The sequence below is a fragment of the Oncorhynchus tshawytscha genome, linkage group LG10 (genome assembly GCF_018296145.1).
Source record: "Oncorhynchus tshawytscha isolate Ot180627B linkage group LG10, Otsh_v2.0, whole genome shotgun sequence".
Lineage (NCBI taxonomy): Eukaryota > Metazoa > Chordata > Actinopteri > Salmoniformes > Salmonidae > Oncorhynchus > Oncorhynchus tshawytscha.
This window is the reverse complement of record NC_056438.1, coordinates 73177158-73249246: the sequence shown is the minus strand read 5'-3', so window position 1 is coordinate 73249246 and position 72089 is coordinate 73177158. Positions and strand designations below refer to the sequence as shown.

The 72089-nt window shown below is 44.3% G+C and overlaps 2 protein-coding genes and 1 long non-coding RNA gene across 5 annotated transcripts; 1 reads left to right on the top strand and 2 right to left on the bottom strand.

The window, feature by feature from the left end:
• The first annotated feature begins 6029 nt into the window (after nucleotides 1-6029).
• Nucleotides 6030-18087, top strand: LOC112235676. Its single transcript, XR_002951109.2, has 3 exons — nucleotides 6030-6351; nucleotides 6663-6935; nucleotides 18031-18087. It is a non-coding gene; the product is annotated as an uncharacterized LOC112235676 (long non-coding RNA).
• A 9518-nt stretch (nucleotides 18088-27605) lies between these two features.
• On the bottom strand, nucleotides 27606-38845 carry map6d1 (MAP6 domain containing 1). The gene is made up of 3 exons (XM_024404153.1): nucleotides 38145-38845; nucleotides 36961-37288; nucleotides 27606-28337 (listed from the first exon to the last, which is right to left on the bottom strand). Exons 1-3 carry the CDS (start codon nucleotides 38669-38671, stop codon nucleotides 28260-28262), a joined length of 933 nt encoding a protein of 310 aa, XP_024259921.1. The 5' UTR covers nucleotides 38672-38845; the 3' UTR covers nucleotides 27606-28259.
• Nucleotides 38846-42172: 3327 nt separating this feature from the next.
• acsm3 (acyl-CoA synthetase medium chain family member 3) lies at nucleotides 42173-55158 on the bottom strand. 3 transcript variants are annotated; one of them, XM_024404146.2, is made up of 15 exons: nucleotides 55041-55158; nucleotides 54413-54588; nucleotides 53896-54102; nucleotides 53215-53425; nucleotides 51899-52106; nucleotides 51215-51358; nucleotides 46992-47148; nucleotides 46535-46614; nucleotides 46320-46443; nucleotides 46166-46246; nucleotides 45908-46009; nucleotides 45412-45539; nucleotides 43306-43405; nucleotides 42733-42852; nucleotides 42173-42625 (listed from the first exon to the last, which is right to left on the bottom strand). In XM_024404146.2, exons 3-15 carry the CDS (start codon nucleotides 54100-54102, stop codon nucleotides 42539-42541), a joined length of 1749 nt encoding a protein of 582 aa, XP_024259914.1. In that variant the 5' UTR covers nucleotides 54413-54588; nucleotides 55041-55158; the 3' UTR covers nucleotides 42173-42538. The 3 variants fall into 3 exon arrangements, with proteins under 3 accessions (XP_024259914.1, XP_024259915.1, XP_024259916.1); XM_024404147.2 differs by lacking the exon at nucleotides 54413-54588 and having other exon boundaries at nucleotides 55041-55136; XM_024404148.2 differs by lacking the exons at nucleotides 54413-54588; nucleotides 55041-55158 and adding an exon at nucleotides 54237-54384.
• Between the last annotated feature and the right edge of the window lie 16931 nt (nucleotides 55159-72089).

Sequence of the window (72089 nt, the reverse complement as noted above, 5' to 3'; positions counted from 1 at the left end):
AACTCTGTTCTGATCACTAACTCAAACAACCAAACTCTGTTCTGATCACTAACTCAAACAACCAAACTCTGTTCTGATCACTAACCCAAACAGCCAAACTCTGTTCTGATCACTAACCCAAACAGCCAAACTCTGTTCTGATCACTAACTCAAACAACCAAACTCTGTTCTGATCACTAACCCAAACAGCCAAACTCTGTTCCGATCACTAACCCAAACAACCAAACTCTGTTCTGATCACTAACTCAAACAACCAAACTCTGTTCTGATCTGTTCTGATCACTATGGCCCAAATGCACACACTGTTTTTCCTTCTCTCTCTCTTCTCTTTTCTCTCTCTCTCTCCCTTCTCTCTCTCTCCCTCTCTCTTCTCTCTCTCTCTCTCTCTCCCTCCTCTCCCTCCCTCTCTTTTCTCTCTTCTCTCTCTCTCCCTCCTCTCCCCCTCCCTCTCTTCTCTCTCTCTCTTCTCTCTCTCTCTCTCCCTCCTCTCCCTCTCTATCTTCTCTCTCTCTTTCTTTCTCCCTCCTCTCTCTCTCTTCTCATCTAAAAGTTAGGAACAGATGTACCCAGTCTCCACAGCGTTGTAAAGCTCTGACCTGTTAGCCTATTTGCTGAAGGTTATTTTCAGGATGTAATAAATATAAAGAGCAAGGAAGTCTTTATTTACATTTCTCTTCATATTTATTCAACTGTTATCCTTCTACATCTAGTACAGAGCAATACATTATTATTTATTTGTAATGTTTTATTGTCTCACACTCAATAGGTGCAGTGAAATGCATTGTTTTCCAGGGGGTAGAAATAGTCACATCGACACATGTTTCACCTTGTTGAGTCAGGTAATCAAACCAGCAACCTTTCTATTACTGGCCCGACGTTCTAACCACTAGGCTAACTGCCACCACACAGACGCCAACACATCTCTCTCACCCTGCTGCTACCTCAGGCTGTAGAAACGCAAGAGCGTGTGTGTGTAACGTGCCTCCATCTGTCCCTGCAGAGAGCCCTTCTACCCTGACATCTCTCCCTGCAGAGAGCCCTTCTACCCTGACATCTCTCCCTGCAGAGAGCCCTTCTACCCTGACATCTCTCCCTGCAGAGAGCCCTTCTACCCTGACATCTCTTTCTGCAGAGAGCCCTTCTACCCTGACATATCTCCCTGCAGAGAGCCCTTCTACCCTGACATCTCTCTCTGCAGAGAGCCCTTCTACCCTGACATCTCTCCCTGCAGAGAGCCCTTCTACCCTGACATCTCTCCCTGCAGAGAGCCCTTCTACCCTGACATCTCTCCCTGCAGAGAGCCCTTCTACCCTGACATCTCTCCCTGCAGAGAGCCCTTCTACCCTGACATCTCTCCCTGCAGAGAGCCCTTCTACCCTGACATCTCTCTCTGCAGAGAGCCCTTCTACCCTGACATCTCTCCCTGCAGAGAGCCCTTCTACCCTGACATCTCTCCCTGCAGAGAGCCCTTCTACCCTGACATCTCTCCTGCAGAGAGCCCTCTCCTGCAGAGAGCCCTTCTACCCTGACATCTCTCTCTGCAGAGAGCCCTTCTACCCTGACATCTCTCTCTCTGACATCTCTCTCTGCAGAGAGCCCTTCTACCCTGACATCTCTCCCTGCAGAGAGCCCTTCTACCCTGACATCTCTCCTGCAGAGAGCCCTTCTACCCTGACATCTCTCCCTGCAGAGAGCCCTTCTACCCTGACATCTCTCTCTGCAGAGCAGAGAGCCCTTCTACCCTGACATCTCTCCCTGCAGAGAGCCCTTCTACCCTGACATCTCTCCCTGCAGAGAGCCCTTCTACCCTGACATCTCTCTCTGCAGAGAGCCCTTCTACCCTGACATCTCTCTCTGCAGAGAGCCCTTCTACCCTGACATCTCTCTCTGCAGAGAGCCCTTCTACCGTGACATCTCTCCCTGCAGACAGCCCTTCTACCCTGACATCTCTCCCTGCAGAGAGCCCTTCTACCCTGACATCTCTCCTGCAGAGAGCCCTTCTACCCTGACATCTCTCCCTGCAGAGAGCCCTTCTACCCTGACATCTCTCCCTGCAGAGAGCCCTTCTACCCTGACATCTCTCCCTGCAGAGAGCCCTTCTACCCTGACATCTCTCTCTGCAGAGAGCCCTTCTAACCTGACATCTCTCCCTGCAGAGAGCCCTTCTACCCTGACATCTCTCCTGCAGAGAGCCCTTCTACCCTGACATCTCTCTCTGCAGAGAGCCCTTCTACCCTGACATCTCTCTCTGCAGAGAGCCCTTCTACCCTGACATCTCTCTCTGCAGAGAGCCCTTCTACCGTGACATCTCTCCCTGCAGACAGCCCTTCTACCCTGACATCTCTCCCTGCAGAGAGCCCTTCTACCCTGACATCTCTCCCTGCAGAGAGCCCTTCTACCCTGACATCTCTCCCTGCAGAGAGCCCTTCTACCCTGACATCTCTCCCTGCAGAGAGCCCTTCTACCGTGACATCTCTCCCTGTAGAGAGCCCTTCTACCCTGACATCTCTCCTGCAGAGAGCCCTTCTACCCTGACAACTCTCTCTGCAGAGAGCCCTTCTACCCTGACATCTCTCCCTGCAGAGAGCCCTTCTACCCTGACATCTCTCCCTGCAGAGAGCCCTTCTACCCTGACATCTCTCTCTGCAGAGAGCCCTTCTACCCTGACATCTCTCTCTGCAGAGAGCCCTTCTACCGTGACATCTCTCCCTGCAGAGAGCCCTTCTACCCTGACAACTCTCTCTGCAGAGAGCCCTTCTACCGTGACATCTCTCCCTGCAGAGAGCCCTTCTACCCTGACATCTCTCTCTGCAGAGAGCCCTTCTACCCTGACATCTCTCTCTGCAGAGAGCCCTTCTACCCTGACAACTCTCTCTGCAGAGAACTCTTCTACCGTGACATCTCTCTCTGCAGAGAGCCCTTCTACCCTGACAACTCTCTCTGCAGAGAGCCCTTCTACCCTGACATCTCTCTCTGCAGAGAGCCCTTCTACCCTGACATCTCTCTCTGCAGAGAGCCCTTCTACCCTGACATCTCTCTCTGCAGAGAGCCCTTCTACCCTGACATCTCTCTCTGCAGAGAGCCCTTCTACCCTGGCATCTCTCTCTGCAGAGAGCCCTTCTACCCTGACATCTCTCTCTGCAGAGAGCCCTTCTACCCTGACATCTCTCTCTGCAGAGAGCCCTTCTACCGTGACATCTCTCCCTGCAGAGAGCCCTTCTACCCTGACATCTCTCTCTGCAGAGAGCCCTTCTACCCTGACATCTCTCTCTGCAGAGAGCCCTTCTACCATGACATCTCTCCCTGCAGAGAGCCCTTCTACCCTGACATCTCTCTCTGCAGAGAGCCCTTCTACCCTGACATCTCTCTCTGCAGAGAGCCCTTCTACCCTGACATCTCTCTCTGCAGAGAGCCCTTCTACCGTGACATCTCTCCTGCAGATAGCCCTTCTACCCTGACATCTCTCCCTGCAGAGAGCCCTTCTACCCTGACATCTCTCTCTGCAGAGAGCCCTTCTACCCTGACATCTCTCCCTGCAGAGAGCCCTTCTACCCTGCCATCTCTCTCTGCAGAGAGCCCTTCTACCGTGACATCTCTCTCTGCAGAGAGCCCTTCTACCCTGACATCTCTCTCTGCAGAGAGCCCTTCTACCCTGACATCTCTCTCTGCAGAGAGCCCTTCTACCCTGACATCTCTCCCTGTAGAGAGCCCTTCTACCCTGACATCTCTCTCCCTGCAGAGAGCCCTTCTACCCTGACATCTCTCCCTGCAGAGAGCCCTTCTACCCTGACATCTCTCTCTGCAGAGAGCCCTTCTACCCTGACATCTCTCTCTGCAGAGGCCTTCTACCGTGGCATCTCTCCCTGCAGATAGCCCTTCTACCCTGACATCTCTCCCTGCAGAGAGCCCTTCTACCCTGACATCTCTCCCTGCAGAGAGCCCTTCTACCCTGACATCTCTCCCTGCAGAGAGCCCTTCTACCCTGCCATCTCTCTCTGCAGAGAGCCCTTCTACCGTGACATCTCTCTCTGCAGAGAGCCCTTCTACCCTGACATCTCTCCCTGTAGAGAGCCCTTCTACCCTGACATCTCTCCCTGCAGAGAGCCCTTCTACCCTGACATCTCTCCCTGCAGAGAGCCCTTCTACCCTGACATCTCTCCCTGCAGAGAGCCCTTCTACCCTGACATCTCTCTCTGCAGAGAGCCCTTCTACCCTGCCATCTCTCTCTGCAGAGAGCCCTTCTACCGTGACATCTCTCTCTGCAGAGAGCCCTTCTACCCTGACATCTCTCTCTGCAGAGAGCCCTTCTACCCTGACATCTCTCTCTGCAGAGAGCCCTTCTACCCTGACATCTCTCTCTGCAGAGAGCCCTTCTACCCTGACATCTCTCCCTGTAGAGAGCCCTTCTACCCTGACATCTCTCCCTGCAGAGAGCCCTTCTACCCTGACATCTCTCCCTGCAGAGAGCCCTTCTACCCTGACATCTCTCCCTGCAGAGAGCCCTTCTACCCTGACATCTCTCCCTGCAGAGAGCCCTTCTACCCTGACATCTCTCTCTGCAGAGAGCCCTTCTACCCTGCCATCTCTCTCTGCAGAGAGCCCTTCTACCGTGACATCTCTCTCTGCAGAGAGCCCTTCTACCCTGACATCTCTCTCTGCAGAGAGCCCTTCTACCCTGACATCTCTCTCTGCAGAGAGCCCTTCTACCCTGACATCTCTCTCTGCAGAGAGAGCCCTTCTACCCTGACATCTCTCCCTGTAGAGAGCCCTTCTACCCTGACATCTCTCCCTGCAGAGAGCCCTTCTACCCTGACATCTCTCCCTGCAGAGAGCCCTTCTACCCTGACATCTCTCCCTGCAGAGAGCCCTTCTACCCTGACATCTCTCCCTGCAGAGAGCCCTTCTACCGTGACATCTCTCCCTGTAGAGAGCCCTTCTACCCTGACATCTCTCCCTGCAGAGAGCCCTTCTACCCTGACATCTCTCTCTGCAGAGAGCCCTTCTACCCTGACATCTCTCCCTGCAGAGAGCCCTTCTACCCTGACATCTCTCCCTGCAGAGAGCCCTTCTACCCTGACATCTCTCTCTGCAGAGAGCCCTTCTACCGTGACATCTCTCCCTGCAGAGAGCCCTTCTACCCTGACATCTCTCTCTGCAGAGAGCCCTTCTACCCTGACATCTCTCTCTGCAGAGAGCCCTTCTACCCTGACAACTCTCTCTGCAGAGAGCTCTTCTACCGTGACATCTCTCTCTGCAGAGAGCCCTTCTACCCTGACAACTCTCTCTGCAGAGAGCCCTTCTACCCTGACATCTCTCTCTGCAGAGAGCCCTTCTACCCTGACATCTCTCTCTGCAGAGAGCCCTTCTACCCTGACATCTCTCTCTGCAGAGAGCCCTTCTACCCTGACATCTCTCTCTGCAGAGAGCCCTTCTACCCTGGCATCTCTCTCTGCAGAGAGCCCTTCTACCCTGACATCTCTCTCTGCAGAGAGCCCTTCTACCCTGACATCTCTCCCTGCAGAGAGCCCTTCTACCGTGACATCTCTCTCTGCAGAGAGCCCTTCTACCCTGACATCTCTCCCTGCAGAGAGCCCTTCTACCCTGACATCTCTCTCTGCAGAGAGCCCTTCTACCCTGCCATCTCTCTCTGCAGAGAGCCCTTCTACCGTGACATCTCTCTCTGCAGAGAGCCCTTCTACCCTGACATCTCTCTCTGCAGAGAGCCCTTCTACCCTGACATCTCTCCCTGCAGAGAGCCCTTCTACCCTGGCTAGCGGTGAGGATTTGGTCCAGTGGTTGGACTGAGCCAAAGGACGACGATGAAGTCTTGGATATTGTCAGTGTGACCCCGCCCTCCCAGAGGTTAAATGTCAAATCCGTCCCTCCCTCTCCTCCGTCCCTCCCTTCCTCTCTCAGATTGGCGTGTCCTTCCAGCATGTGGAGATGGAGGAGAGGGAGGGACAGATGGAGGAGGAGAGGGAGGGGGGGGGGTTTAGGGATGAAGGGGGGAGGGTGCTGGGTTTTTTCACAACAAGACACTCAGCTGTACTGATGATGATGATGGTGGTAGTATAAAGAAGACTGTGATTTTCTCTGGGGATCAAGATCATGATTCTCAAGGTCAGTCGCTCCAGATGCCTCAAACACACAGCATAATGAACAATGAGAATGACAGTTAAGAGACTAAATTAATGAATGAAGAAAGTTGTCCTGTGTACCAGTCTTTTGTCCTGTACTGATAACACATGGCATGGATAACATAGTGTATGATAAGTGTATCTTTCTTCTGTAGGCCATTGGCATCCTGAGAGAAGCACTAGCTGGGGCTCACTTCAAATCCCTCCAGAACAGGTGAGACACACTCTTATTCTCCATCCATACTGTGTTGAACACAGGAGGCTGGTGGCACCTTCATTGGGGAGGACAGGTTTGTGGTAATGACTGGAGTGGAATCAGTGGAATGGTATCGAATACATCAAACACATGGTTTCCATGGTTTCCAGGTTTGATACCGTTCCATTGACTCCATTCCAGCCATTATTATCCTCCCTTCAGCAGCCTCCACTGGTGTTGAACCACTAACGTTGGTGAAATGTTGTATTCGTCTTTATCTAATAAGCTATTAGATTAATAGTATCAATATGCTCCTGTTGTGTCCCCAGGGAGGTCACAGCCATTATCGTTCACCAGGCTGCCAGCAGCGTCCCCACATCTGACTTCCTCTCCAACACACACACGCTCAGACTGAGAGGCACACACACTCGGGCTTCTCCCATCAGTGTCACTAGCTGAGAGACGGGCAGTAACGAGGGTTTGGCCATGTCTCTCTGGGGTCAAAGTGAACGGTTGGCCAGACAGAAGAACACTATGACCGCAGCAGACAGTGGCCACAACAGCAACAGTCGGACCGCAGCAGGAAGGATTCGACCCCACCAGTGAGGACCATCTGTCTGCAACAGAACAGTTTCACTCTCTCACATTCTCTCTGACTGTTTCCTGTTCTCTCTCCTCTCTCTCTATGTATCACTGTTTCCTGTCCTCTCTCTTCAATCTATATTTATCACTGTTTCCTGTCCTCTCTCCTCTCTCTCTATGTATCATTGTTTCCTGTTCTCTCTCTTCAATCTATATTTCACTGTTTCCTGTCCTCTCTCTTCAATCTATATGTATCACTGTTTCCTGTCCTCTCTCTTCAATCTATATTTCACTGTTTCCTGTCCTCTCTCTTCAATCTATATGTATCACTGTTTCCTGTCCTCTCTCTTCAATCTATATTTATCACTGTTTCCTGTTCTCTCTCTTCAATCTATATTTATCACTGTTTCCTGTCCTCTCTCTTCAATCTATATTTATCACTGTTTCCTGTCCTCTCTCTTCAATCTATATTTATCACTGTTTCCTGTCCTCTCTCTTCAATCTATATTTATCACTGTTTCCTGTCCTCTCTCTTCAATCTATATTTATCACTGTTTCCTGTTCTCTCTCTTCAATCTATATTTATCACTGTTTCCTGTCCTCTCTCTTCAATCTATATTTATCACTGTTTCCTGTCCTCTCTCTTCAATCTATATTTATCACTGTTTCCTGTTCTCTCTCCTCTCTATATATGTATCACTGTTTCCTGTCCTCTCTCTTCAATCTATATTTATCACTGTTTCCTGTTCTCTCTCCTCTCTATATATGTATCACTGTTTCCTGTCCTCTCTCTTCAATCTATATGTATCACTGCTTCCTGTTCTCTCTCTTCAATCTATATTTATCACTGTTTCCTGTTCTCTCTCTTCAATCTATATTTATCACTGTTTCCTGTTCTCTCTCTTCAATCTATATTTATCACTGTTTCCTGTTCTCTCTCTTCAATCTATATTTCACTGTTTCCTGTTCTCTCTCTTCAATCTATATTTATCACTGTTTCCTGTTCTCTCTCTTCAATCTATATTTCACTGTTTCCTGTTCTCTCTCTTCAATCTATATTTATCACTGTTTCCTGTTCTCTCTCTTCAATCTATATGTATCACTGTTTCCTGTTCTCTCTTATTTATCACTGTTTCCTGTCCTCTCTCTTCAATCTATATTTATCACTGTTTCCTGTTCTCTCTCCTCTCTCTCTATGTATCACTGTTTCCTGTTCTCTCTCCTCTCTCTCTATGTATCACTGTTTCCTGTTCTCTCTCTTCAATCTATATTTATCACTGTTTCCTGTTCTCTCTCTTCAATCTATATGTATCACTGTTTCCTGTTCTCTCTCCTCTCTCTATGTATCACTGTTTCCTGTTCTCTCTCTTCAATCTATATTTATCACTGTTTCCTGTCCTCTCTCCTCTCTCTCTATGTATCACTGTTTCCTGTTCTCTCTCTTCAATCTATATTTATCACTGTTTCCTGTCCTCTCTCTTCAATCTATATTTATCACTGTTTCCTGTCCTCTCTCCTCTCTCTCTATGTATCATTGTTTCCTGTTCTCTCTCTTCAATCTATATTTCACTGTTTCCTGTCCTCTCTCTTCAATCTATATGTATCACTGTTTCCTGTCCTCTCTCTTCAATCTATATTTATCACTGTTTCCTGTTCTCTCTCTTCAATCTATATTTATCACTGTTTCCTGTCCTCTCTCTTCAATCTATATTTATCACTGTTTCCTGTTCTCTCTCTTCAATCTATATGTATCACTGTTTCCTGTCCTCTCTCTTCAATCTATATTTATCACTGTTTCCTGTCCTCTCTCTTCAATCTATATTTATCACTGTTTCCTGTCCTCTCTCTTCAATCTATATTTATCACTGTTTCCTGTCCTCTCTCTTCAATCTATATTTATCACTGTTTCCTGTCCTCTCTCTTCAATCTATATTTATCACTGTTTCCTGTCCTCTCTCTTCAATCTATATTTATCACTGTTTCCTGTTCTCTCTCTTCAATCTATATTTATCACTGTTTCCTGTTCTCTCTCCTCTCTATATATGTATCACTGTTTCCTGTCCTCTCTCTTCAATCTATATTTATCACTGTTTCCTGTTCTCTCTCCTCTCTATATATGTATCACTGTTTCCTGTCCTCTCTTATTTATCACTGTTTCCTGTTCTCTCTCTTCAATCTATATGTATCACTGTTTCCTGTTCTCTCTCTTCAATCTATATTTATCACTGTTTCCTGTTCTCTCTCTTCAATCTATATTTATCACTGTTTCCTGTTCTCTCTCTTCAATCTATATTTATCACTGTTTCCTGTTCTCTCTCTTCAATCTATATTTATCACTGTTTCCTGTTCTCTCTCTTCAATCTATATGTATCAGTTTCCTGTTCTCTCTCTTCAATCTATATTTATCACTGTTTCCTGTCCTCTCTCTTCAATCTATATTTATCACTGTTTCCTGTTCTCTCTCTTCAATCTATATTTATCACTGTTTCCTGTTCTCTCTCTTCAATCTATATTTCACTGTTTCCTGTTCTCTCTCTTCAATCTATATTTATCACTGTTTCCTGTTCTCTCTCTTCAATCTATATTTCACTGTTTCCTGTTCTCTCTCTTCAATCTATATTTATCACTGTTTCCTGTTCTCTCTCTTCAATCTATATGTATCACTGTTTCCTGTTCTCTCTCCTCTCTCTCTATGTATCACTGTTTCCTGTTCTCTCTCCTCTCTCTCTATGTATCACTGTTTCCTGTTCTCTCTCCTCTCTCTCTATGTATCACTGTTTCCTGTTCTCTCTCTTCAATCTATATGTATCACTGTTTCCTGTTCTCTCTCCTCTCTCTATGTATCACTGTTTCCTGTTCTCTCTCCTCTCTCTCTATGTATCACTGTTTCCTGTTCTCTCTCCTCTCTCTCTATGTATCACTGTTTCCTGTTCTCTCTCTTCAATCTATATTTATCACTGTTTCCTGTTCTCTCTCTTCAATCTATATGTATCACTGTTTCCTGTCCTCTCTTATTTATCACTGTTTCCTGTCCTCTCTCTTCAATCTATATTTATCACTGTTTCCTGTTCTCTCTCTTCAATCTATATTTATCACTGTTTCCTGTCCTCTCTCTTCAATCTATATGTATCACTGTTTCCTGTTCTCTCTCCTCTCTATATATTTATCACTGTTTCCTGTCCTCTCACCTCTCTATATATTTATCACTGTTTCCTGTTCTCTCTCTTCAATCTATATTTATCACTGTTTCCTGTTCTCTCTCCTCTCTATATATTTATCACTGTTTCCTGTTCTCTCTCTTCAATCTATATGTATCACTGTTTCCTGTTCTCTCTCCTCTCTATATATTTATCACTGTTTCCTGTTCTCTCTCCTCTCTCTCTATGTATCACTGTTTCCTGTTCTCTCTCCTCTCTATATATTTATCACTGTTTCCTGTCCTCTCTCCTCTCTATATATTTATCACTGTTTCCTGTTCTCTCTCTTCAATCTATATGTATCACTGTTTCCTGTTCTCTCTCTTCAATCTATATTTATCACTGTTTCCTGTCCTCTCTCTTCAATCTATATTTATCACTGTTTCCTGTTCTCTCTCCTCTCTCTCTATGTATCACTGTTTCCTGTTCTCTCTCTTCAATCTATATTTATCACTGTTTCCTGTCCTCTCTCTTCAATCTATATTTATCACTGTTTCCTGTTCTCTCTCCTCTCTCTATATTTATCACTGTTTCCTGTCCTCTCTCTTCAATCTATATGTATCACTGTTTCCTGTTCTCTCTCCTCTCTATATATTTATCACTGTTTCCTGTCCTCTCTCCTCTCTATATATTTATCACTGTTTCCTGTTCTCTCTCCTCTCTCTCTATGTATCACTGTTTCCTGTTCTCTCTCTTCAATCTATATTTATCACTGTTTCCTGTTCTCTCTCCTCTCTATATATTTATCACTGTTTCCTGTTCTCTCTCCTCTCTATATATGTATCACTGTTTCCTGTTCTCTCTCTTCAATCTATATGTATCACTGTTTCCTGTTCTCTCTCTTCAATCTATATTTCACTGTTTCCTGTTCTCTCTCCTCTCTATATATTTATCACTGTTTCCTGTTCTCTCTCTTCAATCTATATTTCACTGTTTCCTGTTCTCTCTCCTCTCTATATATGTATCACTGTTTCCTGTCCTCTCTCCTCTCTATATATTTATCACTGTTTCCTGTTCTCTCTCCTCTCTCTCTATGTATCACTGTTTCCTGTTCTCTCTCTTCAATCTATATGTATCACTGTTTCCTGTTCTCTCTCTTCAATCTATATTTATCACTGTTTCCTGTTCTCTCTCTTCAATCTATATTTATCACTGTTTCCTGTCCTCTCTCATCAATCTGTATGTATCACTGTTTCCTGTTCTCTCTCCTCTCTATATATTTATCACTGTTTCCTGTTCTCTCTCCTCTCTCTCTATGTATCACTGTTTCCTGTTCTCTCTCTTCAATCTATATGTATCACTGTTTCCTGTTCTCTCTCTTCAATCTATATTTATCACTGTTTCCTGTCCTCTCTCATCAATCTGTATGTATCACTGTTTCCTGTTCTCTCTCCTCTCTATATATTTATCACTGTTTCCTGTTCTCTCTCCTCTCTCTCTATGTATCACTGTTTCCTGTTCTCTCTCCTCTCTATATATTTATCACTGTTTCCTGTTCTCTCTCCTCTCTCTCTATGTATCACTGTTTCCTGTTCTCTCTCTTCAATCTATATTTCACTGTTTCTTGTTCTCTCTCTTCAATCTATATGTATCACTGTTTCCTGTTCTCTCTCTTCAATCTATATTTCACTGTTTCCTGTTCTCTCTCCTCTCTCTCTATGTATCACTGTTTCCTGTTCTCTCTCTTCAATCTATATTTATCACTGTTTCCTGTCCTCTCTCATCAATCTGTATGTATCACTGTTTCCTGTTCTCTCTCCTCTCTATATATTTATCACTGTTTCCTGTCCTCTCTCATCAATCTGTATGTATCACTGTTTCCTGTTCTCTCTCCTCTCTATATATTTATCACTGTTTCCTGTTCTCTCTCCTCTCTCTCTATGTATCACTGTTTCCTGTTCTCTCTCTTCAATCTATATTTCACTGTTTCCTGTTCTCTCTCTTCAATCTATATGTATCACTGTTTCCTGTTCTCTCTCTTCAATCTATATTTCACTGTTTCCTGTTCTCTCTCTTCAATCTATATGTATCACTGTTTCCTGTTCTCTCTCTTCAATCTATATTTCACTGTTTCCTGTTCTCTCTCTTCAATCTATATTTATCACTGTTTCCTGTTCTCTCTCTTCAATCTATATTTATCACTGTTTCCTGTTCTCTCTCTTCAATCTATATGTATCACTGTTTCCTGTTCTCTCTCTTCAATCTATATTTATCACTGTTTCCTGTCCTCTCTCATCAATCTGTATGTATCACTGTTTCCTGTTCTCTCTCCTCTCTATATATTTATCACTGTTTCCTGTTCTCTCTCCTCTCTCTCTATGTATCACTGTTTCCTGTTCTCTCTCCTCTCTATATATTTATCACTGTTTCCTGTTCTCTCTCCTCTCTCTCTATGTATCACTGTTTCCTGTTCTCTCTCTTCAATCTATATTTCACTGTTTCCTGTTCTCTCTCTTCAATCTATATGTATCACTGTTTCCTGTTCTCTCTCTTCAATCTATATTTCACTGTTTCCTGTCCTCTCTCTTCAATCTATATTTATCACTGTTTCCTGTTCTCTCTCCTCTCTATATATTTATCACTGTTTCCTGTCCTCTCTCTTCAATCTATATGTATCACTGTTTCCTGTCCTCTCTTATTTATCACTGTTTCCTGTTCTCTCTCTTCAATCTATATTTATCACTGTTTCCTGTCCTCTCTCTTCAATCTATATTTATCACTGTTTCCTGTTCTCTCTCTTCAATCTATATTTATCACTGTTTCCTGTTCTCTCTCTTCAATCTATATTTATCACTGTTTCCTGTCCTCTCTCTTCAATCTATATTTATCACTGTTTCCTGTTCTCTCTCCTCTCTATATATTTATCACTGTTTCCTGTTCTCTCTCTTCAATCTATATTTATCACTGTTTCCTGTTCTCTCTCTTCAATCTATATTTATCACTGTTTCCTGTCCTCTCTCTTCAATCTATATTTATCACTGTTTCCTGTTCTCTCTCTTCAATCTATATTTATCACTGTTTCCTGTCCTCTCTCTTCAATCTATATTTATCACTGTTTCCTGTTCTCTCTCTTCAATCTATATTTATCACTGTTTCCTGTCCTCTCTCTTCAATCTATATTTATCACTGTTTCCTGTTCTCTCTCTTCAATCTATATTTCACTGTTTCCTGTTCTCTCTCTTCAATCTATATGTATCACTGTTTCCTGTTCTCTCTCTTCAATCTATATTTCACTGTTTCCTGTTCTCTCTCTTCAATCTATATTTATCACTGTTTCCTGTTCTCTCTCTTCAATCTATATTTATCACTGTTTCCTGTTCTCTCTCTTCAATCTATATGTATCACTGTTTCCTGTTCTCTCTCTTCAATCTATATTTATCACTGTTTCCTGTCCTCTCTCATCAATCTGTATGTATCACTGTTTCCTGTTCTCTCTCCTCTCTATATATTTATCACTGTTTCCTGTTCTCTCTCCTCTCTCTCTATGTATCACTGTTTCCTGTTCTCTCTCCTCTCTATATATTTATCACTGTTTCCTGTTCTCTCTCCTCTCTCTCTATGTATCACTGTTTCCTGTTCTCTCTCTTCAATCTATATTTCACTGTTTCCTGTTCTCTCTTTCAATCTATATGTATCACTGTTTCCTGTTCTCTCTCTTCAATCTATATTTCACTGTTTCCTGTCCTCTCTCTTCAATCTATATTTATCACTGTTTCCTGTTCTCTCTCCTCTCTATATATTTATCACTGTTTCCTGTCCTCTCTCTTCAATCTATATGTATCACTGTTTCCTGTCCTCTCTTATTTATCACTGTTTCCTGTTCTCTCTCTTCAATCTATATTTATCACTGTTTCCTGTCCTCTCTCTTCAATCTATATTTATCACTGTTTCCTGTTCTCTCTCTTCAATCTATATTTATCACTGTTTCCTGTTCTCTCTCTTCAATCTATATTTATCACTGTTTCCTGTCCTCTCTCTTCAATCTATATTTATCACTGTTTCCTGTTCTCTCTCCTCTCTATATATTTATCACTGTTTCCTGTTCTCTCTCTTCAATCTATATTTATCACTGTTTCCTGTTCTCTCTCTTCAATCTATATTTATCACTGTTTCCTGTCCTCTCTCTTCAATCTATATTTATCACTGTTTCCTGTTCTCTCTCTTCAATCTATATGTATCACTGTTTCCTGTTCTCTCTCTTCAATCTATATTTATCACTGTTTCCTGTCCTCTCTCTTCAATCTATATTTATCACTGTTTCCTGTTCTCTCTCTTCAATCTATATTTATCACTGTTTCCTGTTCCCTCTCTTCAATCTATATTTATCACTGTTTCCTGTCCTCTCTCTTCAATCTATATTTATCACTGTTTCCTGTTCTCTCTCCTCTCTCTCTATTAATCTTCCACTTCTCTCCAGCTCTGTCTCATCCATTTTCTAGAGAAAGAGAAATCAGTCTTTACAGAGAGGATATATAATCACATCCTTTAGCTATTAATGGCTCATGGACATACAAAACCAACTGGTTTCAACCAGTTTAACTGACAGTTCAAACCACTAGTCTGTTACTTTTCACATCTCAGTATCATGAAGTAGAATCAAGTAGAACAGACAACACTAATATCTGGGTGGAATTCAGGATTGCACAACTTTCTGTTGTGGGTCTGTGAGTCCGTGTTGGTTGGGGATTTTAGGGAGGTGTGCGGTCGGGCTGTGGGTCCGTGTTGGTTGGGGATTTTAGGGAGATGTGCGGTCGGGCTGTGGGTCCGTGTTGGTTGGGGGTTTTAGGGAGGTGTGCGGTCGGGCTGTGGGTCCGCGTTGGTTGGGGATTTTAGGGAGGGTGCGGTTGGGCTCTGGGTCCGCGTTAGATGGGGATTTTAGGGAGGTGTGCGGTCGGGCTGTGGGTCCGTGTTGGTTGAGGATTTTAGGGAGGTGTGCGGTCGGGCTGTGGGTCCGTGTTGGTTGAGGATTTTAGGGAGGTGTGCGGTCGGGCTGTTGGTCTGCGGGTCCGCGTTGGTTTGAGGATTTTAGGGAGGTGTGCGGTCGGGCTCTGGGTCTGCGTTAGATGGGGATTTTAGGGAGGTGTGCGGTCGGGCTGTGGGTCCGCGTTGGTTGAGGATTTTAGGGAGGTGTGCGGTCGGGGTGTTGGTCCGTGGGTCCGCGTTGGTTGAGGATTTTAGGGAGGTGTGCGGTCGCGGTGTTGGTCCACGGGTCCAGGTTGGTTGGGGATTTTAGGGAGATGTGCGGTCGGGCTGTGGGTCCGTGTTGGTTGGGGATTTTAGGGAGGTGTGCGGTCGGGCTGTGGGTCTGTGTTGGTTGGGGATTTTAGGGAGGTGTGCGGTCGGGCTGTGGATCCGTGTTGGTTGGGGATTTTAGGGAGGTGTGCGGTCGGGCTGTGGGTCCGCGTTGGTTGGGGATTTTAGGGAGGTGTGCGGTTGGGCTCTGGGTCCGCGTTAGATGGGGATTTTAGGGAGGTGTGCGGTCGGGCTGTGGGTCCGCGTTGGTTGAGGATTTTAGGGTGGTGTGCGGTCGGTCTGTTGCTCCGCGGGTCCGCGTTAGTTGAGGATTTTAGGGAGGTGTGCGGTCGGGGTGTTGGTCCACGGGTCCGCGTTGGTTGGGGATTTTAGGGAGGTGTGCGGTCGGGCTGTGGGTCCGCGTTGGTTGGGGATTTTAGGGAGGTGTGCGGTCGGGCTGTGGGTCCCCCACCGACGATAGTCACAGAGCCAGATAGATGTCACAATAACACCACCAGACTCTGTTCTACACAATATATTTATTTCTGTACATTCCATAACATTGTTCCCTACTGAAGACCATGCTGAGGATCACTCATAACATACCTGGCTGAGGATCACTCATAACATACCTGGCTGAGGATCACTCATAACATACCTGGCTGAGGATCACTCATAACATACCTGGCTGAGGATCACTCATAACATACCTGGCTGAGGATCACTCATAACATACCTGGCTGAGGATCACTCATAACATACCTGGCTGAGGATCACTCATAACATACCTGGCTGAGGATCACTCATAACATACCTGGCTGAGGATCACTCATAACATACCTGGCTGAGGATCACTTATAACATACCTGACATAGCCGTTTCTGTAATAATCTGTTTCAGTTTGTTTACCTGACAGTCTGACTAATGTACTTTATCCACTGACTTAATCACAGCTGGGCTCAGTCTGGCCCCTCTAAACCACCACACAACGTGAGATCAACATTGTATTGAACATTGTAGTTCTCATAGGTTGTCTGGTGTCCTCTTTCTCACCTTTATACAGGGATTGTGTGTGTTCAAGTATTGTCTGTCTGACAATCACGGGAGAGATGAAGTGTTTTACTCTTAAGGTGAAAGAATGAAAATCCCTTTGAATGTGATCCATATTGGATGTTGTGTACATGGTTGGTGGAGATTTAGCTTGTGTTGGAGTGAATATGATATGGGGCGGCAGGTAGCCTAGTGGTTAGAGTGTTATGCCAGTAACCGAAAGGTTTCTGGATCGAATCCCTGAGCTGACAAGGTAAAAATTTGTCGTTCTGCCCCTGGACGAGGCAGTTAACCCACTGTTCGCCGGTAGGCCGTCATTGTAAAGAAGAATTTGTTCTTAACTGACTCGCCTAGTTAAATCAAATAAAAAAAGATTTTTCTTTATGAATCTCGTTAGTAGTGTGTGGTGTTCTCACTGTAAACTGAGTGGCCACCTTGCCTGTTTAACCAAACCTCAGTCTAAACTGACTGGCCACCTTGCCTGTTTAACCAAACCTCAGTCTAAACTGAGTGGCCACCTTGCCTGTTTAACCAAACCTCAGTCTAAACTGACTGGCCACCTTGCCTGTTTAACCAAACCTCAGTCTAAACTGACTGGCCACCTTGCCTGTTTAACCAAACCTCAGTCTAAACTGACTGGCCACCTTGCCTGTTTAACCAAACCTCAGTCTAAACTGAGTGGCCACCTTGCCTGTTTAACCAAACCTCAGTCTAAACTGAGTGGCCACCTTGCCTGTTTAACCAAACCTCAGTCTAAACTGAGTGGCCACCTTGCCTGTTTAACCAAACCTCAGTCTAAACTGAGTGGCCACCTTGCCTGTTTAACCAAACCTCAGTCTAAACTGACTGGCCACCTTGCCTGTTTAAACAAACCTCAGTCTAAACTGACTGGCCACCTTGCCTGTTTAAACAAACCTCAGTCTAAACTGACTGGCCACCTTGCCTGTTTAAACAAACCTCAGTCTAAACTGACTGGCCACCTTGCCTGTTTAACCAAACCTCAGTCTAAACTGACTGGCCACCTTGCCTGTTTGACCAAACCTCAGTCTAAACTAAGCGGTCACCTCGTCTGTTTAACCAAACCTCCGTCACCGACACACAGGACTGAGTGATCTCGCTCTCTGAGGCTGACATGAGTACGGTCTTTAATCAGGTCAACACCCACAAGGCCGTTGGGCCAGACATTATTCCAGGGTGTGTTCTCAGAGCATGTTCAGAACAGCTGGCAGGCATATTCACAGTCATTTTCAACCTCTCCTTGTCCCAGTCTGTAATCCCCACATCTTAAGCTGACCACCATCATTCCTGTTCCCAAGACCTCTAAGGCTTCAGGCCATATTGACTACCACCCTGTAGCCCTCACTTCTGTAATCATCAAGGTCTTTGAGAGGCTGGTAATGGTACACATCAACTCCACCATCCCAGACACACTAGACCCACTCTAACTTGCATACTGTCCCAACAGATCCATAGACAACGCAAACTCAATTGCTCTCCACACTGCCCTCACCCACATAGATAAGAGGAATACCTATGGGAGAATAATGTTCATTGCTTACAGCTCAGCGTTCAACGCCGTTGTCCCATCCAAGCTCGTCACCAAGCTTATTTTATTTTTTATTTCACCTTTATTTAGAACCCTGGGACTAAACACCTCCCTCTGCAACTGGATCCTGGACCTCTTGACGGGCCGACCCCAGGCAGTGAGGGTAGGCAACATCACCTCCGCCACACTGACCCTCAACACGGGGGCCCCACAGGGTTGTGCGGTTAGTCCCCTCCTGTACTCCCTGTACACCTACGACTCCAACACCATCATCAAGTTTGCTGACGATGCGACGGTGGTAGGACTCATCACCGGCGATGGTGAGACAGACTACAGGAAGGATGTAAGAGACCTGACAGTGTGAGGGCGGAACAACAACATTTCCCTCAATGTCAGTAAGACCAAGGAGCTGATCGTGGACGACAGGAAACGGAGGGCCGAGCCACGCCCCCATCCACATCGACAGGGCTGCAGGGGAGCGGATCGAGAGCTTCGAGTTCCTCTGTGTCCAAATCACTTAGGACTTAAAATGGTCCACACACGTGCACATAGTCGTGCAGAAGACGCGACAGCGTCTCTTCCCCCTCAGGAGGTTGAAAAGGTTTGGCATGGGCCCTCTGATCCTCAAAAAGTTATACAGCTGCACCATTGAGAGCATCTTGGCTGGCTGCATCACTGCTTGCTATGGCAACAGCACCGTCCTTCATTGTATGGCGCTGCAGTAGGTGGTGCAGACAATCCAGTACATCACTGGGGCTGAGCTCCCTGCCATCCGGAACCTCTATACCAGGCGGTGTGAAAGGAAGGCCCAGAAAATCATTAAAGACTCCAGCCACCAAAGCCATAGACTGTTCTTTCTGCTTCCGCAACGCAAGTGGTACCGGTGCATCAAGACACGAGCAGCCTCCTGAACAGCTTCAATCCCCAAGCCATCAGATTAATAAACAGCTTCTACTCTACACACATACACACATCCACTTACATACAATCATCATATGCACTGCTGCTACTCTGTTTATCATATATCCTGATGCCTAGTCACCTTACCACTATACAGTGCATTTAGAAAGTAGGGATACTAGAGTGATAGAGGTAGATATGTATAGAGGTAAGGTTACTATATAGAGGGTCAGTACCATATTTACAATGTACAGGGATACTAGAGTGATAGAGGTAGATATGTATAGGGGTAAGGTTACTATATAGAGGGTCAGTACCATATTAACAATGTACAGGGATACTAGAGTGATAGAGGTAGATATGTACAGTACATTCAAAAACTATTGACTCCTTTTTGCACTGTCACAGGACTCACTCACGCACACTGACACTCCAACACACACACACACACACACATTTATATGGACTCTACCCACATACAAACACCCACTTACGTACAAATCATAATATACACTGCTGCTACTCTTGATGCCTAGTCACTTTACCCCTATACAGTGCATTCATAAAGTATTCAGACCCCTTCCCCTTTTCCACATTTTGTTATGTTACAGCCTTATTCTAAAATGGATTAAATGTATGTTTTTCCTCATCAAACTACACACAATAGCCCATAAGCGAAAACAGGTTTTTAGAAATGTTTGCAAATGTATTACAAATAAAAAAAACAGAAATACCTTATTTACATAACTATTCAGACCCTTTGCTATGAGACTGGAGTTGAGCTCCGGTGCCTCCTGTTTCCGTTGATCATCCTTGAGATGTTTCGACAACTTGGTTGGAGTCCACTTGGTGGTAAATGCAATTGATTGGACATGATTTGGAAAGGCACACACCTGTCGATATAAGGTCCAGTAGTTGACAGTGCATGTCAGGTGGTGTCATAGGAAGGCCCTAAAAATTGTAAAAGACCCCCAGCCACCCCAGTCATAGACTGTTCTCTCTACTACCGCATGGGAAGCAGTACCGGAGCACCAGGTCTAGGTCCAAGAGGCTTCTCGACAGCTTTTACCCCCAAGCCATAAGACTCCTGAACAGGTAATCAAATGGCTACCCGGACTATTTGCATTGTGTGCCCCCCCCAACCCCTCTTTTACGCTGCTGCTACTCTCTGTTTATCATATATACATAGTCCCTTTAACTATACATTCATGTACATACTACCTCAATCAGCCCGACTAACCGGTGCCTGTATATAGCCTCACTACTGTATATAGCCTCACTACTGTATATAGCCTCACTACTGTTATTACTCACTGTCTTGTTACTGTTGTTTTTATTTATTACTTATCTATTGTTCACCTAATACCTTTTTTTCTTTCTTAAAAATTGCACTGTTTGTTAGAGCCTGTAAGTAAGCATTTCACTGTAAACACCTGTTGTATTCGGCGCACGTGACAAATAAACTTTGATTTGATTTGACCTGAGGTAAATGCAATTGATTGGACGTAATTTGGAAAGGCACACACCTGTCTATATAAGGTCCCACAGTTGACAGTGCATGTCAGAGCAAAAACCAAGACATGAGGTCGAAGGAATTGTCCGTAGAGCTCTGAGACAGGATTGTGTCAAGGCACAAATCTGGGACATGGTACCAAAACATTTCTGCAGCAATGAAGGTCCCCAAGAACACAGTGGCCTCCTTCATTTTTAAATGGAAGAAGTTTGGAACCACCAAGACTCTTCTTAGAGCTGACCATGCAGCCAAACTGACCAATAGGGGGAGAAGGGCCTTGGTCAGGGAGGTGAGCAAAAACCTGATGGTCACTCTGACAGAGCTCCAGAGTTTCTCTGTGGAGATGGGAGAACCTTCCAGAGGGACAACCATCTCTGCAGCACTCCACCAATCAGGTCTTTATGGTAAAGTGGCCAGACCGAAGCCACTCCTCAGTAAAAGGCACATGACAGCCCTCTTGGAGTTTGCCAAAAGGCACCTAAAGGACTCTCAGACCATGAGAAACAAGATTCTCTGGTCTGATGAAACCAAGATTGAACTCTTTGGCCTAAATGCCAAGCATCACGTCTGGAGGAAACCTGGCCCCATCCCTACTGTGATGCATGGTGGTGGCAGCATCATGCTGTGGGGATGATTTTCAGCGGCAGGGACTGGGAGACTAGTCAGGATCGAGCGAAAGATGAATGGAGCAAAGTAAAGAGATTCTTAATGAAAACCTGCTCCAGAGTGCTCAGAACCTCAGACTGGGGGCGAAGGTTCTCCTTCTAACAGAACAATGACCCTAATTCACACAGCCAAGACAGCGCAGGAGTGGCTTCAGGACAAGTTTCTGAATGTTCTTGAGTGGCCCAGCCAGAGCCCGGACTTGAACCTGATCGAACATCTCTGGAGAGACCTGAAAATAGCTGTGCTGTGACGCTCCCCATCCAACCTCACAGAGTTTGAGAGGATCTGCAGAGAAGAATGGGAGAAACTCTCCAAATACAGGTGTTCCCAGCTTGTAGCATTAAACCCAAGAAGACTCAAGCCTGTAATCGCTGTCAAAGGTACTTCAACAAAGTACTGAGTCAATGTTCTGAATACTTTGTCATTGTGGAGTATTGTGTGTAGATTGATGAGAGAGAAAAAATAACAATTTAATCCATTTTAGAATAAGGCTGTAACATAACAAAATGTGGAAAAGGGGAAGGGGTCTGAATACTTTATGAATGCACTGTATAGGGGAAAAGTGACTAGGCATCAGGAGTAGCAGCAGTGTATATTATGATTTGTATGTAAGTGGGTGTGTGTATGTGGGTAGTGTGTGTGTGTGTGTGTGTGTGTGTGTGTGTGTGTGTGTGTGTGTGTGTGTGTGTGTGTGTGTGTGTGTGTGTGTGTGTGTGTGTGTGTGTGTGTGTGTGTGTGTGTGTGTGTGTGTGTGTGTGTGTTGGTTGGAGTGTCAGTGCACGTGAGTGAGTCCTGTGACAGTGCAAAAAGGGGTCTGAATAGTTTTTGAATGTACTGTACATATCTACCTCTATCACTCTAGTATCCCTGTACATTGTTAATATGGTACTGACCCTCTATATAGTAACCTTACCCCTATACATATCTACCTCTATCACTCTAGTATCCCTGTACATTGTAAATATGGTACTGACCCTCTATATAATATGCTTACTTACTTTATCGGGTTCTTATTTTTATTTATTGTGTGTTTTTGTCCTACAGTATGTTATTTCTTTGAATTACATTATTGGTTAATGCATTGTTGGGTATAGAGCTTGCAAGAAAGGCAACTCATTGTGCACGTGACATTAAAATGTAACAAACTGAGTGGGCACCTTGCCTTTTATTTACTGTAAAAAATAAAATCAATTGACCATTGTTTTTTCAGTTTCCAGTGCACACCAAAATATGTATTGTTAAAATGGAAAACATTTTTTAAAATAAAAACTGTGCTTGTGTTTACAGATGGTGATTAAGTATCCTGTTTGGCCCTGTAATCTCCCCATAGATTGAGAGATTACAGGGTGCTGGTCTGAAGAGGTGGTTTGAAGGGGGTCATATGGCAGTACCTTATGTTCTCTCAATGTGGCTCAACTCCTGGGCCTCGCTCCCTTCATCTTTTTTTTCACAGAAGGAATGGAGAATGAGGGATGAGAAGGGATCTGGTGCAGAGAGAGGGATGAGAAGGGATCTGGTGCAGAGAGAGGGATGAGAAGGAATCTGGTGCAGAGAGAGGGATGAGAAGGGATCTGGTGCAGAGAGAGGGATGAGAAGGGATCTGGTGCAGAGAGAGGGATGAGAAGGGATCTGGTGCAGAGAGAGGGATGAGAAGGGATCTGGTGCAGAGAGAGGGATGAGAAGGAATCTGGTGCAGAGAGAGGGATGAGAAGGGATCTGGTGCAGAGAGAGGGATGAGAAGGGATCTGGTGCAGAGAGAGGGATGAGAAGGGATCTGGTGCAGAGAGAGGGATGAGAAGGAATCTGGTGCAGAGAGAGGGATGAGAAGGGATCTGGTGCAGAGAGAGGGATGAGAAGGGATCTGGTGCAGAGAGAGGGATGAGAAGGGATCTGGTGCTGAGAGAGGGATTATGATTTGTATGTAAGTGGGTGTGTGTATGTGGGTAGTGTGTGTGGACAGAGACCATACACAACACCAGGACAGAGACCATACACAACACCAGGACAGAGACCATAGACAACACCAGGACAGAGACCATACACAACACCAGGACAGAGACCATAGACAACACCAGGACAGAGACCATACACAACACCAGGACAGAGAACATACACAACACCAGGACAGAGACCATAGACAACACCAGGACAGAGACCATAGACAACACCAGGACAGGGACAGCCAGGTTTCCAGGTACATTAGCCAGAATGACCCGACACGGATTAAATAAATATTCACACACACTTTTCATACTGGAAGATCACCGAATTGGTTACTATTCTAGAAGCCAGACACACAATGCCAATGTTGCAGTCCACCTTTAATGGCCACCTTTGATACATAAGAGGCAGTATTTTTAGGACAGGGACCATAGACAACACCAGGACAGGGACCATAGACAACACCAGGACAGAGACCATAGACAACACCAGGACAGGGACCATAGACAACACCAGGACAGAGACCATAGACAACACCAGGACAGGGACCATAGACAACACCAGGACAGGGACCATAGACAACACCAGGACAGAGACCATACACAACACCAGGACAGAGACCATACACAACACCAGGACAGAGACCATACACAACACCAGGACAGAGACCATACACAACACCAGGACAGAGACCATACACAACACCAGGACAGAGACCATACACAACACCAGGACAGAGACCATACACAACACCAGGACAGAGACCATACACAACACCAGGACAGAGACCATACACAACACCAGGACAGAGACCATACACAACACCAGGACAGGGACCATAGACAACACCAGGACAGAGACCATACACAACACCAGGTCAGAGACCATACACAACACCAGGACAGAGACCATACACAACACCAGGACAGAGACCATACACAACATCAGGACAGAGACCATAGACAACACCAGGACAGAGACCATACACAACACCAGGACAGAGACCATAGACAACACCAGGACAGAGACCATACACAACACCAGGACAGGGACCATAGACAACACCAGGACAGAGACCATACACAACACCAGGACAGAGACCATACACAACACCAGGACAGAGACCATACACAACACCAGGACAGAGACCATACACAACATCAGGACAGAGACCATAGACAACACCAGGACAGAGACCATACACAACACCAGGACAGAGACCATAGACAACACCAGGACAGAGACCATACACAACACCAGGACAGAGAACATACACAACACCAGGACAGAGACCATACACAACACCAGGACAGAGACCATACACAACACCAGGACAGAGACCATAGACAACACCAGGACAGAGACCATACACAACACCAGGACAGAGACCATACACAACACCAGGACAGAGACCATACACAACACCAGGACAGAGACCATACACAACACCAGGACAGAGACCATACACAACACCAGGACAGAGACCATAGACAACACCAGGACAGAGACCATACACAACACCAGGACAGAGACCATACACAACACCAGGACAGAGACCATACACAACACCAGGACAGAGACCATAGACAACACCAGGACAGAGACCATACACAACACCAGGACAGAGACCATACACAACACCAGGACAGAGACCATACACAACACCAGGACAGAGACCATAGACAACACCAGGACAGGGACAGCCAGGTTTCCAGGTACATTAGCCAGAATGACCCGACACGGAAGCATTAGAGAGCCGTGTGTGTCAACAGGGATACTCCCTGTTATCATATTCTGTGATCGTATCAGAACTGTGTGACATGCATTAGAGAATATAGTCATGAATAACAGGGCAGGTCACCGTGTTTAGCACACATTGTTTTCCTGTGGAGCCTTGCTCATTACTATTAGATTACTATGAAGTTAGGTTGCTGTTAGGTTCGATGAGGTTAGGTTTCTCTAAGAGTATGGCTGGGATAAGGGAACTGATCTGAAAAAAGGGCTTGTGTATCTGATCCTGTGGATGTTATTTATAATCCATTTCAACAGGCTCCATTCAACTAATAGGCTGAACAGACGGGTACAGAATTCACTACAAGTCATACACTGTATCATAATGTGTTGTTGTGGTGTTGTTCCATTCTGTGGATCGTGTTGATGGACCAGGGAAATTAATCATTATTGTTTTTCCGAATTTAGTTGCCGTGATCAGAGATTTCGGCTAAAACTGCTTGCATGCAAACACACACAGACCCAGACAGACACACACAGACCCAGACAGACACACACAGACCCAGACAGACACACACAGACCCAGACAGACACACACAGACCCAGACAGACCCAGACAGACACACACAGACCCAGACAGACACACACAGACCCAGACAGACCCAGACAGACACACACAGACACACACAGACCCAGACAGACACACACAGATCCATGCAGACCCAGACAGACCCAGACAGACACACACAGATCCAGACAGACACACACAGATCCAGACAGACACACACAGACCCAGACAGACACACACAGACCCAGACAGACCCCGTGCTGCTCCTCCATTGTTGGAGCAGGTTACATAAGAGGGTAACAAAGACAAAACTGTGAGCCATTATCAATATCATGGACGGGGTGTCAGCTGCTCAGACACATCAGCACAGACACTACCTCACCAGATAAACAAGGTCCAAAAGGTCACAGGAGGTTGGTGGCACCTTAATTGGGGAGGACAGGCTTGTGGTGCTAACAAGGACTAACACGCCACTTTCTCAGTGGCTGACGTGAGTAAAACATTTAAATGTGTTAACCCTCGCAAGGCTTCTGGCCCAGACGGCATCACTAGACACGTCCACAGAGCACAGACCAGCTGGCTGGTGTGTTTACAGACATATTCAATCGCTCCCAATACCATTCTGTTGTCCCCACATGCTTCAAGATGGCCACCATTGTGGCCATAACTGAACTAAATGATTACCGCCCCGTAGCACTCACTTCTGTCATCATGAAGTACTTTGAGAGGCTAGTCAAGGATCATATCACCTCCACCTTACCGGCAAACCTAGACCCACTTCAGTTTGCATACCGCCCCAACAGGCAGTTAACCCACTGTTCCTAGGCCGTCATTGAAAATAAGAATTTGTTCTTAACTGACTTGCCTAGTAAAATAAAGGTAAAATAAAATGTAAAAAAATATTCACATTCACCCCTTTAGATTTGTGTGTATTAGGTAGTTGTTGGGGAATTGTTAGATATTACTGCACTGTTGGAACTAGAAGCACAAGCATTTCACTACACTTGCATTAACATCTGCTAACCATGTGTGTGTGACCAATACAATTTGATTTGATTCGAGCAGTTCTAACACACATCACAGTGTCTAACCACCTCTCATCTCCACCCTGATGTATATTGATTTACTGTATCCCAATAATTAAACTAATATGCATTCTTAGATAATGATGAAGGAGATTAAATGGACAGGGGGACCTGATCCTAGATCAGCACTCAGCAAAATTCCTGGACATTTCAATAAATTCCCTGGTTTTCCTGAAATCCTGGTTGGAGGATTTCCGGAATGAGGAGGGAATAAGGTGGTAATCCAGACAGTAGATAAGAACCTGATGGAGTAAAGAACCTGATGGAGTAAAGAACCTGATGGAGTAAGGAATCTGATGGAGTAAACAACCTGATGGAGTAAGGAACCTGATGGAGTAAAGAACCTGATGGAGTAAGGAACCTGATGGAGTAAGGATTCTGATGGAGTAAACAACCTGATGGAGTAAAGAACCTGATGGAGTAAGGAATCTGATGGAGTAAACAACTTGATGTAGATAAGAACCCGATGGAGTAAATAACCTGATGGAGTAAAGTACCTGATGGAGATAAGAACCTGATTTATTTAAGAACCTGATGGATTAAACAACCTGATGGAGGTAAGAACCTGATGGAGTAAACAACCTGATGGAGATAAAAAACCTGATGGCTTTAAGAACCTGATGGAGATAAGAAACTGAAGGAGATAAGAACCTGATGGGGTAAAGAAACCTGATTTATTTAAGAACCTGATGGAGATAAGAAACTGAAGGAGATAAGAACCTGATGGAGTAAAGAAACCTGATTTATTTAAGAACCTGATGGATTAAACAACCTGAAGGAGATAACAACCTGATGGAGATAAAAACCTGATGGCGTTAAGAACCTGATGGAGGTAAACAACCTGATGGAGTAAAGTACCTGATGGAGATAAGAACCTGATTTATTTAAGAACCTGATTTATTTAAGAACCTGATTTATTTAAGAACCTGATGGATAAACAACCTGATGGAGGTAAGAACCTGATGGAGTAAACAACCTGATGGAGATAAAAAACCTGATGGAGTAAAGAAACCTGATTTATTTAAGAACATGATGGATTAAACAACCTGATGGAGGTAAGAACCTGATGGAGTAAACAACCTGATGGAGGTAAGAACCTGATGGAGTAACCAACCTGATGGCATTAAGAACCCGGTGGAGTTAAGAACCCGATGGAGTAAACAACCTGAAGGTGTAAACAACCTGATGGAGTAAAGAACCTGGTGGTGTTAAGAACCAGATGGAGTAAACAACCTGATGGAGTAAACAACCTGATGGTGTTAAGAACCTGATATTCTTTTATTGTAATATACTGTACATCATTTAATATTTAACAGTTTTTTGTTTCTTAAACAGATTTACAAAATGAACGTAAACACCGGCACAATTACTTTCTCAAAATAGTTACCTAATTGAATAAAAATGTATGAATATATGTTTTTGTTTCTGTTCATAAAATACTTGCAGAGATCGAAGGAACACCTTACTTTCTGGACTAAGTGCAGTTTGAGCATAAATTTCACAAAAAGTCGTCTCCTTGTCATTTCAACAGATCCAACAGTATATACAGAAAAGGATCAAACACAAATCATTCCATCTCAACAGGTGCATATACATACAGTACACACAAACACACATTACAGAGCAGCCATGTTGTCTTGGAGTGTCTAATACTGCAAAAGAAGCTTGACTTCAAACTAGCGTGTTACATGCATATATACGATTTTCATAGCAATAGAACAGGATTGTAAAATTGTTTTGTGACATCTGGTTTGTCATTCACTACACTGTTAAGCTGTACAGGGTTTTCCTTTCTGGTTACATTAAGCTGTACATTCCCTGCATAGATTTGGTTGTAGTGTGGAATGGACAGAGAACATTCCCCTCATTGGTTCTTTGGTCTCCCGGTAACCAGTAGAATAGTTTGGAAAGTCTGTCATATGTTGAAGATCCTAGATCTGCTTTGAAACACTGCAGATGGGTTGGGAGAGAGCTTGGTCCTCACCAACTGCTCCTGCAATAACACAAACATGACATGGATTACTGAAAGATAACCACAGGCAATACAGGTCTTGTGCTGTTCAAATAGGAGATAACCTACAGTATATGAGAGGTGACTTGTTTGGTTGTGCTGTCATAGTGCATCAGACCTGCTGTCACTGAACTAGTAGACAGAATTCACCACTGCTGTCAGTGAACTAGTAGACAGAATTCATCACTGGACTAGTAGACAGAATTCACCAGTGAACTAGTAGACAGAATTCATCACTGCAAAATGCTGCTGATGCCAGACTTTCTGAAATAACATCCAGCCGGAACCTATTTGGCCTACATTAATGGAAATTCACTCGACCCTGAAAGGAAGTTTGCATGCTGCATCCATCAAATAACATCCCACTGGGAATACACTGGTGTTTCCTCGTCCTTCAATGAAATTACGTTGAACCAAAGTGCAATAGACATTGAATTGACGTCTGTGCCCAGTGGGATGTTCTAGATATGAATCTGCCTTTTCCAATGCAGTTTGACTAGTAGTGATACAATGGAAGGTGTACTTGGCAGAGTTTGACTAGTAGTGATACAATGGAAGGTGTACTTGGCAGAGTTTGTCTAGTAGTGCTACAATGGAAGGTGTACTTGGCAGAGTTTGACTAGTATTGATACAATGGAAGGTGTACTTGGCAGAGTTTGACTAGTAGTGATACAATGGAAGGTGTACTTGGCAGAGTTTGACTAGTAGTGATACAATGGAAGGTGTACTTGGCAGAGTTTGACTAGTAGTGATACAATGGAAGGTGTACTTGGCAGAGTTTGACTAGTAGTGATACAATGGAAGGTGTACTTGGCAGAGTTTGACTAGTAGTGATACAATGGAAGGTGTACTTGGCAGAGTTTGACTAGTAGTGATACAATGGAAGGTGTACTTGGCAGAGTTTGTCTTGAGATCAAAGCATACTTTTCTGAGTTGTAGGTCTGTAGTCTCATCAACAGTCTCTTGGGCCAATAAAGAAAATGGAATGTGACTATTTTCTGGATGAGAGGCTGTGTCTGTACATGAAATCTGTCAAACTTCAAAAATATATTTTTTTGTGTGCGTGCTTCAGAGTCTGTTTGCCTGTGTGTTTATATCTCTGTGGGGGTGTCCATCCCCTCCCTCCCTTCTCCAACACACATTGTATTCGACTCAGCACAGCAGCCAGGTCTGCCTCTCCTAAATTACATTCACACTGAAAAGTCTGCAGCCCACTGCATCGCATCACACTTAAACTAAATGGCAAATAAACCATTATTTCTCTCTCGCTCTCTTTTTATCCCTCCCTCCCTCCCTCCCTCCCTTGATATAACCCTGAGGGTTCGGCTCATGACCGTGCCTGTAGTCAGACGCATTGTGAGAAAAGGGAGAAGTTCACATTTAACGGAACAGTGAGAGGGAAGGAGGCAGGAGAGAGCCAATAAAAAAAGGAAATCGAGAGAGGGAGGGTGAAAGGAGAGTGGGTGAGAGAGTAAAGGGGTGCAAAGGAGTGTGATTAGCATAATGCTTTGTTTTAGACTCTTGTTATGCACTTTAACCCATTGTAAACCACATCCCCATTCCTGCCCTGTACATCTGTTTTGTACAAAAACTCTCTTTTTATATCACATTGAAAAGCTGAAGCCATGTCCTCCAGTGGTGCTGAAAAACATTTCTGGAAGGTTCTTAAAATGTCTGTTGGGAGAAAACACTGTCAGTAGACGCATTAATGGAACTACAGAATGGTATGCCTAAATGTTTACCAGAGAGGGAGGACTCTGAAAGCTTGCATGTGTTTCAGAACTAAATGGCTTGTAGACTGCTAGGCATCTTTTCTTAGCTGTATGGGTATTGCTAATTTAAAATATATACAGTACCGGTCAAAAGTTTGGACACACCTACTCATTCAAGGGTTTGGACACACCTACTCATTCAAGGGTTTGGACACACCTACTCATTCAAAGGTTTGGACACACCTACTCATTCAAGGGTTTGGACACACCTACTCATTCAAGGGTTTGGACACACCTACTCATTCAAGGGTTTGGACACACCTACTCATTCAAGGGTTTGGACACACCTACTCATTCAAGGGTTTGGACACACCTACTCATTCAAGGGTTTGGACACACCTACTCATTCAAGGGTTTGGACACACCTACTCATTCAAGGGTTTGGACACACCTACTCATTCAAGGGTTTGGACACACCTACTCATTCAAGGGTTTGGACACACCTACTCATTCAAGGGTTTGGACACACCTACTCATTCAAGGGTTTGGACACACCTACTCATTCAAGGGTTTGGACACACCTACTCATTCAAGGGTTTGGACACACCTACTCATTCAAAGGTTTGGACACACCTACTCATTCAAGGGTTTGGACACACCTACTCATTCAAAAGTTTGGACACACCTACTCATTCAAGGGTTTGGACACACCTACTCATTCAAGGGTTTGGACACACCTACTCATTCAAGGGTTTGGACACACCTACTCATTCAAGGGTTTGGACACACCTACTCATTCAAGGGTTTGGACACACCTACTCATTCAAGGGTTTGGACACACCTACTCATTCAAGGGTTTGGACACACCTACTCATTCAAGGGTTTGGACACACCTACTCATTCAAGGGTTTGGACACACCTACTCATTCAAGGGTTTGGACACACCTACTCATTCAAGGGTTTGGACACACCTACTCATTCAAGGGTTTGGACACACCTACTCATTCAAGGGTTTGGACACACCTACTCATTCAAGGGTTTGGACACACCTACTCATTCAAGGGTTTGGACATACCTACTCATTCAAGGGTTTGGACACACCTACTCATTCAAGGGTTTGGACACACCTACTCATTCAAGGGTTTGGACACACCTACTCATTCAAGGGTTTGGACACACCTACTCATTCAAGGGTTTGGACACACCTACTCATCCAAGGGTTTGGACACACCTAATCATTCAAGGGTTTGGACACACCTACTCATTCAAGGGTTTGGACACACCTACTCATTCAAGGGTTTGGACACACCTACTCATTCAAGGGTTTGGACACACCTACTCATTCAAAAGTTTGGACACACCTACTCATTCAAGGGTTTTTCTCTACTTGTACTAATTTCAACATTGTATAATATAAGTGAAGTCATCAAAACTATGAAATAACACATGGAATCATATAGTAAACAAAAAAGTGTTAAACAAATCAAAATGTATTTTATATTTTAGATTCTTCAAAGTAGCCACCCTTTGCCTTGATGACAGCTTTGCATACTCTTGGCATTCTCTCAACCAGCTTCATGAGGTAGTCACCTGGAATGCATTTCAATTAACCGGTGTGCCTTCTTAAAAAAATGGTTTCCCTTCTTAATGCGTTTGAACCAATCAGTTGTGTTGTGACAAGGTAGAGGTGGTATACATAAGATAGCCCTATTTGGTAAAAGACCAAGTCCATATTATGGCAATAATGATTTTTTATTTAAATAATAATTGTGTCCTTAAAACTTTGCTTTCATCAAAGAATCCTCCATTTGCAGCAATTACAGCCTTGCAGACCTTTGGCATTCTAGTTGTCAATTGGTTGAGGTAATCTGAAGAGATTTCACCCCATGCTTCCTGAAGCACCTTCCACAAGTTGGACTGGCTTGATGGGCACTTCTTACGTACCATACGGTCAAGCTGCTCCCACAACAGCTCAATAGGGTTGAGATCCGGTGAATGTGCAGGCCACTCCATTATAGACAGAATACCAGCTGACTGCTTCTTCCCTAAATAGTTATTGCATAGTTTGGAGCTGTGCTTTGGGTCATTGTCCTGTTGTAGGAGGAAATTGGCTCCAATTAAGCACCGTCCACAGGGTATGGCATGGCATTGCAAAATGGAGTGACAGCCTTCGTTCTTCAAGATCCCTTTTACACTGTACAAATCTCCCACTTTACCACCACCAAAGAACCCCCAGACCAACACATTGCCTCCACCATGCTTGACAGATGATATCAAGCACTCCTCCAGCATCTTTTCATTTTAAATCTTTTAATTAATGATCCGAACAACTCAAACTTAGATTTGTCTGTCCATAACACTTTTTTCCAATCTTCCTCTGTCCAGTGTCTGTGTTCTTTTGCCCATCTTAATATTTTCTTTTTATTGGCCAGTCTGAGATGTGGATTTTTCTTTGCAACTCTGCCTAGAAGGCCAGAATCCTGGAGTCGCCTCTTCACTGTTGACGTTGAGACGGGTGTTTTGCAGGTACTATTTAATGAAGCTGCCAGTTGAGGACTTGTGACAAGTCTGTTTCTCAAACTAGACACTCTAATGTACTTGTCCTCTTGCTCAGTTGTGCACCGGGGCCTCCCACTCCTCTTTCTATTCTGGTTAGAGCCAGTTTGCGCTGTTCTGTGAAGGGAGTAGTACACAGCATTGTACGAGATCTTCAGTTTCTTGGCAGTTTCTCGCATGGATAAGCCTTCATTTCTCAGAACAAGAATAGAATGATGAGTTTCAGAAGAAAGTTCTTTGTTTCTGGCCATTTTGAGCCTGTAATCGAATCCACAAATAATGATGCTCCAGATACTCAACTAGTCTAAAGAAGGCCAGTTTTATTGCTTCTTTAATCAGACCAACAGTTTTCAGTTGTGCTAACATAATTGCAAAAGGGTTTACTGATGATCAACTAGCTTTTTAAAATGATAAACTTGGATTAGCTAACACAACGTGCCATTGGAACACAGGAGTGATGGTTGCTGATAATGGGTCTCTGTACGCCTATGTAGATATTCCATTAAAAATCAGCCGTTTCCAGCTACAATAGTTATTTACAACATTAACAATGTCTACACTGTATTTCTGATCAATTTGATGTTATTTCAATGGACAAAAAATTTGCTTTTCTTTCAAAAACAAGGACCTCAAACTTTTAAACTGTAGTGTATATCACTCTCTCCCTCTCCATAACTAAGTTTATTGATTTTGTTTATTCAAAAGCATAACAAGGACTTCAGTATTAATTGCCGTGATGGATGGGTGAATGCTATGAAAACGGATCAAGCGGATGTGTGCGTGCCTGGGGGCTTGGTCAGAGAGCTCAGTGGGTGGGGGGGTCAAAAATGGTACACTGAGGCTTGGTTGAGGGGGCTTGGTTGATGGGTGAGGGGCTGTACAGAGAGAGGGTTCAATATGATGACCATAGCGGATAGCCTGTAGTTTGTATCTAATGTCTACTTTTCAGGAGTTAAATCCTTTGCACCCAATTTGTTTTGGAAACAGATCTTACATAGCAGCCATCTGTAGAGGTGTACATTTCCCTGCATGCACCCTGACCACACACATACACACATCTCACCCTGACCACACACATACACACATCTCACCCTGACCACACACATACACACATCTCACCCTGACCACACACATCTCACCCTGACCACACACATACACCCATCTCACCCTGACCACACACATCTCACCCTGACCACACACATACACCCATCTCACCCTGACCACACACATCTCACCCTGACCACACACATCTCACCCTGACTACACCCATCTCACCCTGACCACACACATCTCACCCTGACCACACACATACACCCATCTCACCCTGACTACACACATCTCACCCTGACCACACACATACACACATCTCACCCTGACCACACACATACACCCATCTCACCCTGACCACACACATACACACATCTCACCCTGACTACACACATCTCACCCTGACCACACACATACACACATCTCACCCTGACCACACACATACACACATCTCACCCTGACCACACACATACACCCATCTCACCCTGACCACACACATCTCACCCTGACCACACACATACACCCATCTCACCCTGACTACACACATCTCACCCTGACCACACACATCTCACCCTGACCACACACATACACCCATCTCACCCTGACTACACGCATACACACATCTCACCCTGACCACACACATACACCCATCTCACCCTGACCACACACATCTCACCCTGACCACACACATACACACATCTCACCCTGACCACACACATACACCCATCTCACCCTGACTACACACATCTCACCCTGACCACACACATACACACATCTCACCCTGACCACACACATACACCCATCTCACCCTGACTACACACATACACACATCTCACCCTGACCACACACATACACACATCTCACCCTGACCACACACATACACCCATCTCACCCTGACTACACACATACACACATCTCACACTGACCACACACATACACCCATCTCACCCTGACTACACACATCTCACCCTGACCACACACATACACCCATCTCACGCTGAACACACACATCTCACACTGATTTCTGGGCCATGGTAATTAATAGACTATGACCTACAGATGACATGTCTCATATTATTAAACCCTGTGGCCTGTCAAACACTGTCATACTGGCATTCTACAACATTTGGCTTAGACCGGCTATGCACTGGCCTTCTATATCTGATTTGGAGGCTAAAACATGTTCTCCCATGTGACTAGCCAAAAAGTTTCATAAGTTTAATCGTGGCTTTTGGGGAAGCTATAGTGGAGCATGTTTTTTCTTTTAGAAAATGTTATCTTCCCAAAGAACATCCAAAGAAAGTTTGAACTGACCGGAAAGAATCTTCTTCCCTCTTATTTTCTTTCTCTCTGCTCCTGAAAAGAGATGTCACAGCACACCTACAGCACTAACACTCAGGTACGCTGGAATATCTATAAAACAAGGTTCAAAAACAGACTTTCCTCCACACTGCTTTTGCTTTCAAAGTTTCACTTTCTTTGTGTTTCAACTTACTATTCAATTTAAAACTGAAAAATTCCAGCAAGCAGTGTGCAGGAGTGTCTTCTTTCTTTAATCTATGCCAATCTCTCTGGCATAGATGACAGTGAGTGAAAGCAGAAAGCCGAGTCTGCTCAGCCCGTTCTCTCCCACTCGCCGCTGGCAGATGGCACAGAGAAGCGGAGCAGGTGGGATGGCATTAAACCCCAGGAGATTCCCGAAAGAGTTCCACTCCCTGTCACACAACGTCTGCCTTGAACTACCCCAGGGAGAGAACAGGGGGCGGGCTGGGATCAAAACAGGAAAGATTTACAGTACTTCTCTCTCTATCTCTCTCTCACCTCGCCTCTCTCTCTCACCTCGCCTCTCTCTCTCACCCCTCCTCTCTCACCTCGCCTCTCTCTCTCTCTCTCTCACCTCGCCCCTCCTCTCTCTCTCTCTCTCTCTCACCCCTCCCCTCTCTCTCACCTCGCCTCTCTCTCTCACCTTGCCTCTCTCTCTCACCTCGCCTCTCTCTCTCACCCCTCCTCTCTCACCTCGCCTCTCTCTCACCTCGCCCCTCCTCTCTCTCTCTCTCTCTCTCTCTCTCTCACCTCGCCCCTCTCTCTCTCTCTCTCTCACCTCGCCTCTCTCTCTCACCTCGCCTCTCTCTCTCACCCCTCCTCTCTCACCTCGCCTCTCTCTCTCTCTCTCTCACCTCGCCCCTCCTCTCTCTCTCTCTCTCTCTCACCCTCCCCTCTCTCTCACCTCGCCTCTCTCTCTCACCTTGCCTCTCTCTCTCACCTCGCCTCTCTCTCTCACCCCTCCTCTCTCACCTCGCCTCTCTCTCTCTCTCACCTCGCCCCTCCTCTCTCTCTCTCTCTCTCTCTCTCTCTCACCTCGCCCCTCTCTCTCTCTGTCTCTCACCTCGCCTCTCTCTCTCACCTCGCCTCTCTCTCTCACCTCGCCTCTCTCTCTCTCTCTCTCTCTCACCTCGCCCCTCTCTCTCTCTCTCTCTCTCTCTCACCCCTCCTCTCTCTCTCTCACCCCTCCTCTCTCTCTCTCTCTCTCACCTCACCTCTCTCTCACCCCTCCTCTCTCTCTCACCTCACCTCACTCTCACCCCTCCTCTCTCTCTCTCACCCCTCCTCTCTCTCTCTCTCTCACCTCACCTCTCTCTCACCCCCTCCTCTCTCTCTCACCTCACCTCTCTCTCACCCCTCCTCTCTCTCTCACCCGTCCTCTCTCTCTCACCTCACCTCTCTCTCTCACCTCACCTCTCTATCTCTCCATCCGAACCCACTCTGACATAAAACCTCTGTGATTTGAGTCTCCAAATCCTAATTGTCCAAATATCTGAATATCATTGACTATCTTTTCTCTGTATGTAATGCCTGCTTCTCTCTAACCAGGTCAATGTCATAGGCCTGGCAGTTTGCGTTATAATCTGAAACAGCTGGGACACATTCAGCAGCTTTAGGACAGAACAGGATCACAGTATCACCTCTTAGAGATGCCTCAGCACCACGGGGAACACCTGAGACCAGGCTGGAACAATGGCTATGTCCCTAACCATACCCTTACCCTATGTTCCCCACACAGTGTCTTTGTGTCACTACAGTGTCTATTCTATGTCTTTCAACTGACTTTGCCTTTGAAATAGTACTACCTAAAGAACAGGGCATCATCACAGATGTGTACAATGACTTCTATAGAACGAGATGCTGCCACTAAGACTTTGCTCATCTCAAGGATTCAGACCATTTTGAATAACATTGGAAAAAGATGGATTTATGTCCTGAACACTGTGAAACTCTGTCCTCTGTCTCACCTCTCCCATGGTTCCTATACTGAGGTTGGGTCTCTCTGGCAGGCTGCTCTGCTGGAGGCCGGTGCTGATGATAGGGGTGGTTGTGGTGGAGGAAGGCTGGAGTAGGGTTACAGGGGCCTTGGGGACAGTGGAGGTGGTGGTATTATGGTCCCTCTGGTGAAGCTCTGTGTGTCTGAAAGCCTCCCCGGCTCCACTGTAGGCGGCCTGGTAGCTGGTCTCATTGGGGAGGTGGGAGACCCCTGACCGGGGGCTGGCGTACGGGGCAGGGGGGCGTTGTTTCCTAGTGGTCTTGGCCGGTCTTGCCCCTGTCCAAGGCCGGTACTCCTGTCTACAAGGAGGAGAGGGAAGCGTAAGGGAGCGTTCCCATGGTCTGACAATAATTCTTATTTTACAAACACTGCAAAAGTTTTGTCCTTTGGCTTTATGCTCTCTATACTGTCGGCTATTTTACATAGAAAATTGTGCAAATTCTGTATTGTTGTGTAAATCAGACTAACCAAAGCATAAACAAGCTAATCAGGCTCATCATCGATTAAGGGTAATGATGTCCACTGGGATTCGAGCAGAGCAATACAGGGGCCTGGGTGGGTTCTGGTAATGATGCATGAGATTTCAGCTCAGTGCTTCTGGGAAATGAGAATGGGGCGGGGCATGCTGTCATCATAAAGAAACACCATTGGATGTTGAGGATTATCAAACTGCAGAAACGCTTTAATTTGGTCTCTAATCATGCACTCTAATCAAGGGGATATCAAATGTGTGTGAGTTTATTCATAATTTAAAGCGTTTTGCTGTGTTTCTATTTTAGCAGCTGCCTACTGTTCAGATGAAAACTATTGGTCATTTCTGTAGCATGACACTTATTGCATCTAATGTATTTTGCATGAATGCACACACACACGCGCACACACACTGAACTGCAAGACCTAGCCTGGTGGCAATTTCCGTTCAAAAGGTATTGCATAATTATACACACTGCAGATTACATTTGTGCCAATAGCCCACTGTACATGAATAACAATTATTTAACGAATTTCAGAAAACAATAACTTGAAGAATACTAATGAAATCGTTTGGTTAGAGCGCAGTTATCGATGGTTTATGAGAGAGTGGACAGCTCCAGGTGCTGAAATGAAAGAAACAGAATGGGTCTGAAAGGACAGCGTCAGAGTGATGGAGCCTACCTGTAAGAGCTTTGAGCTGTTCCGGTCCCCTGCTCCCCCCACCTCATGCCCAGCTCCTCTCTCTCCCCCGTCTCCCCTCTCGTCTGGCTCGCATTGGGGTAACTGTTTACTGGGCTATCCGAACCAACGGTGCCCCCTTTTCCACAATTGCTAATCCAGGGGAAATTGTCCTTCTTCGGAATAGGCCAGGGTTTGTAATCCTGCTTGTACTGGGTGACACTCGAGAACGGCACGCCGGGTCGGTGGTAGTCCTCCCGGGGTTTGAAGTTTGCTTCCCTCCGGCCTCTCAATGATCTCCGGGTGCCCGGGGCATCTCCCGGTGTTTGGGGGGATCCGCGGTGGTCCGGACTAGAATAGTTGTGCGTCAGAACCCGGTCCGTCGGTACCTGCCTGGTGACGGATCGCACCTCTTGGTCGGCGATGTCTGAGTAATTCTGGATGGTCAGTGGCAATGAAAGATCGGATTTATCAAACTGGTTCCAAAACCGAGCCAGACAGCACACTCTGCTTATGCACGGCCAAGCCATGGCGATTTGGTTCAAGTAAAAAAGTAATAGACTAATCAAAGAAAATTAGAAAAAATTAAATAAGGAACAAACACAACAAATCCAATGTTAGCTACATTCAGAAGTGCCGCCTTGTGTGTGTCCGTTCCTGGAAACCTGCGCGAGCGTGCTGTCCTCCATGCCACCACTCTGGAATGCCAGGATGGAACAGAGCAGCAAGTGCGCTGTCGACAAGCTGTCATCATAGACTAGACGTAACATAGTAAACGTAAATCCAAGACACAAAAATTAGTATGATGGTATGTTTGGTATCGTTACATTAGACAGCTAGCAGCCGTTACATATTCTCGGTGTAACAGTTGGGATAATGGGATCGTTCGGAATACAACGCATTTCTCATCCTTAGATTGACATACATTTTCTAAGCCATATCCCACACCAGCTCCAAGGTGTCTTAATCAACACAGGAAGCCTGCCTACCTAGAAAAGCTTGAGAGAAAAACTGTGCTATTACTATTCAGGTTAAGTGTTTTCATTACAGGCCCAGCAGGAATCGGTATTCTCTCTCATTCCAAACCTGTAGTCTACATAAGGGCTCCATCATGCACAGCACAACACATTATTACTAATCAAACTCATGTAGGCTGTGGCTTTCTGAACATACACCTGAAACTGACATTAGGCTGGAGGCTATATAGTGTAAACTTGAAGTATAGACGTAATTCACATCACAGCTCTGACAAGGCTTCTTTAACCAGGCTGTGTCACATCCGGCCGTGATTGGGAGTCCCATAGGGCGGCGCACCATTGGCCCAGCATCGTCCGGGTTTGGCCGACATTGTAAAGAAGAATTTGTTCTTAACTGACTTGCCTAGTTAAATATAGGTTAAATAAAAACATACAAAAAATGCAAGCGAGTAATTGCAGTCAGCTTGTTCCGTGTGAAAACCTCAGAGGATGCCGGTGGACCTGGGCAGTGAGGGCTCGTTGGTGAGGGGTCAGAGGATAACGGTGGACCTGGGCAGGGAGGGCTCGTTGGTGAGGGGTCAGAGGATGACGGTGGACCTGGGCAGTGAGGGGTCAGAGGATGACGGTGGACCTGGGAAGTGAGGGGTCAGAGGATGACGGTGGACCTGGGCAGTGAGGGCTCGTTGGTGAGGGGTCAGAGAATGAAGGTGGACCTGGACAGTGAGGGGTCAGAGGATGACGGTGGACCTGGACAGTGAGGGGTCAGAGGATGACGGTGGACCTGGACAGTGAGGGGTCAGAGGATGACGGTGGACCTGGGCAGTGAGGGGTCAGAGGATGACGGTGGACCTGGGCAGAGAGGGCTCGTTGGTGAGGGGTCAGAGGATGACGGTGGACCTGGGCAGGGAGGGCTCGTGGTGAGGTGTCAGAAGATTCGGGAAGGCCATATCTGCAGACCCACGTCGTATAAAACCAGTTGATCAAGGTACAGGCCACTCACACACTGGGAAACTCAGTTTGAATCACGGATTGCGACTAAATCAACGGCCCGGTCCCTGAGAAGGATGTACTGATTGAGATAAAATAGGAAATCTTGCTTCCACTTAGCTAATGACCTGCAGATTAGAAACTAGACAAGAGAGAAAAGACATGTACATCGCATTAAAGTATTCACACAGGGCCAGTCTCTCTTTTCTGTAGGGGGACTCAGGTTGGCCTCTGGTGGGTCGTACCATGCTGTTAGGGTTGGTGTCCTGGGGCGTGGGCTGTGGTATGCTCCAGTACCCAGGGGTCTACCTGGACTGCACACTGTAATCAACACCAACAAGTGTGTGAAGCAGAACACGCAGTGAACTAGAATCTTCAGTAGAAGACCTCCGAGGATCATGGGATAATCAAAACAGGTTTGTACAGAAATAGATGTTGATTTTCTCAATATTATCACTTTGCTTTGGGCCTTCATTTGTCTAGTCAAATCAAATCAAATTTTATTTGTCGAATACACATGGTTAGCAGATGTTAATGCGAGTGTAGCGAAATGCTTGTGCTTCTAGTTCCGACAATGCAGTAATAACCAACAAGTAATCTAGCTAACAATTCCAAAACTACTACCTTATAGACACAAGTGTAAGGGGATAAAGAATATGTACATAAAGATATATGAATGAGTGAGGGTACAGAGCGGCATAGGCAAGATACAGTAGATGGTATTGAGTGCAGTATATACATATAAGATGAGTATGTAAACAAAGTGGCATAGTTAAAGTGGCTAGTGATACATGTATTACATAAGGATGCAGTAGATGATATAGAGTACAGTATATACGTATACATATGAGATGAATAATGTAGGGTATGTAAACATTATATTAGGTAGCATTGTTTAAAGTGGCTAGTGATATATTTTACATCATTTCCCATCAATTCCCATTATTAAAGTGGCTGGAGTTGAGTCAGTGTGTTGGCAGCAGCCACTCAATGTTAGTGGTGGCTGTTTAACAGTCTGATGGCCTTGAGATAGAAGCTGTTTTTCAGTCCTCTCGGTCCCAGCTTTGATGCACCTGTACTGACCTCGCCTTCTGGATGATAGCGGGGTGAACAGGCAGTGGCTCGGGTGGTTGTTGTCCTTGATGATCTTTATGGCCTTCCTGTGACATCGGGTGGTGTAGGTGTCCTGGAGGGCAGGTAGTTTGCCCCCGGTGATGCGTTGTGCAGACCTCACTACCCTCTGGAGAGCCTTACGGTTGTGGGCGGAGCAGTTGCCGTACCAGGCGGTGATACAGCCCGACAGGATGCTCTCGATTGTGCATCTGTAGAAGTTTGTGAGTGCTTTTGGTGACAAGTCGAATTTCTTCAGCCTCCTGAGGTTGAAGAGGCGCTGCTGAAGAAGGCTTCACGATGCTGTCTGTGTGGGTGGACCAATTCAGTTTGTCTATGATGTGTACGCCGAGGAACTTAAAACTTACTACCCTCTCCACTACTGTTCCATCGATGTGGATAGGGGGGTGTTCCCTCTGCTGTTTCCTGAAGTCCACAATCATCTCCTTAGTTTTGTTGACGTTGAGTGTGAGGTTATTTTCCTGACACCACACTCCGAGGGCCCTCACCTCCTCCCTGTAGGCCGTCTCGTCGTTGTTGGTAATCAAGCCTACCACTGTTGTGTCGTCCGCAAACTTGATGATTGAGTTGGAGGCGTGCGTGGCCACGCAGTCGTGGGTGAACAGGGAGTACAGGAGAGGGCTCAGAACGCACCCTTGTGGGACCCCAGTGTTGAGGATCAGCGGGGTGGAGATGTTGTTGCCTACCCTCACCACCTGGCGGCGGCCCGTCAGGAAGTCCAGTACCCAGTTGCACAGGGCGGGGTCGAGACCCAGGGTCTCGAGCTTGATGACGAGCTTGGAGGGCACTATGGTGTTAAATGCCGAGCTGTAGTCGATGAACAGCATTCTCACATAGGTATTCCTCTTGTCCAGATGGGTTAGGGCAGTGTAAAGTGTGGTTGAGATCACTGCTGCTGTTCACAGAATAACACATACACGTACACACACACAGTGCTGTAATATACTGAATCAAAAGTTTATTCTTCAAGTTTCTTTCATTCATACCAGTGTGAAGTAGCTATTCATGCAATAATGGAGACAAATAGAAAAAGTCATGTGCCATTCATTTCACAGATGTTTTGATTCATTTCACATTTTAAATTTAGTCATTTACCAGTCGCTCTTATCCAGAGCAACTTACAGTTAGTGCATTCATCTTAAGATAGCTAGGTGGGACAACCACATATCACCGTCACAGTAAGGACATTTTTCCTCAATTAAGTAGTTATCAGCAAAGTCGGTGCTAGTAGGAAAAGAAAGAAACAGACTACATTCTCTTCACTGTTCCAATAAGAAGGTCAACAGATGATCCTCCACCCATTCAGGATCTTCCCCATTCTTTGTTCCTGAGCTCCACTCTCCTGATTTTACCACTAACTGTCTTTGGTAGCTGTTCCACAAACTCTACCTGTGAAGATGAGAAAAGTCGAATTACCTTATTTTTTGCCTTCTAATAGATATTGATCAAGCTTTTTTTTATAACAATAAATAGCTTTACAAAAGAATAACAATTACCTTGCGTGGATACTTGTACGGTGCAGTAACTTTCTTCACATACATCTGTAACTCTTTCTTAAGTTGATCTTGGTCTTGAGATTTGTACTCTGCTGTTAGAACAACAAATGCCTTCACAACCTGGGAAGATGGAGGGCATATTAACTGGGTTGTTTTATGTAACCATTATTTAACCTTTATTTAACTTGGCAAGTCAGTGAAGAACAAATTCTTATTTACAACGACGGCCTCCCCTAAACCGGACGACGCTGGCCCAATTGTGCGCCGCCCTATGGGACTCCCAATCACGGCCAGTTGTGATACAGCCTGGAATCGAACCAGGGTCTGTAGTGATGCCTCTAGCACTGAGATACAGTGCCTTTGACCGCTGCGCCACTCGGGAGCCCAATTATAGTGCAGTCGCTATGAATGATTTTGGGATTGAAGCCAATATAGGTTCATTTATAGAGATCTAACCAACAAGATAGTCCATAGTCTAACAACTTCTGAGCTCTGAAATCATCTGACTGCTTTGATTCTGGGTGAGGATGACCTATTACTTTAATGGATTTGATTGATCCATCCATACTGTACCTCTCCTCTGATAGGGTCAGGGCTGCTGACCACGGCTGACTCAGCCACAGCCTGGTGTTCAATCAAAGCATTCTCCACCTCAAATGGACCAATACGGTACCTAAATAACCAACCCAGACTTTAGTCCTATTCAGACAGGATTAGTTTTACTAGGAATACGGTACCTAAATAACCAACCCAGACTTTAGTCCTATTCAGACAGGATTAGTTTCACTAGGAATACGGTACCTAAATAACCAATCCAGACTTTAGTCCTATTCAGACAGGATTAGTTTCACTAGGAATACAGTACCTATACAAACAACCCAGACTTTAGTCCTATTCAGACAGGATTAGTTTCACTAGGAATACGGTACCTATACAAACTACCCAGACTTTAGTCCTATTCAGACAGGATCAGTTTTACTAGGGGAGGTCGTGTAATGTAATGATGTGCACGAGCACAAAACACCACATTTGTCATTTCAGTCCTGTCCGAATCTGCCAGTCATTTTTACATGGCAGGAGAGTAACAATCCCAGCCAGAGTAACCTACTGTTTTTTGGCGAACTCCAAGGTCCTCAGATAACGCTAGTCCTGTGCGAATAGACATCCCTGTGTTTTGAGAGGAATGTCTGAGTTTGACAGGTGTTGCTCGCTCACGGTTTGAGCAAGAAAACAAGAACTGATTGGATAAATTAACTAAGTGCTGCGCATAAGTGATATATAAATGGCCTACATGTATCAACTTTCACAGTGAATGCTTTCGTTTATATATTTTGTGATTATGAATTGAATATTGTCAAATGCATCTGTAAAAAAATATTGGGCCTATTTGATGCAAAAGTTGCTGTTAATAGATCTCAAAGCAGCATAGAACTGACCTAAACATTTGGAAATGATAAGTTAACTTTCTCATCCATAGCCTTAAAACACATCTCAGGTGCAAGTGCACTGTTTAGCTCACATCTGAAAGCTGGGGGGCATTTAGGAGGTAGTACAGATTGCTGATATATTCTAATGATTATTATGACACTTCCTCAATTCAAACATTATGGCGACACTACATCAAAGCTGGTTTGGTTTAGAAACTTGGGAACCAAGCTGGCGTTATCAGTGTGCCGGTATCCCCTGGACATGTTGAAATATCTTCACACCTAGAATAAAACCCTCCAGGCTTCCGTCGTAACTGTCCATTTATTGAAAACAAGTCATAATTACAGGGGGCAGTTTGGAAAAAAACTAATCCTGTCCGAATCGTCCTTCAGAATAACGGACATTCTGGAGTAATAATTACATAACCAACATTTTCTAGTAATACTTGTCCCGGGCGAATAGGAAATAGTCAACTAAACATTTTTGTTCAGTTTTCCAGACTCAGATTGAGCTTATTCATTGACTGAGAAGAACTTTAAATTAACATTTGTGCCCTATAGATATAGATATAGGTATAGATATAGGTATAGATATAGGTATAGATATAGATATAGGTATAGATATAGGTATAGGTATAGGTATAGATATAGGTATAGGTATAGGTATAGATATAGGTATAGGTTGAGTTCCTGCCCGACTACATTGCTGAGACATGGCAGATCTTACAACGCCTAGATAGGTATTTAACATGTCAGCTAATGCTGCATTCATAATGAAGAGGAAAGTGGGAATTTACACATAAAACTGGGAGACTAGTGGGAAACTATCATCCTGAGCTCCCACATAGTGACCCCTGACCTCACCTACTAAGGAAATCACCTCGATAACAGCATTTTCGGCAGTTAAATGCAACAAAACATTATTTATAAAAACAATGTATTAATATAGTTTTGGAACACCATAAGTTGTTTACAAGCATGATAGCTGTATTTTTAGTTTAGTGCTTAATCAGCTATTTGGCCATTAGCCAATCGGGGTTTCTCAACAAGTTCAAAGCACGTGAACGCATCCAACTGGTATTTACAACTTCACAACTGATAAATTCCCACCTCTCACTTGGTTATGAATGCAGCATAATGACATAGCAATCTAATTCCCAACTGCACAGTCGATGATGTGGCACGCAACCATTGGTTGATGCAATGCAAGGCCTGCACATCTAGTCGGGCAGGAAGTCGACCATAGTGTTACCCAGCTGACAGGATGACGTCATCAGCTCTACCCACGAACCACAAGTAGTCGTCCTCATCCATGACAGCCCTGTCTCCAGTCAGGTAGAAGTCCCCAACATAGCACTCTGCTGTTCGATCAGGGTCACCCTGCATAGATGTGTATACAAATATTACAATATTAAGATGCAAGAAAACAAAGACAGTCTCAATGTATTTCAGAAGGTTCAAATCAATATCAAATTAAAGGACTAGTCAGTCAGTCAGTCAATCAATCCAGGCTGTATCACAAACAGCTGTGATTGAGAGTCCCATAGGGCGGCACACAATTGGCCCAGCGTCTTCCGGGCTAGGCCGTCATTGTAAATAAGAATTTGTTCTTAACTGACTTGCCTAGTTAAATAAAGGTTAAATAAAATAAAAATCAATGATGTGGATATTTAATCAATTGCTATTGGAAGAAAACAGACAGGGAGACCAGGTGGCTAGTTGACCTGCAGTGAAGTGGTCGTACATACTGTGTATTCAGTAAACAGGGAAAAGGGCTTGTGTGGTTTCACTCTGATACCAAGGTTCCCCTCCACTCCTCTGGGCAGGACATTACCGGCTTCATCTACGACCTGAGATAGGAACACAAATGCTGCCAATGTCCGCAGTTTGTATCAAAACGTGGAAACTTGATTGATTACACATTGATTCATGTTGATGGTTAAGCACACATTACACGAATGAATGACTTGGATCATTTTCAACACTTGTCTGTTGACTGCATATACCTGCACATCATACTCTGGTGAAGCCTTCCCAAAAGCCCCGGCTTTGATCTTCATGCCCTTAAAAGTACCAGCTATCAGTACCTGGAAGTGAAATGACAGAGAAGCTAAGACACCATTCTCTGTGTAACCTTTTATCACCTCCAACTTAACTCACAGTTTCAGTTTGTCCATATCCTTCGTAGATGTCCAGTCCAGTGGCACTCCTCCACTTCTCCATCACCTCTGGGTTGATGGGTTCACCAGCACACAAACAATGCTGCAAGTTGCTGAAATTATAACTGACAAAAAAAAGACATGTCTTAGATGTCAATAACGATTTGGTTGTAATCTAAAAAGGAGACATTATTTAATCAGTGTGTAAGCAAATACCTGGACATGTCCTCTTGCACTAGCATTCGATAAGCAGTCGGAGCCGTGCAGAATGTGGATATGGGGTAGCTGGAGAGAGTCTTCAAAGAAAAACACATGAAATATCAATATCTGTAATGACATGAAATAACAACATTTCCCCACTACATTCAACCTAGCCACGACACACCTGCAGTGGAAGGCACAGAGAGGGGTTCTATGGAGTGAGAATGGACATGCAGGGCCCTCTAGTGGTCAAATGCAGTGGAAGGCACAGAGAGGGGTTCTATATAGTGAGAATGGACATGCAGGGCCCTCTAGTGGTCAAATGCAGTGCCTGCAGATCTGAAGCAATCCACTTCCCTCAGATGTGCTGACATCAAAGATGTAAGGGAATAGGTGTTGTTTTCAGACCATATGGTGTATGAACACACACACACAAACACACACACACACACACACACACACACACACACACCTCCAGTACAGTGTGGCTGTCGAAGCGGGGCATATGGTGGATGAAGACACAGGCTCCCTGGATCCAGGGGGCATAGACACTGCTCCAGGCAGACTTGGCCCAGCCTGTATCAGATGTGTTCCACAAGACATCCCTCTCCGTCAGGTCCAACCAGTACCTCCACACAGCCAGGAGGGAGGGAGTAGGACAGAGATAAACCCCAATTAGGGTTCAGTTCAATGGGTATTATGTCATGGTTCATGTGTTGTGTGGACCCCAGGAAGAGTAGCTGCTGCTTTCACAACGGCAATTAGTCAGTGCAATCTAAGTTCAACCCATGTTATGGTTGTGGCGTGGTTATGTTATGGTTGTGATTATGTTACGGTTGTGGCGTGGTTGTGATTATATTATGGTTGTGATTATGTTATGGTTGTGGCGTGGTTATGTTATGGTTGTGATTATGTTATGGTTGTGGCGTGGTTATGTTATGGTTGTGATTATGTTATGGTTGTGGCGTGGTTATGTTATGGTTGTGATTATGTTATGGTTGTGGCGTGGTTATGTTATGGTTGTGATTATGTTATGGTTGTGGCGTGGTTATGTTATGGTTGTGATTATGTTACGGTTGTGGCGTGGTTATGTTATGGTTGTGATTGTTATGGTTGTGGCGTGGTTATGTTATGGTTGTGATTATGTTACGGTTGTGGCGTGGTTATGTTATGGTTGTGATTATGTTACGGTTGTGGCGTGGTTATGTTATGGTTGTGATTATGTTACGGTTGTGGCGTGGTTATGTTATGGTTGTGATTATGTTACGGTTGTGGCGTGGTTATGTTATGGTTGTGATTATGTTACGGTTGTGGCGTGGTTATGTTATGGTTGTGATTATGTTACGGTTGTGGCGTGGTTATGTTATGGTTGTGATTATGTTACGGTTGTGGCGTGATTATGTTATGGTTGTGATTATGCACTCCTGCAGAGTTCTGTCCTACTATCCAGGTCTGTACCCAAACAATTTGAACTTCTACTTTTAAAAATCCACCTCTCTAAAAACAAGTCTCTCACCGTTGCCGCCTGCTATAGACCACCCTCTGCCCCCAGCTGTGCTCTGGACACCATATGTGAACTGATTGCCCCCCATCTGTCTTCAGAGCTCATGCTGCTAGGCGACCTAAACTGGAACATGCTTAACACCTCAGCCATCCTACAATCTAAACGTGATGCCCTCAATCTCACACAAATTATCAATGAACCTACCAGGTATCTCCCCAAAGCCTTAAACACGGGCACCCTCATAGATATCATCCTAACCAACTTCCCCTCTAAATACACCTCTGCTGTCTTCAACCAAGATCTCAGAGATCACTGCCTCATTGCCTGCATCTGTAATGGGTCAGCGGTCAAACGACCTCCACTCATCACTGTAAAACGCTCCCTGAAACACTTCGACCTGGCCGGGGTATCCTGGAAGGATATTGATCTCATCCCGTCAGTAGAGGATGCCTGGATATTTTTAAAAAATGCCTTCCTAACCATCTTAAATAAATATGCCCCATTCAAGAAATGTAGAACCAGGAACAGATATAGCCCTTGGTTCTCCCCAGACCTGACTGCCCTTAACCAACACAAAAACATCCTATGGCGTTCTGCATTAGCATCGAACAGCCCCCGTGATATGCAGCTGTTCAGGGAAGCTAGAAACCATTATACACAGGCAGTTAGAAAAGCCAAGGCTAGCTTTTTCAATCAGAAATTTGCTTCCTGCAACACTAACTCAAAAAAGTTCTGGGACACTGTAAAGTCCATGGAGAATAAGAACACCTCCTCCCAGCTGCCCACTGCACTGAGGCTAGGAAACACTGTCACCACTGATAAATCCACCATAATTGAGAATTTCAATAAGCATTTTTCTACGGCTGGCCATGCTTTCCACCTGGCTACTCCTACCCCGGTCAACAGCACTGCACCCCCAACAGCAACTCGCCCAAGCCTTCCCCATTTCTCCTTCTCCCAAATCCATTCAGCTGATGTTCTGAAAGAGCTGCAAAATCTGGACCCCTACAAATCAGCCGGGCTAGACAATCTGGACCCTTTCTTTCTAAAATTATCTGCCGAAATTGTTGCCACCCCTATTACTAGCCTGCTCAACCTCTCTTTTGTGTCGTCTGAGATTCCCAAAGATTGGAAAGCAGCTGCGGTCATCCCCCTCTTTAAAGGGGGGACACTCTTGACCCAAACTGCTACAGACCTATATCTATCCTACCATGCCTTTCTAAGGTCTTCGAAAGCCAAGTCAACAAACAGATTACCGACCATTTCGAATCTCACCATACCTTCTCTGCTATGCAATCTGGTTTCAGAGCTGGTCATGGGTGCACCTCAGCCACGCTCAAGGTCCTAAACGATATCTTAACCGCCATCGATAAGAAACATTACTGTGCAGCCGTATTCATTGATCTGGCCAAGGCTTTCGACTCTGTCAATCACCACATCCTCATCGGCAGACTCGACAGCCTTGGTTTCTCAAATGCTTGCCTCGCCTGGTTCACCAACTACTTCTCTGATAGAGTTCAGTGTGTCAAATCGGAGGGTCTGCTGTCCGGACCTCTGGCAGTCTCTATGGGGGTGCCACAGGGTTCAATTCTTGGACCGACTCTCTTCTCTGTATACATCAATGAGGTCGCTCTTGCTGCTGGTGAGTCTCTGATCCACCTCTACGCAGAAGACACCATTCTGTATACTTCCGGCCCTTCTTTGGACACTGTGTTAACAACCCTCCAGACGAGCTTCAATGCCATACAACTCTCCTTCCGTGGCCTCCAATTGCTCTTAAATACAAGTAAAACTAAATGCATGTTCTTCAACCGATCGCTACCTGCACCTACCCGCCTGTCCAACATCACTACTCTGGACGGCTCTGACTTAGAATACGTGGACAACTACAAATACTTAGGTGTCTGGTTAGACTGTAAACTCTCCTTCCAGACCCATATCAAACATCTCCAATCCAAAGTTAAATCTAGAATTGGCTTCCTATTTCGCCTACAAAGCATCCTTCACTCATGCTGCCAAACATACCCTTGTAAAACTGACCATCCTACCAATCCTCGACTTTGGCGATGTCATTTACAAAATAGCCTCCAATACCCTACTCAACAAATTGGATGCAGTCTATCACAGTGCAATCCGTTTTGTCACCAAAGCCCCATACACTACCCACCATTGCGACCTGTACGCTCTCGTTGGCTGGCCCTCGCTTCATACTCGTTGCCAAACCCACTGGCTCCATGTCATCTACAAGACCCTGCTAGGTAAAGTCCCCCCTTATCTCAGCTCGCTGGTCACCATAGCATCTCCCACCTGTAGCACACGCTCCAGCAGTTATATCTCTCTAGTCACCCCCAAAACCAATTCTTTCTTTGGCCGCCTCTCCTTCCAGGTCTCTGCTGCCAATGACTGGAACGAACTACAAAAATCTCTGAAACTGGAAACACTTATCTCCCTCACTAGCTTTAAGCACCAACTGTCAGAGCAGCTCACAGATTACTGCACCTGTACATAGCCCACCTATAATTTAGCCCAAACAACTACCTCTTTCCCAACGGTATTTCATTTTAATTAATTTATTTATTTAGCTCCTTTGCACCCCATTATTTTTATTTCTACTTTGCACATTCTTCCATTGCAAAACTACCATTCCAGTGTTTTACTTGCTATATTGTATTTACTTTGCCACCATGGCCTTTTTTTGCCTTTACCTCCCTTCTCACCTCATTTGCTCACATTGTATATAGACTTGTTTATACTGTATTATTGACTGTATGTTTGTTTTACTCCATGTGTAACTCTGTGTCGTTGTATCTGTCGAACTGCTTTGCTTTATCTTGGCCAGGTCGCAATTGTAAATGAGAACTTGTTCTCAACTTGCCTACCTGGTTAAATAAAGGTTAAATAAATAAATAAATAAATAAATAAATGTTACGGTTGTGATTATGTTATGGTTGTGGCGTGGTTATGGTTATGTTATGGTTGTGGCGTGGTTGTGGTTGTGATTATGTTATGGTTGTGGCGTGGTTATGGTTATGTTATGGTTGTGATTATGTTATGGCGTGGTTATGTTATGGTTGTGGCGTGGTTATGTTATGGTTGTGTTGTGTTTGTGGTTATGATTATGTTGAAGTAATCTCTCGTGGACAGACTATGTAAACATCTGTGTTAACTGAGATTAATATTGGCGGACCTACCTTCCGTTGACAGTGAGGCCTATCCCATAGCTGCTGTGGCTGTGTTGGGTCATCTTAGGTGACCCTGTGGTCCCACTGGTGAAGAAGATGGTCATAGGGTCATCACTGCGAGTCTTCACACACTCATGGTCGCTGGACGCATTCCTATGGAGAGAGTTTGGTCAGTACAGATATGCTGAAAGTAACAAGCAAGATGTAGATAGACCAAACCAATAGATCAGACACAGTGAACTGGAGCCATTATGATCCCATCCAGACCAAACCAATAGATCAGACACAGTGAACTGGAGCCATTATGATCCCATTCAGACCAAACCAATAGATCAGACATAGTGAACTGGAGCCATTATGATCCCATCCAGACCAAACCAATAGATCAGACACAGTGAACTGGAGCCATTATGATCCCATCCAGACCAAACCAATAGATCAGACACAGTGAACTGGAGCCATTATGATCCCATTCAGACCAAACCAATAGATCAGACACAGTGAACTGGAGCCATTATGATCCCATCCAAATCAAATTGGTCACATACACATATTTAAGAGATGTTATTGCGGGTGAGGCAAAAAACATAGTAAAATAATGGAATTAAGAAATATATAAATAAAATATATAAATATATGATCCTTTCTATGACAAGTGTCTTTGGAATTTTTGCTGACCTAAGTTATCTTTACCTCACCAGATCTCCAAAGTTCTTCCAGCCCTCTCTCTTGGTGGGGGACACCAGTATTTTGTGCTGCAGGCTGGAGCACTGAGAGGCCACGGCATCGAGCAGGGGGGCCAGGGACTCGTCTGTGATGACACAGCGGGCCCCGGAGGTCTGCAGCCGGTGGAGGATGTCCCTGGCTGTCAGCTGAGAGGTACCTGGCAGCAGTACTGTTCCTGTGAAGGACATGGGACTTCACCAGGGATAGGAGATTTTCCTGAAGGGAAGTCTTGCGGCCCTAGTCATAGCTAATGACAAGGCACTGGAATAAATAAGGTTGTACATTTTTCCTGTTCAGGTCAGGAGATCAGATAGTACACCCGGCCCTAGGCATCACATTTATATTGATTTTTTAAATTAATTGTCATGCCCTGGTCTTAGTATTTTGTGTTTTCTTTATTTATTTGGTCAGGCCAGGGTGTGACATGGGTTTATTTTGTGGTGTGTTTTGTATTGGGGTTTTTCGTAGGTTTTGGGATTGTGGCTTAGTGGGGTTTTCTAGCATAGTCTATGGCTGTCTGAATTGGTGCTCAATCAGAGGCAGGTGATTATCGTTGGCTCTGATTGGGAACCATATTTAGGCAGCCATATTCTTTGAGTGTTTCGTGGGTGATTGTTCCTGTCTCTGTGTTAGTTTGCACCAGTTTAGGCTGTTTCGGTTTTCACGTTATGGTTTTTGTATTGTTCGTGTTTCATCTTCATTAAAGATGTATCGAATTAACCACACTGCATTTTGGTCCGCCTCTCTTTCACCCGAAGAAAAACGTAACATTAATTTAGCAGCTTGTCTCAAAAACTATTTCAATTGTATTGCCCCAAACATATTTATTGAACTAAACATATGCTATCTCATAGAATTATGTCTGGACTAGTGGTATTCAAAGTCAGGGTCGACGGGGGATTTCAGTGGGGTCGACAAATAAAAAATAAAAAGATTTTGGGGGGGATCCAAAAATGAAGAGGACAGATTATTTTATGGGAACAAAATACAAATGTTATTGAAAAATATCATTTGACAAATAAAATTGTACTAAGTAAGTAAATAAATGTACGTATTGGTTCTCTTAGAGCAGGTATTCCCAAAGGCAAAGCCGCCGGGGGTACGCCAAATAAAAATGTGAATCACCAGATTTTCTAGTGACAAAAATTGGGTCCCCAGAAATTCTGGGGAAAAAAATGTGGTCCCCGCTGAAAAAGTTTCAATATCACTGGTCTAGACAATGCAATTTTGATTCAATCTATTATGAAGTCTTGGATTTCTGGATTAGATATTTTCTAGCTCACCGGTTCTGAGACAGGCCACATTGACGAGCCACCACTCTGGAACCCTGGGTAGTACCAGAAACACCCGGTCCTGCTGGTTGAGACCACAGGCACCTGACAGAACATTGGCCAGTCTTCTGGAATGGAAGCCCAGCTCCTCAAAACTCCACCTCACCTCCTGCTTTCTGTCATTCACCCACCAGAAGGCAGGGTTAGATCCTTTCTCTCCTTTCTGAAATAAACAATGGTGATTTCACATTTACATTTGAGTTCATCTGAAACCGTAAAGTTTAATGTAGAACACATCCCTCTGCCAATATGAATGATATGTCAACTATCCTGCTACCTAAAGGCGGTCATCATGATGATGTTGTCATAACACTGACATAACAGTTATAACAACTATGTCACAGTCAGAGGGTTCAAGTCAAGTGTTACCATTTTTTCATTACCCCATGATAATATATGCAACGGACAGTGCTTGACTTGGGGAGGAGCTCACCTGAGTAGAGTACTGGCAGCTCAAATGTTCTTCTGCTTGAGCTCCTGTTCCTCTTATAGAATATTAGCTCAATGTATTGTGGAGCTCCTGCACCTAAATATAAACAGTACCAGCACCCAAAACGAGTACTGAAAGCTATTTCATCCAAGTCAAGCACTGGAAATGAAAGTTGAAGGTTAGATAAACAAGGTATACTCTACCTTTTCTTTCTCTGCCCACACATCAAGCACATCTTCTGCAAAGTTGAAGTACTCTGGTATCTGAGGGCTGTATTGTTGTTTGATACTCTCATAGCCAGTAAAGTTTTGAGGAGGGGATACCCTATGTCCACGGATCTGACATTTAAAGTTACTTGGGAATATACGGAGTGCCTTCAGTTGAAAGGACACTTTCCCAATGGCCCTCATCTGCAAAGGGAAAAAACCACTACTTAAGTATTGACTTAATAAAATACTTGTAGATGCAGTAGAAACAATACTGTTTAGAACAAGAACAATCTCTTTCTCTCATTTTATGCAAATGACTTTGAAGACATTCTTACCAGTTATAATAAAGCCATTCAGTAGAGACAAATTGTGCAACTAGTATTTGTATGCCAACAGTTGACAAGCCGATAAGAACACTGTACAGAACGTATACAGTTGATACATTAAGGTATCATTAAGTATCACGCTTAGAAAGTATCATGCTTAAGTTTAAACCCCTCTCAAACCCTACCTCTAAAATCGTCGTGTTGTTTGCGGTTTATGTCGCTCTGTCTGCGGACTGAAAATAAGGAATGGCGCCCAAGAAATGTCTCCATAAAGGGTCGAGTGAAAAGGAAGGAATACTAGGACTCAACTCCGACACGGGGAGAGATCTGTTCATTCCATGACCTGAATGGGTGAACACATCTGCAGGAAGTAGGCGTGGTGTTATAAATGCACATGTAAAAGTTCAAACGTGTTTACTTATTTACACAACAATTGAAAGGAAACCACTAAGATGTTTCAGACCAAAATTAGAGTAATATGACACCACAAAAACATTGCTTATTAATAGTCTTCATTGCTATTATAGCGCCTACTAAATACGTGTTTTTCTGTCCAAAATATTAGTCTACCGTGCAGACTAGATGAAGAGCTGTTCTATGGAGTTCGTTTTGCATCGCCTGGTGCCATTGGATGTTACATTAAATCATCACCCACGAACTGGGCCAATCTGTCACAATGTAGCCTAACCATTTCTTCCTCGTTTTACACAAATGAAAACTGCACAGTTAATGTCATGTGATTGCAAACGGACGGAAATGAATGAAAGTGAAGACATTGTCACAACAGTAGTAGGCAACGTCGCAGACTTTTACCAGGTGTATTTGCAGATACCGCTGATCCTGCTACACTGTAACGTCGGTTCCTCAGATGTGATCAGATGGGATATCATTGCCCCAGGATGCTTTGCGCGGAGTGTATGACGGAAGGTTTCCTGCGAGCAACACGTGGAATATGGATAACGCTCCAATGAACAGCTAGCCTATATGTTCCTTTCCTTTCATTTCAAATTATTTTCATGAAAACTGCATGAAGTGAGGACATAACTGACTGACGTAAGCGAACAAGAGTTTACAATGTCACATGGGCATTCAGCGTAAAATGTAGCTAGATAGATAGATGGCTATGGCTACATAGCGATGATCATAGACAGTACTGTATGGAAAACACGTTGTGGTATTGTCGTTGGTTTACACGAGCACAGCCACAACCTGTGCCAGTCATCATAACATAACACTGTCAACAGTCTAGTTAATTACATTGATCTATAATCAACTCAGCAATGCCATTCACAACATAGGGGTGACTGGCAAAATAATTGATGTTCCATTTTATACAGAAAAGCATCAATTCTGTTTTAATTTCTATACATTGTGTATTGTTGTATAGCTATCATTGCATTCCTTGTACAGTGAGGGACAGCGTGGGGATGGAGTATCTACCCGACCGTAACTCCAGGTATAAAGACGTGGACTACTGGGATGAGAGGTACAAGACAGAGAAGTCGTTTGAATGGTTTGGAGACTTCTCCAAGTTCCAGCATCTACTTCAGCATCACGTCATGAAGGACGATGCCATCCTTGTGCTTGGTATGTGTTCTGACCTTACTTGCCTACTTGTCTTTATTTCTGAAGAAATCTTGGACATTGTGAAAATTACATTCGTGAAGACCTTACTGCATCAATGGAATGTTTGTCTCATCATTTTGTAATTTATTTGGAAAGAGGGGAACAGGGCTTTATAACGCGACAGACCACAAGATGGCGCTGCGAGACAACGTTTGAACATGTCCAGTATAGTCATAATATTATAATCCCTTCCCTTGCAAATTCTTCAGCCCCTGATTACATCATTCTACAGAAGTGGTTAAAAGTAATTTGTAGAGATTTTTGTACCTAGGTTTTGTACCTATTCAGTGCTTGATATGCATGCTTAATATACATTAATTTGAGCTACAAACATTTGCTGTTCAGCACACATCTGGATACTTTCACATTTGCATTCAGATTGCAAAATGATAGCCACGCTGCCGTTATTGGAATGTCATAAACAGCATGGCTAGAGTATATATTACTGTTGTTAGCTATCCTTCAAACATTACCCAAGCAGTTGTTTTGCCACTACATTGCAGATATTGTATTTGTCCCAGTAGTTAAAGCGGTTCCTTGTGGAATATTATAGAATGTAATAGTTAGTTGATGTTGACAAAGGTGTTAAACATGGTTGCATTATTTTGATGGAATATCCCTCAAAAAACGGTTTGATAGAGCCCTGGAAGAATATTATTATCCCAGTGCAGAGGATTCCAAAGCCAACCTTGCTGATATAATTGTTTCCCTGGTTTGAAGTGTTGTACTGTAGTTGCAGTGACCATGCAGAGGCTTAGGGGGGCGCTGTTGCTAGTGGTCTGTTGTCAGTCACTGTAGGGTCCCTGTTTATGTATGCGCAGCAGAGCAGCACTCTTGGTTGGGTGTGTGTGTGTGTGTGTGTGTGGAGGGTTCAATGCTGAACAATTGTGTCAGTGAACGACAGGGGCTTCATGGACTATGATGGGGGTAAGACCGGTGTTGTCAGGACCTAGGCACTAGGCTCGCACTCTCTCCTGTAGTTTTTCTCGTCTATCACTTGACCCTGGGATCAAACAGGCTCATTTAAATATATATATATATTTATTTCACCTTTTATTTAACCAGTTAGGCAAGTAGAGAACAGTTTGACACGTACAATGACACAGAGTTACACATGGAATAAATAAACATACAGTCAATAATACAGATTGAGAAAAATAAGTCTCTATACAATGTAAGCAAATGAGGTGAGATGAGGGAGGTAAAGGCAAAAAAAGACCATGGTGGCGAAGTAAATACAATATAGCAAGTAAAACACTGGAATGGTAGATTTGCAGTGGAAGAATGTGCAAAATAGAAATAATGGGGTGCAAAGGAGCAAAATAAATAAATAAATACAGTAGGGGAAGAGGTAGTTGTTTGGGCTAAATTATAGATGGGCTATATGTACAGGTCCAGTAATCTGTGAGCTGCTCTGACAGCTGGAGCTTAAAGCTAGTGAGGAAGATAAGTGTTTCCAGTTTCAGAGATTTTTGTAGTTCGTTCCAGTCATTGGCAACAGAGAACTGGAAGGAGAGGCGGCCAAAGTAAGAATTGGTTTTGTGGGTGAACAGAGAGATATACCTGCTGGAGCGCGTGCTACAGGTGGGTGAGGCTATTTGACATTTTATTTATTTATTTATTTATTTCACCTTTATTTAACCAGGTAGGCTAGTTGAGAACAAGTTCTCATTTACAACTGCGACCTGGCCAAGATAAAGCATAAAGTGTGAACAGACAACACAGAGTTACACATGGAGAAAACAATAAACAAGTCAATAGCACAGAAAAAAAAGGAGACTATATACATTGTGTGCAAAAGGCATGAGGAGGTAGGAGAATAATTACAATTTAGCAGATTAATACTGGAGTGATAAATGATCAGAAAGAGCAGAAAAGTAAATAAATAAAAACAGTATGGGGATGAGGTAGGTCAATTGGGTGGGCTATTTACAGATGGACTATGTACAGCTGTAGCGATCGGTTAGCTGCTCAGATAGTGGTGACCAGTGAGCTGAGATAAGGGGGTACTTTACCTAGCAGGGTCTTGTAGATGACCTGGAGCGAGTGGGTTTGGCGACGAGTATGAAGCGAGGGCCAGCCAACGAGAGCATACAGGTCGCAGTGGTGGATAGTATATGGGGCTTTGGTGACAAAACGGATGGCACTGTGATAGACTGTATCCAATTTATTGAATAGGGTATTGGAAGCAATTTTGTAAATGACATCGCCGATGTCGAGGATCGGTAGGATGGTCAGTTTTAGGAGGGTATATTTGACAGCATGAGTGAAGGAGGCTTTGTTACGAAATAGGAAGCCAATTCTAGATTTACATTTGGATTGGAGATGTTTGATGTGAGTCTGGAAGGAGAGTTTACAGTCTAACCAGACACCTAGGTATTTGTAGTTGTCCACATATTCTAAGTCAGAGCCGTCCAGAGTAGTGATGTTGGACAGGTGGGCAGGTGCAGGCAGCGATCGGTTGAAGAGCATGCATTTAGTTTTAAGAGCAATTGGAAACCACGGAAGGAGAGTTGTATGGCATTGAAGCTCGTCTGGAGGGTTGTTAACACAGTGTCCATAGAGGGGCCAGAAGTATACAGAATGGTGTCGTCTGCGTACAGGTGGATCAGAGACTCATCAGCAGCAAGAGCGACATCATTGATGTATACAGAGAAGAGAGTCGGCCCGAGAATTGAACCCTGTGGCACCCCCATAGAGACTGCCAGAGGCCCGGACAACAGGCCCTCCGATTTGACACACTGACCTCTATCAGAGAAGTAGTTGGTGAACCAGACGAGGCATTCATTTGAGAAACCAAGGCTGCCGAGTCTGCCGATGAGGATGTGGTGATTGACAGAGTCAAAAGCCTTGGCCAGATCAATGAATACGGCTTCACAGTAATGTTTCTTATCGATGGCGGTTAAGATATCGTTTAGGACCTTGAGCGTGGCTGAGGTGCACCCCTGACCAGCTCTGAAACCAGATTGCATAGCGGAGAAGGTATGGTGGGATTCAAAATGGTCGGTAATCTGTTTGTTGACTTGGCTTTCGAAGACCTTAGAAAGGCACGGGAGGATAGATATAGGTCTGTAGCAGTTTGGGTCAAGAGTGTCCCCCCCTTTGAAGAGGGGGATGACAGCAGCTGCTTTCCAATCTTTGGGAATCTCAGATGACACAAAAGAGAGGTTGAACAGGCTAGTAATAGGGGTTGCAACAATTTCGGCAGATCATTTTAGAAAGGTTCCAGATTGTCTAGCCCGGCTGATTTGTGGGGGTCCAGATTTTGCAGCTCTTTCAGAACATCAGCTGACTGGATTTGGTATTAAATAGCCTTTCTGTTTATTCAGTGGTATGAATGCAACACATTTTATTTAGCAGCAGATGAAGACTATTGCAGATGGAAAAGTATGGCGAGTGAAATGGTTTCCAAAAGAAAAAGAAAAAATGAAATGTGCATAAATATTGATGCATGTTGGTCAGCTAATATCAGCTTAATTTTTTCTCTTTGTATATTTTTTGCGGATCAACATTTGCTTTTGTGCACAAACATACTGTAGTAAAATCCCCAAATGAAACGGGGTGCCAATGTAACGGATGTGAAATGGCTAGCTAGTTAGCAGTGCGCGCTAGTGGTGTTTCAATCGGTGACGTCACTTGCTCTTAGACCTTGAAGTAGTGGTTCCCCTTTCTCTGCAAGGGCCACGGCTTTTGTGGAGCGATGGGTAACGATGCTTCGTGGGTGACTGTTGTTGATGTGTGCAGAGGGTCCCTGGTTCGCGCCCGGGTATGGGCGAGGGGACGGTCTAAAGTTATACTGTTACACCAACCTGTGTCAACAAGTAACACCTTTGGGAGAAGGTGGGAATGTATCTCGTATTGTCTCATCGATGTATGTCGAAACCTCAGTCACCTCCACCAACCTGCGTCATAGTATGTATGGTGCTGCTGCAAGACAGACCACTCTTTCTGCATGTTGATTTGAGCCTAAGAAAAATAATTCCATCGCCTAAAAACCTCCTGGTTTTTGACCCTTGACTGTCCTGACCCTGTACCTGCCCGCCTGACCACTCTGCCTGTTCCTGACATTGAGCCTGACCTCTACTCTGGATTTTCGACCCCTGCCTACCTTGACCTGTCGTTTGCCTGCCTCTGTTGTTACAATTAACATTGTTACTTCACACAGTCTGCACTTGGGTCTTACCTTGTTGCCTGATACTTCTAACCTTACAGACATACAAACAACAGTCACGTCAAGTAATCTATGCTTTAAGTTGATTGGAGAATCATTTTTTGCACCATATCCCTGGATCTCATTGAATGTTTTTGCCATTTGGAAACTTTGAATGTGGACTGTATGCGTCCAAAACAACCCCGCTTCAGGCTCTGGCAGTAGCTATGGTCAATGGGAAGGAAAGCCTCTACGATTAGTATAATGATGATCATAACAATAATAGTAATAATACCAATAAGGAGATCAAGAAAACGGAGGGTTATTATTATTATTAATAGTGTTGTTAATATTAATAGTATTATTATTGATAGTATTATTATCAATAGTATTATTTATAATTAATAGTAATATTATCATTATTAATATTATTATTATGAATAGTATTATTAATTGTATTATTGATAGTATTATTGTTGATGGTAATATTATCGTTTTTTTGTTATTATTAATATTATTATTAATAGTATCAATTATATTGTTCATTATTATTATGATTCTTATTCATTCTTATTACTATTATTAATTAGTATTCATATTATTGTTATTTATTATTATTCATAGTATTTTTTAGTATTATTAATATTACTATTATTATTCATTATTATGATTAATTATTCATATTAAGAAGCAGCATCTGTATTATGTAGATATACACTACCGTTCAAAAGTTTGGGGTCACTTAGAAAAGCACATGTTTTGTCCATTCAAATAACATCAAATTGATCATAAATACAGTGTAGACATGGTTAATGTTGTAAATGACTATTGTAGCTGGAAACGGCAGATTTTTAATGGAATATCTACATAGGCGTACAGAGTCCCATTACCAGCAACCATCACTCCTGTGTTCCAATGCCACATTGTGTTATCTAATCCAAGTTAATCATTTTAAAAGGCTAATTGATCATTAGAAAACCCTTTTGCAATTTGGTTAGCACAGCTGATAACTGTTGTTCTGATTTAAGAAATAATAAAACTGGTCTTCTTTAGACTAGTTGAGTATCTGGAGCATCATTATTTGTGGGTTCGATTACAGGCTCAAAATGGCCAGAAACAAAGAACTTTCTTCTAAAACTTGTCAGTCTATTCTTGTTCTGAGAAATGAAGGCTATTCCATGCGAGAAATTGCCAAGAAACTGAAGATCTCGTACAGCGCTGTGTTCTACTCCCTTCACATAACAGCTCAAACTGGCTCTAACCAGAATAGAAAGAGGAGTAGGAGGCCCCGGTGCACAACTGAGCAAGAGGACAAGTACATTAGAGTGTCTAGTTTGAGAAACAAACACTTCACAAGTCCTCAGCTGGCAGCTTCATTAAATAGTACCCGCAAAACACCCGTCTCAATGTCAACAGTGAAGAGGCGACTCCAGGATACTGGCCTTCTAGGCAGAGTTGCAAAGAAAAAGCCATATCTCAGACTGGCCAATAAAAGAAAAGATTAAGATAGGCAAAATAACACAGACACTGGACAGAGGAACTCTGTTCTTAAGTAATAATATAACCATATACAATTTCAGTAGCATGTCTTAGACTGATGGACTATGCCATCCTCACGGCCTCCACAATGGATCAGACAAACATGGATCAGTCCAATCAGACAGGCCTCCACAATGGATCAGTCCACTCAGACAGGAGCCAATAATAGGGGTCTTGTACACCATGACATATATATTTATTGTTGCTACTGCTCGACTAAAGAAATCTTGGTCGACCAAACAATCGACCAGTCAACTAAAGCTTTGCCCCCATCCTCCTCCTCTTCCTCCACCTCTTCATTCACCCATTCCTCCTCCACCTCTTCATTCACCCATTCCTCCTCTACCTCTTCATTCACCCATTCCTCCTCCACCTCTTCATTCACCCATTCCTCCTCCACCTCTTCATTCACCCATTCCTCCTCCACCTCTTCATTCACCCATTCCTCCTCCACCTCTTCATTCACCCACTCCTCCTCCACCTCTTCATTCACCCACTCCTCCTCCACCTCTTCATTCACCCACTCCTCCTCCACCTCTTCATTCACCCATTCCTCCTCCACCTCTTCATTCACCCATTCCTCCTCCACCTCTTCATTCACCCACTCCTCCTCCACCTCTTCATTCACCCATTCCTCCTCCACCTCTTCATTCACCCATTCCTCCTCCACCTCTTCATTCACCCATTCCTCCTCCACCTCTTCATTCACCCATTCCTCCTCCACCTCTTCATTCACCCATTCCTCCTCCACCTCTTCATTCACCCATTCCTCCTCCACCTCTTCATTCACCCATTCCTCCTCCACCTCTTCATTCACCCATTCCTCCTCCACCTCTTCATTCACCCATTCCTCCTCCACCTCTTCATTCACCCATTCCTCCTCCACCTCTTCATTCACCCATTCCTCCTCCACCTCTTCATTCACCCATTCCTCCTCCACCTCTTCATTCACCCATTCCTCCTCCACCTCTTCATTCACCCATTCCTCCTCCACCTCTTCATTCACCCACTCCTCCTCCACCTCTTCATTCACCCACTCCTCCTCCACCTCTTCATTCACCCATTCCTCCTCCACCTCTTCATTCACCCACTCCTCCTCCACCTCTTCATTCACCCATTCCTCCTCCACCTCTTCATTCACCCATTCCTCCTCCACCTCTTCATTCACCCATTCCTCCTCCACCTCTTCATTCACCCATTCCTCCTCCACCTCTTCATTCACCCATTCCTCCTCCACCTCTTCATTCACCCACTCCTCCTCCACCTCTTCATTCACCCATTCCTCCTCCACCTCTTCATTCACCCACTCCTCCTCCACCTCTTCATTCACCCATTCCTCCTCCACCTCTTCATTCACCCATTCCTCCTCCACCTCTTCATTCACCCATTCCTCCTCCACCTCTTCATTCACCCATTCCTCCTCCACCTCTTCATTCACCCATTCCTCCTCCACCTCTTCATTCACCCATTCCTCCTCCACCTCTTCATTCACCCATTCCTCCTCCACCTCTTCATTCACCCATTCCTCCTCCACCTCTTCATTCACCCATTCCTCTTCTCTTGCTCTCTCTCACTCTCTTTCTACATGTCAACCGTTTTCTACATACTGACCTATTTACAATGTCAGTATTTGTGTAGCTTTATATTTACATGGCCCTGCATGTGCATCCAATATGTTTACTGGGGCCTCACCATACCATATTATCACAATACTTAGGTGCCGATATGATACTGTATGTATTGCGATTCTCATGATTCTATATGTAATGTGATTCTCATGATTCTATATGTAATGTGATTCTATATGTAATGTGATTCTATATGTAATGTGATTCTCATGATTCTATATGTAATGTGATTCTCATGATTCTATATGTAATGTGATTCTCATGATTCTATATGTAATGTGATTCTCATGATTCTATATGTAATGTGATTCTATATGTAATGTGATTTTATATGTAATGTGATTCTCATGATTCTATATGTAATGTGATTCTTGATTCTATATGTAATGTGATTCTCATGATTCTATATGTATTGTGATTCTCATGATTCTATATGTAATGTGATTCTATATGTAATGTGATTCTCATGATTCTATATGTATTGTGATTCTCATGATTCTATATGTAATGTGATTCTATATGTATTGTGATTCTCATGATTCTATATGTAATGTGATTCTATATGTATTGTGATTCTCATGATTCTATATGTAATGTGATTCTCATGATTCTATATGTAATGTGATTCTCATGATTCTATATGTATTGTGATTCTATGATTCTATATGTATTGTGATTCTCATGATTCTATATGTAATGTGATTCTCATGATTCTATATGTATTGTGATTCTATATGTATTGTGATTCTATATGTATTGTGATTCTCATGATTCTATATGTATTGTGATTCTCATGATTCTATATGTAATGTGATTCTATATGTAATGTGATTCTCATGATTCTATATGTATTGTGATTCTCATGATTCTATATGTAATGTGATTCTATATGTATTGTGATTCTCATGATTCTATATGTAATGTGATTCTATATGTATTGTGATTCTCATGATTCTATATGTAATGTGATTCTCATGATTCTATATGTATTGTGATTCTCATGATTCTATATGTATTGTGATTCTCATGATTCTATGTGTAATGTGATTCTATATGTAATGTGATTCTATATGTAATGTGATTCTCATGATTCTATATGTATTGTGATTCTTTATGTAATGTGATTCTCATGATTCTATGCATATTGTGATTCTCATGATTCTATATGTAATGTGATTCTCATGATTCTATAAGTAATGTGATTCTCATGATTCTATACGTATTGTGATTCTCATGATTCTATATGTATTGTGATTCTTTATGTAATGTGATTCTCATGATTCTGTGCATATTGTGATTCTCATGATTCTATATGTAATGTGATTCTCATGATTCTATATGTAATGTGATTCTATATGTAATGTGATTCTCATGATTCTATATGTAATGTGATTCTATATGTAATGTGATTCTATATGTAATGTGATTCTCATGATTCTATATGTATTGTGATTCTCATGATTCTATATGTAATGTGATTCTATATGTAATGTGATTCTCATGATTCTATATGTAATGTGATTCTATATGTAATGTGATTCTCATGATTCTATATGTAATGTGATTCTCATGATTCTATATGTATTGTGATTCTCATGATTCTATATGTATTGTGATTCTCATGATTCTATAAGTAATGTGATTCTCATGATTCTATACGTATTGTGATTCTCATGATTCTATATGTATTGTGATTCTTTATGTAATGTGATTCTCATGATTCTATGCATATTGTGATTCTCATGATTCTATATGTAATGTGATTCTCATGATTCTATAAGTAATGTGATTCTCATGATTCTATACGTATTGTGATTCTCATGATTCTATATGTATTGTGATTCTTTATGTAATGTGATTCTCATGATTCTGTGCATATTGTGATTCTCATGATTCTATATGTAATGTGATTCTCATGATTCTATATGTATTGTGATTCTCATGATTCTATATGTATTGTGATTCTCATGATTCTATATGTATTGTGATTCTCATGATTCTATACGTATTGTGATTCTCATGATTCAATATGTATTGTGATTCTCATGATTCTATATGTAATGTGATTCTCATGATTCTATATGGAATGTGATTCTCATGATTCTATACGTATTGTGATTCTCATGATTCAATATGTATTGTGATTCTATATGTATTGTGATTCTCATGATTCTATATGTATTGTGATTCTCATGATTCTATATGTATTGTGATTCTCATGATTCTATACGTATTGTGATTCTCATGATTCTATATGTATTGTGATTCTCATGATTCTATATGTATTGTGATTCTCATGATTCTATATGTATTGTGATTCTCATGATTCAATATGTATTGTGATTCTATATGTATTGTGATTCTCATGATTCTATATGTATTGTGATTCTCATGATTCAATATGTATTGTGATTCTCATGATTCTATATGTATTGTGATTCTCATGATTCTATATGTAATGTGATTCAATACTGTGATTTTATTGCGATTTGGCAGCGTTTTGGCTCAGATACACATGACCAGTGCTAGCTAATGCTACCTACCTACAGTAGCAAAAATTAAATTAAATAGATTCTTGGAGTAAAATATAGATATATACTGAACAAAAATAAAAACGCAACATGTAAAGTGTTGGTCCGGCTTTTCATGTTGAAATAAAATGTCCCAGAAATGTTCCATAAGCACAAAAAGCTTATTTCTCTCTAATTTGGCAAACAAATTTGTTTCCATCCCAGTTAGTGAGCATTTCTCCTTTGACAGGTGTGGCATATCAAGAAGCTGATTAAACAGCATGATAATTACACAATTGCACCTTGTGCTGGGGACAATAAAAGGCCACTCTAAAATGTGCAGTTTTTATTTATTTATTTCACCTTTATTTATAACAGTTTTGTCACACAACACAATGCCACTGATGATTCAGTGGCATTTTCAGGGAGCGTGCAACTGGCATTCAGACTGCAGGAATGTCCACCAGAGCTGTTGCTGGGGAATTGAATGTTAATTTCTCTACCATAAGCCGCCTCCAACTTCGTTTTGGAGAATTTGGCAGTACGTCCAACCGGCCTCAAAACCGCAGACCACGTGTAACCACGCCAGCACAGGACCTCCACATCTGGCTTCTTCATCTGGGGTGTGAGGGGGGTTGACTTTAAATTGACTGATTTCTATACATGAACTGTACCTCAGTAAAATTTTTGCATGTTGCTACATGACTAAAGTGTCAAATGTAAATCTCCTATTTAGAAATATAGAGAGCTCTGACTATGACCACATCTCATTCTGTTCCTGTAACGACCCTGTTCTCCTTTTCTGGAGACGGAGGGCAGCATGTAAGTGACTGCACAATGTTCTCAGAATGTTCTGTCCCACTGCACATGGCAGACTAGCCCATGATAAGACCAGGACATCTCAGATGCTGGAAACACTGCCCTGGGGGATCCTGAAAGATTCAGAATGCTTTGTGTGTGTGTGTGAGAGAGAGCGAGGAAGAGAGCGTGAGAGAGTGTGTATATCTACGCATGAATTAGTAATTTCGTTACAGCAAGAATCTCAGACACTCTGAAAACAACAAAACGTTTCAGTTAGCCTATTGCCAGTTAGCCTATTGCCAGTTAGCCTATTGCCAGTTAGCCTATTGCCAGTTAGCCTATTGCCAGTTAGCCTATTGCCAGTTAGCCTATTGCCAGTTAGCCTATTGCCAGTTAGCCTATTGCCAGTTAGCCTATTGTCAGTTAGCCTATTGCCAGTTAGCCTATTGCCAGTTAGCCTATTGCCAGTTAGCCTATTGTCAGTTAGCCTATTGCCAGTTAGCCTATTGCCAGTTAGCCTATTGCCAGTTAGCCTATTGTCAGTTAGCCTATTGCCAGTTAGCCTATTGCCAGTTAGCCTATTGCCAGTTAGCCTATTGCCAGTTAGCCTATTGCCAGTTAGCCTATTGCCAGTTAGCCTATTGCCAGTTAGCCTATTGCCAGTTAGCCTATTGTCAGTTAGCCTATTGCCAGTTAGCCTATTGCCAGTTAGCCTATTGCCAGTTAGCCTATTGTCAGTTAGCCTATTGCCAGTTAGCCTATTGCCAGTTAGCCTATTGCCAGTTAGCCTATTGCCAGTTAGCCTATTGTCAGTTAGCCTATTGCCAGTTAGCCTATTGCCAGTTAGCCTATTGCCAGTTAGCCTATTGTCAGTTAGCCTATTGCCAGTTAGCCTATTGTCAGTTAGCCTATTGCCAGTTAGCCTATTGCCAGTTAGCCTATTGCCAGTTAGCCTATTGTCAGTTAGCCTATTGCCAGTTAGCCTATTGCCAGTTAGCCTATTGCCAGTTAGCCTATTGCCAGTTAGCCTATTGTCAGTTAGCCTATTGCCAGTTAGCCTATTGCCAGTTAGCCTATTGCCAGTTAGCCTATTGCCAGTTAGCCTATTGTCAGTTAGCCTATTGCCAGTTAGCCTATTGCCAGTTAGCCTATTGCCAGTTCTGTCTGGAACGTCTTCCACGGCTGTCCACTGTGTGTTACATACTGTACACTGCATATGTGTCGAACTTAATTAACTATGAACTAATTAACAGATGAATAGTTCCAGCCCCATCCCTGTCTCTTTCCTTCTCTCCCACCCTCTACTAGTAACAGTATTGACCCTAGACTACCAGGAGGCACACTGCCCAGGGATGATGTAAACTCAAATGATTGACTGTAGCGCTTTTAGCATTAGCAGCTCTTGACTGGCTGGGGTTTCTGTTGTTTGTTGTATAACTGTTTATGTCCCAGTCCAACCCGCTGTCCAGTCGTCCAGCCACTCGCATTACGCCACGGCATTGACGCCAGTCCCCCTGGCCAACACCCTTGGTTTTCCACAATGTCCATCGGTATTGGGTATCAAAGGCCTACCGTTGCTAGATGGCAGTTAGCCTATATATAGAAGTAGTGGAAGTGTTTACGACTCCATAGATTCCAGAGCAGCAGTTTCCAGACTGGCTTATATTTAGGCCTGTTTTGCTCACTCGCTAAGTTAACTACCCTGTTGTCTGTCTGTCTGTCCATCTGTCAGCCTGTCCGCCTGTCTGTCTGTCAGCCTGTCCATCTGTCAGGAAGGAAATGGATAAGTTATATCACTGAGTGATGCTGTCGTGTTGGTGTGTCCTACAGAAAGTGATTTTCTTTTTAAATGTATAAATGCTAAACTCAAGTTTGATATTTATTCAACTCTTGAAAGCTCTGATGTGAGAACATAACAACCCCAAAGTGTAGAATGGTTGTCAATTGTTTCATGAAAACTCTTAAAAATGTATTATTTGGTTGACCCACCCATCTCCTCCTAGTCCACTGTGTGCTCTCCTTTCCGCCTCTAACAGACATTGGGGTCTCAAAGGAGCCAGACAGTAGGTTGACAGGAGCCAGACAGTAGGTTGACAGGAGCCAGACAGTAGGTTGACAGGAGCCAGACAGTAGGTTGACAGGAGCCAGACAGTAGGTTGACAGGAGCCAGACAGGAGCCAGACAGTAGGTTGACAGGAGCCAGACAGGAGATAGACAGTAGGTTGACAGGAGCCAGACAGTAGGTTGACAGGAGCCAGACAGTAGGTTGGCAGGAGCCAGACAGTAGGTTGACAGGAGCCAGACAGTAGGTTGACAGGGGCCAGACAGGAGATAGACAGTAGGTTGACAGGAACCAGACAGTAGGTTGACAGGAGCCAGACAGTAGGTTGACAGGAGCCAGACAATAGGTTGACAGGAGCCAGACAATAGGTTGACAGGAGCCAGACAGTAGGTTGACAGGAGCCAGACAGTAGGTTGACAGGAGCCAGACAGTAGGTTGACAGGAGCCAGACAGTAGGTTGACAGGAGCCAGACAGTAGGTTGACAGGAGCCAGACAGTAGGTTGACAGGAGCCAGACAGTAGGTTGACAGGAGCCAGACAGGAGATAGACAGTAGGTTGACAGGAGCCAGACAGTAGGTTGACAGGAGCCAGACAGTAGGTTGACAGGAGCCAGACAGTAGGTTGACAGGAGCCAGACAGTAGGTTGACAGTAGGTTGACAGGAGCCAGACAGTAGGTTGACAGGAGCCAGACAGTAGGTTGACAGGAACCAGACAGTAGGTTGACAGGAACCAGACAGTAGGTTTGACAGGAGCCAGACAGTAGTTTGACAGTAGGTTGACAGGAACCAGACAGTAGGTTGACAGGAGCCAGACAGGAGATAGACAGTAGGTTGACAGGAGCCAGACAGTAGGTTGACAGGAGCCAGACAGTAGGTTGACAGGAGCCAGACAGTAGGTTGACAGGAGCCAGACAGTAGGTTGACAGGAACCAGACAGTAGGTTGACAGGAGCCAGACAGGAGATAGACAGTAGGTTGACAGGAGCCAGACAGTAGGTTGACAGGAGCCAGACAGTAGGTTGACAGGAGCCAGACAGTAGGTTGACAGGAACCAGACAGTAGGTTGACAGGAACCAGACAGTAGGTTGACAGGAGCCAGACAGGAGATAGACAGTAGGTTGACAGGAACCAGACAGGAGCCAGACAATAGGTTGACAGGAGCCAGACAGTAGGTTGACAGGAGCCAGACAGTAGGTTGACAGTAGGTTGACAGGAGCCAGACAGGAGATAGACAGTAGGTTGACAGGAGCCAGACAGGAGATAGACAGTAGGTTGACAGGAGCCAGACAGTAGGTTGACAGGAGCCAGACAGTAGGTTGACAGGAGCCAGACAGTAGGTTGACAGTAGGTTGACAGGAGCCAGACAGTAGGTTGACAGGAGCCAGACAGTAGGTTGACAGGACCCAGACAGTAGGTTGACAGGAACCAGACAGTAGGTTGACAGGAGCCAGACAGTAGTTTGACAGTAGGTTGACAGGAACCAGACAGTAGGTTGACAGGAACCAGACAGTAGGTTGACAGGAGCCAGACAGGAGATTGACAGGAGCCAGACAGTAGGTTGACAGGAGCCAGACAGTAGGTTGACAGGAACCAGACAGTAGGTTGACAGGAGCCAGACAGGAGATAGACAGTAGGTTGACAGGAGCCAGACAGTAGGTTGACAGGAGCCAGACAGTAGGTTGACAGGAACCAGACAGTAGGTTGACAGGAACCAGACAGTAGGTTGACAGGAGCCAGACAGGAGATATACAGTAGGTTGACAGGAACCAGACAGGAGCCAGACAATAGGTTGACAGGAGCCAGACAGTAGGTTGACAGGAGCCAGACAGTAGGTTGACAGTAGGTTGACAGGAGCCAGACAGGAGATAGACAGTAGGTTGACAGGAACCAGACAGTAGGTTGACAGGAGCCAGACAGGAGATAAACAGTAGGTTGACAGGAGCCAGACAGTAGGTTGACAGTAGGTTGACAGGAACCAGACAGTAGGTTGACAGGAACCCGACAGTAGGTTGACAGGAGCCAGATAGTAGGTTGACAGTAGGTTGACAGGAGCCAGACAGTAGGTTGACAGGAACCAGACAGTAGGTTGACAGGAACCAGACAGTAGGTTGACAGGAGCCAGACAGTAGGTTGACAGGAGCCAGACAGTAGGTTGACAGGAGCCAGACAGTAGGTTGACAGGAGCCAGACAGTAGGTTGACAGGAGCCAGACAGTAGGTTGACAGGAGCCAGACAGGAGATAAACAGGAGGTTGACAGGAGCCAGACAGGAGATAAACAGTAGGTTGACAGGAGCCAGACAGTAGGTTGACAGGAGCCAGACAGTAGGTTGACAGGAGCCAGACAGTAGGTTGACAGGAGCCAGACAGGAGATAAACAGTAGGTTGACAGGAGCCAGACAGTAGGTTGACAGGAGCCAGACAGTAGGTTGACAGGAGCCAGACAGGTTGACAGGAGCCAGACAGTAGGTTGACAGGAGTTGACAGGAGGTTGCAAGTGCAGCCTTGCTCTTGTTTCGGCCTCCATGTTGTCTCCAAGCAGTGATTTCTATGAACATGATCAGAATGTTAATCTCTCTTTTCACTGAACATGCTGAGAGTATCTCTGTTTATCTGTGTGTGTTTGTGTGTCTCTTATTTTCCGCAGTGGGAAACTTGTGTAGATGGTTTGATGTAGACTGTGTGTGTATGTGTGTTATTTCCTGCACTGCAGTAGTAGGTAGGTGGGTAGGTGGGTGGATGGGGAGGATTGGATGTCATTGTTAATGGGGAGCTCCTGGGTCAAGGTCCTCTCAGATCCCCTTTTCTGCATTGTCAGAAGTTCAACACACACACACTCTCTCTGCTAAATGCTGACAGGATGGAAAGATAGTGGGTTATAGGGGGAGGAGGCAGAGAGGTAGAGGGAGGGATAGAGAGAGTCATGTCTGAGCAGCTGTCAAGAGCTGTTATCAGATCCACTGTCACCTGTCCCCCTGTCCTCTCCCCTCCTCCCCCTAGTCCTCTCCCCTCCTCCCCCTAGTCCTCCCCCTAGTCCTCTCCCCTCCTCCCCCTAGTCCTCCCCTCCTCCCCCTAATCCTCTCCCCTCCTTCCCCTAGTCCTCCCCCTCCTCCCTCCTAGTCCTCCCCCTAGTCCTCTCCCCTCCTTCCCCTAGTCCTCTCCCCTCCTTCCCCTAGTACTCCCCCTCCTCCCCTAGTCCTCCCCTTCCCCTCAGTCCTCCCCCTCCCCCAGTCCTCTCCCCTCCTCCCCCTAGTCCTCTCCCCTCCTCCCCCTAGTCCTCTCCCCTCTTCCCCCTAGTCCTCTCCCCCTCTTCCCCCAGTCCTCTCCCCTCCTCCCCCTAGGCCTCTCCCCTCCTCCCCTAGTCACCACCCTAGTCTTCTCCCCCTCCTCCCCCCAGTCCTCTCCCCTCCTCCCCCTAGTCACCACCCTAGTCCTCTCCCCTCCTCCCCCTAGTCCTCTCCCCTCCTCTCCCCTAGTCCTCTCCCCTCCTCTCCCCTAGTTCTCTCCCCTCCTCTCCCCTAGTTCTCTCCCCTCCTCCCCCTAATCCT

Coding starts and splice junctions, on each gene's coding strand:
- map6d1 (XM_024404153.1), bottom strand. CDS start 38,671: ATGGCTTGGCCGTGCATAAGCAGAGTGTGCTGTCTGGCTCGGTTTTGG. Junction 37,289..38,144: donor ACAGCTCAAAGCTCTTACAG/GTAGGCTCCATC, acceptor TCCTCCTTGTAG/ACAGGAGTACCGGCCTTGGA. Junction 28,338..36,960: donor GTATAGGAACCATGGGAGAG/GTGAGACAGAGG, acceptor GTGTTATTGCAG/GAGCAGTTGGTGAGGACCAA.
- acsm3 (XM_024404146.2), bottom strand. CDS start 54,102: ATGAGGGCCATTGGGAAAGTGTCCTTTCAACTGAAGGCACTCCGTATA. Junction 53,426..53,895: donor TGTGGGCAGAGAAAGAAAAG/GTAGAGTATACC, acceptor TGTTTATTTCAG/AAAGGAGAGAAAGGATCTAA. Junction 46,247..46,319: donor GATATGGACAAACTGAAACT/GTGAGTTAAGTT, acceptor TTTCACTTCCAG/GTACTGATAGCTGGTACTTT.